This window comes from Protopterus annectens, chromosome 12.part0 (genome assembly GCF_019279795.1).
Source record: "Protopterus annectens isolate FY-2018-M chromosome 12.part0, PAN1.0, whole genome shotgun sequence".
NCBI lineage: Eukaryota > Metazoa > Chordata > Ceratodontiformes > Protopteridae > Protopterus > Protopterus annectens.
In genome coordinates, this window is record NC_056746.1 from 312,428,963 (window position 1) to 312,501,051 (window position 72,089).

Sequence of the window (72,089 nt, forward strand, 5' to 3'; positions counted from 1 at the left end):
GCCCTTTTGGGGGTGAGAGGGGGTGACTGTGGCATTAAACCAATCCACCAGGATATTAGCACAATCCGTGGGAGCAGTCTGTGTAATGCCATTCTGTCGTAGCTAAGAGCACTTTTCAGCATTGCCAGTTAGATTCTGGACATAACTATAGAATGCTGTGTGGTTGTCTATGGAATCTGTGGTGAATTTAGTTACATAACCAGCTTTGTAGGATTCCATGAGGGATCTCAATGTCTTACTGTGGCTGGTAAGGGAGTTGTTTGCATCCTTGGAGTATCCTTTTTGCTTCAACAGTGTCTACCTTCTGTTGTATACTCTGTTAATTGCAGGAGACCACCAGACTGGCTTGCTTACTTGGGAGGTGAGCGTTGTGGTTCCATGTGGGATGTCAGGAATCATGCACAAGTGGATGTGCTCATACTGTACCTTAGTGCAGGATTCATCAGTAAAACTGTCAGCTCCTGTCTCCATGGGTGTCACAAATATTGTCACTTCTGCCTTGGGTAGCATGAAGTTGGCTTTGGAGAGGTCTTTTATGGACAACTGTATCTACATTCCTTTCACATGTTGACTTTGATTAGACTATGGTGGGATTACTGTGGTGAAACCTTAGTCTCATGTACTGTTGTGATGGCTTAGTGGTTAGTTACTGTGACTATGATGTACAGGATCCTGGGTTCATGACCTGCAAAGGTGGGTTATTTTGTTCCAATCAGGACAGCAGTTAATGCATACAGACTAATTGTGACAATTTAGGTTAGTCACACTCAATACAATTCAAATGCCCTACATTGGCAATCCTGCTGATGTCAATCACTGGGAGTACACCTTTGGGGAAACGAGTACTCCAACAAACCCTGTGGTGCATGCTATAAGAGTGTAATGCTGTAGTGTGATATAGAACTCTGGTAGAGGTTCTAGTCCCACACATGGGAGTTGTGGATGCTTTTGTGTCTGTTCCTAAGCCTGTGTAGAGAGCATTGCATGTTTGGCTAGTCACACTCACTACAATTCATTGGCCCTACTTTGGCAATCCTGCTGATGTCCCCCACCTAGAAATACACCTCTGGGGATGCTGTAACCCAGTAATCCCTGTAGCATGTCCTGTACCTGCATACTGCTGTAGTGTGGTAAAGTAGTTAGTTAGGTGTTCTAATCCCAGACCTGGCAAATGTGTGCGTGTGTTCGTCTGCCTGAGTAGAGAACAATGCATTTTAGAGTAGTCACACTCCATACAATTCACATACCCAACTTTGCTAAGGCATTCAGGGTTAGGCTGCTGATGTCACCCACCTGGAAATACACGTCTGGGAACCTTGTAGCTCAGTAATCTCTATAACGCATGCTGTAACTGCGTAATGCTGTAGGGTGATGAACTAGTAAGGTAGGAGCTCTATTCCGAAACATGACAGGTGTGTGTGTGTGTGTGTGTGTGTGTGTGTGTGTGTGTGTGTGTGTGTGTGTGTGTGTGTGTTTCGCAGTCATATTCTGTGTGGAGGTGGCTGTGAGTGTCCAACAACTGGGCTTGTTGAGGAGTGGGTTTTGTACATTTACTATATGGTGGCCATATTATATTTCACAATGTCCACCTGACGAGGATTACAGATTTCAATCAGCCAAGAGAGTGGGTTGGCAAACCATAACCCTACATCTAATAAAAGGCCTGGTGAGCAAAGTAAGCAACCCTAATATTACCTGGAATACAGTCTGAACCTATGTCTCATACAGAAAAACACTTGCCTAGAAGACTGCCTCTACATTCATAGTACTCTGCATATTGTTGACAGATAGTAAGCATGGTGTGATTGCAGTGGGCTGCAGAGGGCATGGCACCCTGTCCACTGGTACAATAGGCACATAATTGCGGACAATGCACCTTGACTATGTTCCCCACTGGGCACCTGCAACATATGTGGTGCCATCAAATTTGATCCACAAAGAACATATAATGCCTTACACACATGCCCTGTATGGACAGATGCCACTGACACCAGGGAATACCTGTATCATGCTATCAATGCAGGTGGCACCGGGCACCAGCACACTTGTAGAAGAAATGGGCAGGTATGGACCTCCCCTACACCCTTCCTGCACATCGCTTGCTATCTTGCCTACTGTCTTTCCCTCTTTGTGCCCCTTTTTCACCACTTTCCTGCAATAAGCATGTCTACAGCTGTTCGTGTGGGGGTAAGCGGGAGTAAGCACATTTAAGCAGCAGTAGGCAGGTTTCAGCCTGTATGCGTGGGGATTAGCACTGCCTACACAGGTTAAGTAATCTTGAAGCTGAGTGTGACAAACTGTAACCGGCTGTTAGCACTGCTTCCCGACATGCAAACACGCTTACTAGTATTTACATATGCTTACTACTGCTTATTTATGCTTATACCTGCTTACTAGTGCCTTATTCATTATGACACTGACACTTCACTCCATTTCACATTTAATTGTTATTTTGCAGGTTATACAGCAAACAAATGTCAAAATATGTTCAAATACAGATTTCCAGTGGAAAATGGTATGTGCTGCAGTGGGATTCGAACTGGGAATGTCTGTTCATTAGGCAGATGCTCTAACCACTACACTATTTTTGTGCTGCTTTATTTGCATATATACCCATATACCCATGGATCCTAGTTCCTCAAACACCCACACCAACACTTCACTGACACAGCAGTCATCCATTCTCCAGTTGGGAACACGGTGTATCCACACCACTACACATTGGCCAAGCCCTACTCCTCTGGACCCATCCCATGGGTTGACTCAATCCACGTATCCTCAGACATCCCAATCTTTTAGTCCACAAACATTGGTGAAATGAGTGACCAATAGGACACTATTCCCAATTTTTGGGTTGTCCCACCTGGGACACACATGTCTTTATTTCAAGATTAGACTCTATACTTCACTACTTCATTACTCCAGTTAACAAGACAATACAATAAATTAATAACTAAGACTATATGATAACGCACACGTTACACATGAAAACTAATAATGTACAAGTTCGGCAAAATTATATTACAAATAAGACAGGTTTAGTGATTGGCGTTGATGTAGCCAGCAAATCACAGGAATGATTCCACTATTTCATAATGAGAAAGTTCTCATATTTAATTTTTTTGAGAACAGCATTAACTTCAAACATAATACACACTTCTGACTTTTTGCAGATTCGTTCCTTCCCTCTATCTTCTCGTAACTCTAATACTATAGTACTGCAATATACAATGGAAACATAACAACTTATTTTGCCTTGGAATTTTATATCCCAGCAAAATCGTGCAAAATGTCGCAAATAAATAAAAAAAATAAATATATATATATATATATATATATATATATATATATATATATATATATAGATGACAAGCATTTCATGACAGTTTAAGTAAGGCCTGCACTGTTACAAAGGCCATCCATTTTGCATGATATTGACTTGGAATATATAAGCCACAGTGTAGAGAAGAGGGTCACCGTCTTTTCTGTAATGAACTATAAATAAATGTTTATTTAACATCTGTTAACCGAGTATGCAGACTGTTCCAATGAGTCAGGACTCCATTCAGTCATGACTTGAGCCTTAGAGGCCAAACAACACAACTAAACATACACGAGAATCATACCTCTCAACCTCTTAATGTAAGAAGTCTAGCCAAAGCCAAATATAATTGGGGGGGGGGGCAAAGATTGGGACACAATGGGATCAATTCAATAGCTCTGCTTGATAGAGGCTCATTAAATTGATCAATGGGGTGGCATAAGCTGACATACCTTGGCTAGGCTTATAAATGCCCTTGGGCAGATAGCCTAGTACCAAACTATGAACCTATTACATTTATGATTATCTACAACCTATTATTCTATCTACTGTCGAGGTTTGTAGGGGCACTTTCATGTTATTTATGTCTGCAAAAGGAATGAATGTGGTACAGGGAATGTACTTCTACATACAGATATATGTATGCGTGTATGCATATATATTTATAACGAACTTGCTGACCTCCATGAGGCGGTCCAATTAGAACCGGGCCATCCAACCCTGACACACCTGGATCCATAATTTCATACATATGGTTCCTCCACCCCACCCGAGTTCCACATACACGCAAACCATCCATTCTCCAGTTGCTATCCTAGCCATAACACACCTCCACACAGTGCCCTCTCCCCAGCGTTAGGGACCCTACACGTATGTTGTCTCAACCCATATATCATCAGACTCTCCCAAACTTTTAGTCCTTGAACATACCTGCCCTGGCTTGTGTAATGGTCGGAAGTCCAAGCAACCTGCAATTTTTGGGTAGTCCCACCTAGGACTACCCTGTAATTGTTTGTAAGGTAGACTTAGCAGGTGGACAATGTTACTCCCACTGGTAGTATCCTGCCTGTGGTTTGAGAAGCAGTGATTTGCTCACCCCTGCCCAGCTTGATATGACATAAGATGACAGCACTAAATAATACAGGTGTTGCTGTTGTTTTCCTTCTCATTCTTTTTGTATGTTTTATTGTCATGACGTTCATTCTTCATATATATATATATATTATATCTGTACATACACATGCACGTAGATCTACATAATTATATACATTTCCTATGCTGCTGCATGACTGTGCTGGATGATATGTTTGTGATAACATCAGATTTACATATATCTGCCATGGCTTAGTGGTAAATCACATTGGCTGTGGTGTGCAAGGTCCTGGGTTTGAGCTTTGCAGAGGCTGTTTATTTTGTTGCTGGGCAGAACACAGGCCATTGAATATAGAGTGATTAAAGCACTTTTAAGCAGTTGTGAGTGGATGTGTGTGGGTTTGCGTGATGGTAAGCAGTGCTAACTTCCTATTACTGTTTCTTAAATTCAGTTAGCTTCTACTATGCTTAATGTGTTTAGCCGTTTAGGCACTGCTTACACCCGTGCAAATGCACTTAAACATGCCTACTAGTACTTATGTATGTTTACTACTGCTTATTCGTGCTTAAACCTGCTTACTAGTGCCTTATTCATTATGACACTACCACTTTAATTAAATTAAATTAATTAAACATTTAATGTAGTACTCCAGTTCACATTTACATGTTATTATGTAGGTTATACAGCAAAAAGATGTAAAAATATGTTCATATACACATTCCACATGGAAAATGATATGTGCTACAGTGGGACTTGAACCGTAAATGCCTGTTCATTAGGCGGATGTTCTAACCACTACACAATTGACGTTAACGTTGATTCCACATGTTTTTTTTCTATTTGGATGATTTTGATGTGTAAGCTACGCTAAGCAAAGGGCAGCGATGCGCAAACATGCTGCACTTCACGTACACTTTAAATAATGAAGAAATGCAAATGCAAAATAGGGACATGGGGAATTTAAATGTAATAGTTCTAGGGACGGGGGCTTAACATTCAACTATGTGCTTGTGTGTTTACTCCTTTGATTTTATTTCAGTGTTCATGGACACTCTTGTATGCTTTGCATACATTTCAGTATCCACCAACACTGAATTAATTGCTTACTATTAGAGGCAGGTTCTAATAGTAAGCACTGTAGGCTGTGCAACTGTGGGGGCATGTTTAAGCCTCTGTGCCATGCTTAAACATGCCCCCTGCACTCGCACACGTTTCCTGTGCATGTAGAGGGTGCAGCAGCATGCCCACATAAATATTCATATGGTGCTGCTGCACCACCTCTAAGGAGGATGCTCGGTGCAAGGCTAAAACCATCCTTGCGCCGAGCTTCATGAATCCCAGGGATTGTTTTTCCTGTTGTTAGCCAGGTTGGTGTCTGTTCAGGATGAGCATATAAATAGTTCATACTCATGGCTAAATCTTTGCGCAAAGATGTTAATACCTTTAGCCAAAAGTTAGGTGCTGCATCTGGCCCTGGGGTTTTCCAATTAGAGGCTTTTCTTAACTATGTTTCAATCTCTCTAGCTGTTACTTCATCCCATTTTATATCCTGTACCTTCAACTTCTTATTCTTTCTTTTACTTCTTCTTTCCATTTAGCATCTTTGTTATGTTCCACAGGATCTTCATAAATACTTCTCCAAAATGTATCTATTTCTTCTTTTTTTGGTGGTCTTTCAATTCCTTTTACCTTGTTTCCCAATTCTCTATAAAACTTTTTTGAATCATCAATAAATTGCTTATTTTGTACTTTTCCTTTATATTTTTCTGCATATCTTCTAAGTTTTTCCACCTGTGCTGAGATTTTTAGTTTGTTATTTGTGATAGTGCATAATAGATCCTAATCTTTTCCAATACTGTGCATTTCTTTTATCATCTATCTTTCTAAGTATTTTTCTGTTGATCTGTTCCCTCTTCTATAGTCTTCTAACAGTGACACTTCTTGTCTTAATTGCTTTATAGGTTTCTCAGTTGTGCACTTGCCTTGCTTCATTTAAAAAGTTTTAAATTGCTAATTTTGTAGAGTTTTAATTGCATTTACTATTTAGGACTACACACGCATATGCATTAGCCTTTTCTGTGTTTATTTATTGTATTATTGCATTGTTTAGCCTGTTTCAACAAAAAAAAACTATCTCGTTTCCCATCTTTCCTAGCCAGTCCATATCCCAGGCTTTGCTTGTCTCAGGACTTTATTTTCTGTATTCAGAGCTATCCAGACCTTGCTGTGGTAGAGGGAAGTCCTACTGCTTACCAGTGTGAATGGTGAGCATTGTACTGCCTATCTAATGCTAGAGGAGTGGTTTCCAGCTCTGAAATTGTAATTTTATTAGCCTTTTTGGGTTGATTTCTATCCCTTTCAACTTTCTGGCTTAAAAACTCATGTGTTTGCACATTTTTTGCATCGTGCAACACTGTGAGGCGATAGTTAAACTATTCCAGGTGCCAGAAAGTCTGCTGTTCAAATTTTCCCATAGAACTAGCTGGTTTCTCAGTAGTAGCACTAAAATCTGAACCCCTGTGACTAGCACTTGCTCTAGAACCTGCTGGAAAGCACTAGGAAGCCTGAAACCGATACAAGCACTCAACTCTCCTTGTCAATAAGGAGAAATTAACCATAGGCACTAAACAGCCTATAATTTCAAAATAAAATTAGGTTGCAGGAACATATTCGGGACATTAAAAGGGGAACTTTGGAAAGCCCATTGGCACTACACTTTATGGATAAGCATAACAGTAATGCTAATTTATTACAAGCTACCATTTTAGAACAAGTCTTTATTAAGAAGGGGGATGAAAAATTACTTAAAAACATTTTACTTTATAAGGAAACTGTTTTATATTAAAATTTAATACATTATCACCAATGGGTTTAAATAAAGAAGTAAACTGGAGATGTTTGCTTTAGTTTTTGTTCTCATTTGATCAATGTGCTTAAATGGAGTTGTTATTTAGTGTTCACTTTAAATTTCATGACTATCAGTTTTTACCATGTCTTTAATTGTATTTAATTGAATGATTACTTATTATATATATGGGAGTGTGTTTTCATTAAATTTTTGTACTCGTTGAAGGCTGTTGTGGCCAAGGCGCTAAGACAATTACATTCTAATAAATTTTAACAGTGTGGAAATTCGTGTTGTTTTTCGAGTTATTTACAGTTCATCTTGGACATTTTGCTGGTTATTTTTGTATTTATGGATTTGGATTCTTTGCTGAACATTCCCAGGATCTTTCGGGAAGACTCTAATATTATTAGTAATGTTACCACTACCCCTCCAGTTCCTGGTGGTTCGGGAATTCTAGGTGCATCGGGTATGGTTTTGCAGAAAACTGGATAATTTCGTTATCCATGGCTCTTCAGTTCCTGTTCCTCTAGCTGTTTCTCATGTTCCCAATGTGATGACTGTTTCATCTGGCACCCAGGCTCTGACGGTTTCTACCCAGTCTACTGGCATAACTGGTGTTCCAAAAAGTGCTCAACCCTTATCTAATGGTGAGTCTATCTCCACTGATTGTACCTTTAAATTTATGGAAGATAGAAAGCAGAGATATCATAATCCATTCAAGGCTATTAGTGGTAATTCTTCTGGTCTATTTTCCCAAGAAATACAAGATAATGTGGACAGTTTCGAAAAATAAATTTTTCGAGAAACTCGTTCCCATTTCAATCTCTTGGGACTTATCAGATATACAGAATTAAATATTGCTCCTCGAGGGTTAAGGGCTTTTAAAAGCCCAGCAACTCCCTTTGATATCTCAGATACTAATGATTTAATGTTTAAAGATCGTTGGTTAGCTGCGGCACATACTTGTGCTATGGAATGGGTCAACATTTTAGTAGAAAGGGAGAAACTATTGCACACGAAACACAAAAATGAACTGCATGAGATGCACTTGAAGTTATCGAGTCAACTAGGAGATTCTAAAATTAATGACATTTTCAAAAGTTTCAAAGAGAAACTAAATAAATATGAAAATGAACAAGTCCATCTCAAATCAAATAAAATTAAACGAGATATTCGTGACTATGGAAATGGGCGGGCTTTCCTTTGGAGAAATAAACAAAGTTTCTGTTTAGGTCAGACGGGAAAAGAAACAATAAAAAACAATTGTCAGTTTCCTTCATTTCTTCTGATGGTTTAGGCTTCACTACTGATTCAGTGGGTGAAATACACGATTTTCCACCACTACCTAATGCACAAGAACCTGAAGCCCATCAACAACGTTTTTGTCAGAACGAAGAAAATATTAAAAGAGGAAACAAGAAAAAAGGAACTGGTTTCAATTCTCCGACGTGTGAGGGACAATCTAAACAAACCTTCAAACAAGGTAGATGGAACTGATATGAATAATATTAACATTGTTTCTACATCTGTTAATGTATCTAATGTAGTTAATTTATTTGGTTCTGCTCTAACTGATGAAGAGATATCTGTTCTTCAGTTGGGTTTGAAATTCGTACCCACTGTTACACCTAGGATCTATTTAATTAAACAAGAGATTTTTAAACTTGTTAGGAAATTGCATTTGAAATTTTTTTTGCACAAGGGGATGAGCGAGTGAATAGACATGATTGTGAACGTAGCCTTGAAACTGATAGTAATGATGACAGTTTCTTTTCTTGTCTATCCGATGATTTTGATTTTTTTACTTCTTCTAATGCGTATTCACTGTTAAATACTACAAGTATTGATTTTCGCAGTACATTTATACCCCCCTGTACTAACAATACAATCATACAGTTTTCAGAAATGGTTTATTTTTCTGTACAAGAACTTGTTAATACGTCACAGAAGTTCTTGGTGTTATAACATGACTAAAATGAATGGTTTGCTCTAAAAAGTCTTATGAACAGAAATTATCTAATTGTTAAACCTTCTGATAAAGGTAACAAGATTGTATTGCTTCACTACACCCAATATTATAATATGTGTATGCAACATTTGAATGATGTCTCAACTTATGAAATATGTGAAGTTGCAACATACCCAAATGCTATGAAAGTATTTACTTTATTTATTGAGAAGGGTGTACGTCTTGGTTATTTTTCTCAAATAGATCTTGATACCAAATTTAATGTGGAGAGTTGCCAATTAGCTACTTTCTATTGTCTTCCCAAACTTCATAAAAATTTGATGAATCCTCCTGGACTTCCTATCATTTCTGCTGTTAACTATTTTCTTCAGAATATCGGTATTGTTATACATGGTTATCTGTTGCCTTTTGTGGAAAAAATTGATGCTTATATCAAAGATTTGTTTGATTTTATTGAAAAGATATCTCAAATATCATGGACAGAAAACATGTTTTGGGTTAGTTTGGATGTAGTTAGTTTATATACAAATATTAGCCATAATGATGGAATACAAGCATTGTATTATTTTTTGGGAGATAGTCCTACCTCACATTATATTATTGATTTAACTCATTTTTGTTTATTGAATCATTTTTTTAGTTTTAATGAAGAGATTTATCATCAGTTAAGGGGGGTGGCTATGGGGGCACCTTTTGCCCCTATGTATGCCAACCTGTTTATGGTTAAATTTGTGTTGGAATATATGTATACTAACACATTTGTGCAACAAAATGTTTTATTTTACTTTCGTTATATTGATGATTTGATTTTTTTCTGTAAGGGGGGGGGGGGCTAAATTTAGTGCCTGCATTTGTTTCAGAAATAAATGATAACATATATAATATTAAATTTGATGGTTTACAGTTTGGAACTAAGGTTAATTTTTTAGATATTTGTTTATCAGGAGAGAAGGATGGACTCATTTCCACTACTGTTCATCGAAAATTTGTGGATGGTAACCAATATTTATTTGGGACTAGTTGCCATTCTCCCCATACGTTGAAATCTTTACCCTATGGGGAAATTATTCGGCTATCTAGGATTTGCAATGATGGCCTTGATCTGGAGAAACAAATTAATAAGTCAATAAATATGTTTCTACAGAGGGGTTACAGTAAAATTTTGATTTGTGAATCAATTGATAAATTAATAAAATCAAATTTGGATGGGGAAGTTAACAGCAGAAATGAAAATACAGAAGTTAGGAATGTTAACTTTAGGACTACTATAACCAGGAGGGTAACTAAACAACAACAAAACATCTTTGTTGTTACTACTTTTAATTTTTTAAGTGATTAAATTTGGGATCTTATTAAATATTATTGGAAATTTTTGTTACAAGATGAATTTATATATAACCTTATTCCTGATGTTCCCCATATAGCTTATAAGAGAGGACAAAATTTACGGGGTAAATTGGTTAAAGCATATTATGTTTCCCCTGCAATGAGACTTGGTCTCTCATTATTTATTTGTGGGACTATACCATGCCATAATTGTAATGTGTGTCCCTAAATTAGATTAAATTTCTCTAGATTTAATGGGAAAACATTTAGACCACATAGTTGTTTTTCATGTTATACATTGGGTGTGATTTATTGTCTCAAGTGTCCCTGTGACCTATTTTATATTGGGGAAACAAAAAGAAAATTTAAAATTAGGTTGCAGGAACATATTCAGGACATTAAAAGGGGAACTTTAGAAAGCCCATTGGCACTACACTTTATGAAAAAGCATAGCAATAATGTTAATTTATTACAAGCTACCATTTTAGAACAAGTCTTTATTAAGAAGGGGGATGAAAAATTACTTAAAAACATTTTACTTTATAAGGAAACTGCTTTATATTAAAATTTAATACATTATCACCAATGGGTTTAAATAAAGAAGTAAACTGGAGATGTTTGCTTTAGTTTTTGTTCTCATTTCATCAATGTGCTTAAATGGAGTTGCTATTTAGTGATGTTCACTTTAAATTTCATGACTATCAGTTTTTACCATGTCTTTAATTGTATTTAATTGAATGATTACTTATTATATATATGGGAGTGTGTTTTCATAAAATTTTTGTACTTGTTGAAGGCTGTTGTGGCCGAGGTGCTAAGACAATTACAGTCTAATAAATTTTATCTTTGTGGAATTTGTGTTGTTTTTCGAGTTATCTACAGTTCATCTTAGACATTTTGCTGGTTGTTTTTATAATTTCAAAATACCTTGCAAAGGTTAGGGAAATCAGCTCTTATACTTTACAAAAAAGCACCTAAACAGGCATGTCCAAGGGTCAGCTTCAGGGTGATTTCTTCTGTCCACCTGGTGAATCTGGGTATACTGGGGCAATGCGGCAACTGCCTCATGTACACAGACAATCCTTTCCTCCTACCACCCAACACTACAACCTGCGAGAGATGTACTTACATAGCCAAACTGGAAGCAAAGCCCTCTCTCCAGACAAGATTGTGCTAGACAGTCAAGAGGAGAAGGTTACCACCTGCACTACACCTCAAGCAACTCATAGCCCTTCAAAACCCACACCATCAACACCCATACATAGCAACACTAAACCCAAACATGCGGAGGCCCTTAACATTAACCTGCCCAAGCAACAAGGACCTTCAAAGCTGAAATACAAACAAACACCAGTCACAACCAAAGTGACACATAGCTCACAACACCAGTGTGCCACCCAACAACAACCCCTAAGGCAAGACAATGTACCCAACACTTTAGTCATAGGTGACTCTATAGACAGGCACACTCATGTCCAACTCACCAGACTGAACAAGGATAAAATTACAGTCAGCTGCCTGTCGGGTGCCAGGATCCACCACATAATGCATGCACTCAAGTTACTCCACAACAAGTACAAATACGACTCTGTCATTGTCCATGCTGCAGTGAATGACTTGAGACGTACCTCCCTGGACTACATGAAAAGAGACATGGAAGAGCTCTTGGATCATGTGGCCCAGGCAGGTAGGACACTAACCCTGAGTAACATCCTGCCTTCGCCCAGAATGATACCACAGTATAAGGACAAAATTATTGACTTCAACAATTGGCTAAGCTTCTGGTGTCATTCAAAGGGGATCCAGTATCTGTCTGCCTGGGAAGACATGATCGACAAACCACAATGCTTTGCCAGAGATGGTCTGCACCTGTCACCCCTGGGATTCAGGTTACTGGCTAAAGCTCTTGCTATAGTGCATTTTTTAGGCAAGGTTCAAAGGATAAAACCACCACCGTAACAGATACAACCATGCAAAATCTGAAGGTAATGCTGCTCAATGCTAGAAGTCTAAACCTCAAAATGCACTCCCTCGAGGCACTCCTAAAAATGGAGAACATCGATATCTGTTCAGTAACTGACACCTAGTTCAAGGCTCCAGAGAGCACCCCTGCAGTACCAGGCTACAACTCTTACCACACTTTTTGGCCACAAAACCAAGACCGAAACACTAAAGGTGGAGGAGTGTCCATATTCACCAAGGATATTCACACCTCCAGGCTAGTTGCCCAACACAATGCATCTGAAATTCTCCAGGTGCAACTAACACTAGGTAAGACTGCAATCCAAATTGTAGCTTGTTACAGATCCCCCACCATGCCCCAAGATTCTCACTTCACCTTTCTTAACATACTGGAAAATATTAAGATACAACCAAACACCCTAATACTGGGTGATTTCAACTACCCTGCCATTAACTGGGAAAACTACTCAGGTACCAACTCCTTTTCCCAACGGTTCTTGGAATTCATAAATTCCAACGCCCTGGATCAACTAATCCATTGTCCCACCAGGGGCTCCAATATCCTAGACCTGGTCATTATCAACATGGGAGATAGATGCTTCACGCAAGTGGTCACCCCCTCATTGGTTAGGTCTGACCATAAGCAAATCACCCTTGGCATCCACATCCCACCCCCATCCCTCAGTAAGGAAACCTCCTTAAAAAAAAAATTCTCCAAAGCCAACTTCATGCTACTGAAGTCAGAAGTGACAAACTTCATGATACCCATGCAGATGGGATCTGAAAGTTCGACTGCAGAATCCTACACTAAGGCACTGTACGAGCACATCCACTCATGCATGAATCGTGTCATCCCAAATAGAACCAAGATGCTCTTCTCCAAAAAAAGGAAGACAATCTGGTGGTCCCCTGTTATAAACAAACTATACAACAGAAGGAAGAAACTGTTGCAGAAAAGAGGAAAATCCCAGGATGCAAAAACCTCCCTCACCAGCCTCAGTAAAAAGCTGAGATCCCTCATAAAATCCTCAAAAGCTAGTTATGAAAATAAAATTGCCAAATATTCCACAGACAATCACAAGGTATTCTATAGTTATGTCAAGAATCTAAATGGCAGTGCTCAGATCTGCTCTGAGCTACAACAGAATGACATTAAATATGCTGATCAACCAAAAAAGGAATCACTGCTCCAAAGTCCAACTAAAACAACCAAGTCTGAACAGGTGAAAGGAGGCACAAATCCTTAATACAGCACCATACACTTTATTAAACGAATGACTCTTCAGTCTGCCAAAACAAAAGCACATGTGCTTTTGTTTTGGCGGACTGAAGAGTCGTTCATTTAATAAAGTGTATGGTGCTGTATTAAGGATTTGTGCCTCCTTTCAACAGTTCAGACTTGGTTGATTAAATATACTGATCCCAAGGATATTGCCAATATCCTGGCAGATCGATTTAGTGCCAACTTCACCCCCCTCTCACCCCCTAAATGGCCATCTCAATACCAAAAGATTGCCAAATTACAGTAATCATGGCCACACAGGTAGAAACCGCAGTCTCCAAAGCTAAGAATACAGCATCCATGGGACCAGATGACATCCCAGGCTATGTACTACATGAACTACAAAATGAACTGGCACCTCACCTAAGTGTCATGTTTAATCATAGCCTCACCTCAGGCTTCATGCCCACTGAGTGGTGCACAGCTACAGTTATCCCACTCCACAAGGGGGGATCCACCTTGGATCCCGGGAACTACCATCCCATCAGTCTGACAAGCCTGATCTGCAAGGGCATGGAACGCATTATAATGGAACTTATAAACAAAGACATTGGCAACCTTCAAACACTAGACCCCACCCAGTTTGGGTTTGTGAAGGGCCGATCTTGTCTCCTGAATCTGATTGGCTTCTTCGAATCAGTCTCCAGAGCTGTTGACAAGGGTAAGGCGGCCCACACAGCCTATCTGGACCTTGCCAAGGCCTTCGACACCATCCCCCACTCTGGAATCATAGATAAACTTACTAAGCTGGGCATAAATCCCTACGTCACTTGATGGGTTGCCAACTGGCTTACTGACAGAACCCAGACTGTAAAAGTAGCCGACTCCAAATCCAGCTCCAGACAAGAGACAAGTGGAGTACCTCAGGGTTCAGTCCTGGGACCACTCTTGTTTGGCATCTACTTCTCTGAAGTACAGGCCAACACTAAGGGACTCTGGCTAACAAAGTTCGCAGATGACTGCAAACTGGGAGCCATTATTGAATCCCCAAATTATGTGGATATTCTACAAAAGGGTCTTACAGAAACAGATGCCTGGTGCCAGAGCCATCGGCTCAAGCTTAATGCCAAGAAATGTATAGTTATCCCCTTTGGAAAAAAACTGGCCCATGAATTACCACATAGGTAACAGTACACTAAACATCAAAAGTGTGATGAGAGACAGGTGGACAGTGGTCTCACTTTCGATAACCACATCGCCACAACAGTCAGGAAATCCTTTTATGTGGCACACCTCATCACTAAGGGCTTTTCATCCAGAAAAAAGGAGGTCACTGTCCCACTGTACTCATCCCTCATTAGACCCATTATAGAGAATAATGCCCCGTTTGGTATGTACCTCACAAGACATCTGCAACAGCTGGAAAGGCCACAGAAATACTTCACTAAAGAATTACAAGCCTAAAGCAGATGCCATATGCTGACCGTCTAAAAAATCTCCAGCTATACTCTGTGGCATATCGTCTACTCAGAGGCGATCTCTGCTTAACATACAAGGCCATGTCAAACCCTGAGCTGTTGGACATGCTCCACTTAAAGAAATCCCAATCCCTTAAAGCCACACACTCCAGGGATCTAAACCTTGTCATCACAATGAACAAAACATGTTGGAGGGATAGGTTCCTGACCCAGAGACTCCCCATACTCTGGAGCAGACTGCCCATACATGTCAAGCAGAGCGCCTCCTTGGCCCTCTTCAACAGGAACCTTGATGACTGGATGGGAGATAGGAAATTCACCCCGGGTATCATGTCAGTCGCCCTGCTAGACAGGGGTCCAGAGAAGTAAATATTGTGGGAAGAAATATCCAGGGAATTGTTATGGCTAGTCTTGTATAGGCCCTAGGGCCGACAGCCTAGTACCAACCTATGAACCTATGAACCTATTCGATACTTCCATGATGGTATTAAATTTCTCCCCTTTCTTTCCCCTCACAACAATGTGTTCTTGTGGTAGAACTTTATCAGTTATTAATTTAGCTGCACAGTAATATATCCTGTTTACTTTTGTTATATCGCATGAATCTCTATGGACATTCATAATTACTGTGTTCATTTGTGTTATAAGACTTCTGACTTTTTCAGTTTTATTGACCTTCTGAAGTCTATTTCTTTCATTGATCTTAATATGTCTGTATCTATTAAATCAAGCAGCTATTCTCTTAACTCATTTTCTTCTAAACTGAGGGTACATTTTTGTTTTCCATTTTCTTCAGGCATTCTATAGAAAGTTCTATAGCATCTTCCTGTGACACATTCTCTTCAATTTCATCCTGTGACATCCATTGCTCTGTCATTTGAGAACTCGCTGGTCTATCACTCCTCAACATTGACTGCATCAGAGTTTCCACAGATTCCTCTTCATTTCCTAGCAGTCCAGCTTCAAGTGAACATTTTTTACTGGTTTCCTGTGAAAGGCTCCAAAATATCTTCATATGGCACCTGACCAATTGCTTTCCATTCCACTGGTTTCCACTTAATTTGGATATCCATTGCTCTATCCTGTTGTGGTGCTTTCTGAAGTAGAAATTCTGTATGGCTGTTGTTCTCATTAAGGATCTGCATCCAAAGTCCCACTCTCTCTTTATTTCTTGAATGTACCCCCTGCTTCATCATCATCCCTTTCCACTTTGAATTATAACCTTGTGCATGTATTATGCATATAAATGAGCCTTAACTATGTAACGCTAAAATATCCCTTCAAATTAGATAAACCTAAACCAACTTGTTCTGTTGGAAGTATCAGATTATCCCACTTAACTCTTGCCCTCCTTCCATGTCAGATAAATTCCCTGCATTCTTTATTATTTCTTGTCTACAACTTCTCCTTGAGTTGGTAATGTTATCCCTGACCCTCTACAGCACTAAAGGGACTAAAACATTTTCAGTGCATGTGCCTTACTATTCATATCCATAAATAAGAGTTTCCAGTTTCTGCATTTTTGTATTACCTTTTGTATAGTCTCTTCTCACATCCTTAACTGCCATAAAATTAATGTGTGCATACATAATTTTTGGCTATAGCCTTTGTTTTATCTTCATTAGTTTTATATCCTGAAAAGACTTGAAACTGTCTCAAAATCTTACACAACACAGAGATGTCCTTTTCTGGATTTATCAGGTATAAAACAATATTATCTGCAAATAAAGCCAAATTTTCTTGATTACCATACCAATTATATTCTTGTATTTCTGAGTCTCTTATTTTCTTTGCCAATGGCTCTAAATATAAGGCAAATAACAAAGGGGAACGGGGACACTCCTGCCTGGTTCCTCTGTCCAAACACAGCTTATCTGACAGGTATCCTCCCACTTCAGTTCTTGTCTTTGATCCTTCATATATCCCTCTAACTAACCTTATTATTGCATCAGGAAATGCAAATGCTTTCATTGCTCTACTCATAAAACCCAGCTTTATGTGCATTGAGACCCATCTACAACAGTGGTATTTTCTTACATTCTGCTGCCCTTTGGATCATCATTGTTCTATTAATGTTGTCAAGTGTTTGTCTGCCCTCCACAAAACCACACCGATCCATATCTATCAATTTTGACAATACGTTTGCCATTTTTTTAGCTAATGTAAACATAAACACTTTATAGTCATGGTTTAAAATTGAAATGGGTCTATATGAAGCTGGGTCTGAAGGGTCTTTGCCATCTTTGGGGAACACATCCACCACAGCTTTCTTCCAAGATGTCAGTGCTTCCCCTCATTTTAAATACTGTTAAACAAATTCCAGATTGTTTTCACTTTTTTCCCTCCTAATTTGTAAACTTCCACAGGGATACTATCTGTTCCTGGAGACTTTCCTGAAGACTGATTATATATCACTGGTTTATCTCATCATCTCCCATCTTAACTGTTAGTTATTGAGCCTTTTCTACCTCTAACCTTTTTTTGATTTCCACAGATCTCTGCTTTATACACATTTTTCATATTCAGCCTTTCTGTACAGTCTAGCAAGTGCTCTGCTGTTATTTCCTCAGGTGGTAACTTAATGTTGTAAAAACAGTTGAACCATCCTAAAAATTTTGTATCTCTCCATTTAATATTTTTTTTTGTGTCCTCTACGAAATGTGATATATCGCAACATGAATAACCATTTCTTTAGGGTTATGTGTTTATTGAGGAATGTTTTGATTGTTTTAGTATATTATTTATATATCTTGAATTAAAGAGGGAATATGAGAAAATGACAGTAATTTAAAAGTTTATTATTACTAAGAGTCTCTAAATTGTGTTCTGTAGTGCTAATGTTATCATTTGATAAACTCATATATAAGTTTTGCAATCAAACTTGTATTCCTCATCAAACCATTTCAATATAATCATACAACTGGCCAGTGAGGCATACTTGGCAGGATTCATAAAGAGCCCAGCTGCAAGTGAAAAGGCTGATGTAAAAAGAGCCCTTTAATGTGATCAAGAAAACCACTTAATCAGATATGCATTATTGAAAAGAGGAAATACCTCATTATCGGTTAATTTGCATGTCTCTGAATCACTCAGTGATTAACTCAAGTGCTCAGAAGCACATTCCAGCAGTAATTACCATTGGTGTACAATGTACCACATTGGCTCAAGCATCCCTCTCATTCACTCTACCGCAAACATACACACAGTCATGTACACACTCACAAACACAAGGACACAAAGTATTATTTAGCAAATAATGTTCTTATTCCCAGATATCCAGTACACGTTGACTAGTTTATATAACCTATTTTGATAGGCTGTTGCAACCAATGTAAGCGTTCCTTCCTTCTTTGACACAATATTTCTATGTTTTTCTGAACATTATTGCATTTCTCCTCTACAAAGTTATGATCCCTCTCCTCTTATGATTTATATGATGAGCTAGATAGGATGTCATAGTGTTTACTCTAAAACCCTCCAGTTGCACATTTTGCATGAATTCAGCTCTGTGTTATTAATCCTTAAGTATTTGAGTACTCAGCATCTTTTCTGACCACAATAAAAGATTAATGTTTATTATTAAGACATCAAACTCATTCATTGTTTTGCTGTTTCTCGTATTTAATACAATTAGCAAATCTTGATGCTTACTATATGCTTACTATACAAATGTTAAAGTGTTTAGCATTATGACAGACTTTTTTAACATTAGATGAGATGTATTTTCAGAAGTCATATGAAGAATAATGCCTATAAATAAAGGTACTAGAACATGAAACTTAATATACACCATTCCCTCAGACTCCACTGACTCCTAGTTTAATGACATTTCTTTAACTTAAAGTACAATTTAAATGACTAATTGCCATGCTACAATTCCTCTTTTCTGCTCTATGACAACTGAATTTTGATTAGACATTCCAGAGGAACAAAGACTACGATTCTATATAATATACAAAAGAAAAGGAGGAAAGGGGAGGATAGGATTATTGGCAAAAATGTAAACCTCATAATTACCTCCTTTTATCATTCTTCCTCCTTTCACTTCCCTCATCCATTCACTTCCTTTCTTATCAACTTTTGCTTCCATCTCTTTTTTCCATAAGAACACAAAGAAATATTTATTCAGTTATTTATTTTCCTCATAATTTAAATAAGTAACTTTATACTACTGAAACCAATCACTTGACTGCACATAGCCAAGGAGTTATTCACCTCAGTGACTGTCATCATAGATAGGCCCCGTGATCAGCTCCATGCACCTGTGCAACTCTAAATGTTGTAAGAGTGTACTCTCCAGGCTGTGAATGTGGGTGTCCAGCCACCAATCCACTAAAACCATCACAGGCTTTCCAACTTCCACTGAGTGACTCAGTGGTACTCCGAATGACACTCCCCTATGGGAAGCCAGCATCCCTCATTGGCGAAACAGTACCAGAGGGCACCAAAGTACCCTCCTTGTGACTTCTGAGAAGCTGTCTACAAGCCTGCTAATGACTCAGCACGTGTCAGTGAGGCAAGTGCATGACATGGTGGCTGCTGCACCTCACCCACACAGCACGTGGCACTACATGAAGTATGAAGAACATAAATGAAGAAAATCAAAAAAGGACAAATTATGAAGAAAATGGTAATGAAGAGAAATAAAAGCTCAATTATTAGTAGGTTGTGCTACAATGATTGCCAATACTGGCTCCAGTGGAGTAAATGCAGTTAGCTATGCAATGGCAAAACACAAGCGACATATAGATCTGACCCATATGTACTGCAGAACTGTATGCACTCCCCAACATGATCTAATGGTAGTTTGCCAGGGTCTCGTGTAGGAAAGTCTTCAAGGTACACCACCACGAGCTTGCGCTGTGTCACAGCAATAAAAAACACTTTTTATTCGAAGAAAAACAATAAAATTTAAAAAACACACAAAATTCCCAGCTGAGATAAGCGCTTTTGGCTTCTTAAGCCTTCTTCAGATCATAAATAACAACTGCTGGGTAAAAACATATACTGTGTTGCAGCCAATCCAGTGGCTTATAAGTATTTTTTATCTTATCAGCAGTGCACCTCTTAACTCTTAGTCCTTAGTCAGAAACAAACTCTGCACAAGATCTAGCTTCCAATCAAAATCCTTTGCTGCTGCTGCAGTGTCCTCAATCAGGTACGTACACTCTCTGTTCTTTGTATCTCTGCACTTAGAGAAGGTTAACACCCCGTAGTGTGTAAGTACCAATCAAATACTTTAAATATTGTTTCCTTCCAATCACTGGTGCAGCCTATTAGAGTGTTATTACCAAGCTTTCAGCCAATCTTGTAAAGACTGCTATTTCTTCCTTGTTCACAAGAACTTTTCCATTACTAATCTCCTGTAAAAAGCAGACATTGTTAACCTAATGAAGTGGTTTTACCACTTTTTAACTTAATTTTAATATTTTTATTTTTATTATTCCTGTTCATCTATGATGTCTATTAGCAAAAGCTTCCTAGTGAACAGAGAAAAAAAAGCCCAAATTAAGCAACATTTCCTCATTGCTTCAGACGAGGAACAAAACCTTTACAAAAGAGTTCTCATCTTGGTTCTCGGCATATAATTTCTTTTTTAATTCAACAGAAAACATTTAAGAAATTGGGAGAAAAGGATGCACTTAGGGTAACTCCTATTGTGCCCCCAAGTTTACCGTATACTCCAATAAGGAGGTACGGCCATTGCAAGGACTGTCCTTATGGTAATTGTAAGTTTATCTTGCCTTAGCAGGATACAACTATATCTTTTATTATTTATTTTTATTTTTTTTATTGTTTTATTGTGACCAAGCGCCATCCTCTAGTCACAGCTGGAGGATGTACTAATAGAAACACAACCCATCGGACACTAAAAGTTCCAGATATATCCTGTTGATGAGAAGCTACTAATTAGTTCCACCCCCCAGAATATGAGGACAGAATCCCTTAGTTAACAGGAAGAAGGGGAGCTAGGGGGAGAGGGGATCTACTTCACAAAGTCAAAATTTCAAAATGCCAACAATCATATGGCTGACACCATATGACCGACATTTAAAATATCAACAATGGAAGTAGACCATGAAAAAGGAAAATAAAATTTCCTTTAAACTGCTAGTGGGGGGGGGCTACGCCCCCCTGCGCCTCCCGTAACTTTAATATACCAATTCTGAGATTGCACTAGAGTGCAGGAATGGAAATCTTTCCATTCCGCACTGTACTGAGATGCCGGTTTCACATTGTCAGCATTTCAAATGTCGATCATATGGCGTTGGCCATATGATTGTCGTTGTTGGCATTATGACATGTCGGCAATGTGAAGGGCTCACATATATATATATATATATATATATATATATATATATATATAGGGTCTCATGTGTAGGGCAGGAACATCATGCAGGAATGCAAAACAGTGTGGGTGCAGGAGGCACTGAAGTTAGGCATAAACTCCCCACTCAAACAAATGGAGTGCACAGCCTTGAGGTTATGATAAGAGACTTGCTATGAAAGTGATCAAGGTGACCAAAAAGATATCTAGTCATATACACCTTTAAATAGACACACATAGAAGTTTTTGATGTCCTGTTCAAGCACTTAATAGTGCTCACATCCCAAATTGAACAAGGCTGTACATTATACCCTGATATAAATTTTTGTCTACCTATCCAATCATCTAGATTAGCCTTAAAAGTAGCCAAAGCTGAACTTTGTTTAACCTGTAGTGATAACCTATTCCATAGGCTGTGAAAATGCTTAGCTAGAAACCAGTCCCCCCTAGAGGCTATTGATTATTTGCTGGTAAAACTTTTAGACCCGAGAGTGGATGTTTATAGAGCCATTGGTTTTCCAAGAAACAGTAGGTCATCAGCAGATTTGGCCAATCATGCTTCTGGGACATTGACCTGGAAGTCATAAAATAAATTCCAGACAAGAAATGACCACACACTTATCCCTGTGGTACCCCACTACTTACAATTTTATGTTCAAAGAGGATACTACCAACTTTCACACCTCAGGATCTATTGGATGCAATCCAGTGAGGAATACAGAGTTTACATTAAGTTTGTCTAATCTTCAGTAATACCATCATGGGGTATAGTGTCAAAAGCCTTGGCCTAGTCAAGATAAGCAGTGTGCACAGAGTGACCACTTTCCACAGCCTTTGAAACCTTTTCAAAGAATCTTACTAGGTTTAGAAAACAAGACCTGTTCTTCACAAATCAAATTGACTGGAGTCCACATTAGTTGGATTAACTACATCAGCAAAAACTTCTGCTATTAATTGTCCCATAGATTTGCATATGATGCTGGTGAGGCTGGTGGTTGCATAATTACCCGAGTCTGTACAGGGGCCTCCCTCATGTCGGAGGGTGGCTGTTCTCCAGGCATCAATCATGATCCCTACAGACAGGCTGAGGTTGTACAGATTAAAGAGAGTCTCAAATAGTGCATATATAGCCCTGATGAGATTACAGCCTCGTATGTGGTCTGGGCCCATGGAAGTATTATCTTTAGCTTTTGACAGGGATCCAAAACTTATTCCAAGGTGATTTCAGGAGAAACTAAATGTTCAGGAATAATGTGAGCCAAATGAGGGTAGGTGGGATAAACTTAGCACTAAATTTGTCTACTAATATATTGGCTATATGCTTAGGATTGAAATTCCTCAATTTCCTGACATAAGTGAACAAAGATATGCAGTTTTTCTTGATATCTGTAGCAACCTTAAGCTCATATTTTACTTTACTTTTTCTAAATATCCTTTTAAGTTCTTTTCTGGTATGCTTCAGTGCAGTCCTGAGACAGGTGGATGGGGATACTTTAACAACATTTCATATTTTTTCTTCTTTTGTTGTACAATTTATTAATACAGGAGTTCCACCAGAGAGGTTTATTTCTGAATTTACTATTATATTTAGGGTGGACAGGTACTACTCAGCTGGAATACACCAAGGCGAAAATCGTGACATGCATAGCACTTGGTGGTAGCATGCCATGTAGACCCCATCCAGAACACCAACAGATATACACATGGGACACCTAAATCATGTAGTAATAATGTACCCTGACCTATGTGAGCCAACATGCAACAGTAACTAACAGTCTGACATTCATATGCCCACAGTATGCCATGTGTAACATATATGGGTATGCGTGGCTAAACTGGCAGTGTTAGAGTATGAAATGTTAGGTTTCCAGGGCCATGATACATTAATGGGAAGGTAGACAGATCAGTATGTGCCTCTGAATGAGGCCAACCACACATGTACTGAAATGGACACCTATACCCAAGATGGCAGTGTCATACCCACTGTCAGTCCATTTTGCATTTCCCAATCACTGTTGGGAATATGTAGCAGAAAGTAGGACAGTAGCACAGTTCCACATGTAGTTATAAGGTATGTGGCAACTCTAGTAAAGAAAAGCTGTAAATAATGGTGAAACTATTTAGCAACACTTCAAACATGGGCAGTGAGACATATACATGTATAACACCGATACTATATACATATCCTGACATCTGGACAGGTGTTCATCACTCCTCTGGCATATCCGCTGATACTCATTTATTTTAATAGGTGACAAAAAGCACATTAAGGAGTGAAAAACATGCCCATAAACATTAATAACTGCATATAGCTGTAAGTGACAGGCAAGGATACTTACTATATAACTCCCACTCACTGTCCCCAACGTCATCTTCCCACTGACAAAGAAGGTCAAACTGGTAGCTCTTGGGTTGCTGCAGAGATGCCTGCACTATTCAGCAGAGTGGGTGAAACCTGTGGCATCATTCACTGCCCTGGCAAGACAGTGTCAGACATCCATCTTGTATGGGGGTCTGTTCACAGAAAAAACATTATCTCCCTCCTGCACCATGCAGGAGCACTTCTAGAAGCCATAACCACTTGCCAGGCAAATACTAGGAAGGAAATGGTAGCAAACTTGTATAGGTACATAATGCAGAAACCATGTGACATGCAGTCACAAGAAACATGGCAGAATGACATAGTTCAATCACATGGCAGAGTGACATGACCACAATAGACATGTTTGAAGAGGGAGGCAGCAGAGGTCCATTCTCCACACAAGGTGTTGTGCCTCTGAATTTGCATTTAATTTAGTTTTGCATGGCAACACATTGCAAATCACAGTGCTGAGGTACCATTGTACCCCTATAGGCCCTGTTAGTGTTGCAGAGCTCCCCAGTCATGCACAAACTGCTTCATATTCAACCATACATGCACAGGAAGGCATGGGCCTCATGGCTCAGAGACATGTAAGCAAAATTGCTTCCTTAATATATTTATTGAACAGCAAGCCCTGTCATGGCATGATACAAACAGACATTGACATGGAGTGCTCTTCAACTTTGTACAAGTATAGCAAGTGACTTTCAGAAAGAACAGTTTACGTGGTCTGCAGAGTACAAAAGAGTTCTACATCTGCTGCAGTAAGAATACACAATCCAGTGGCAGGTGGGAAGGGTGACTGGATTTGTTTCACAGTTTTATTTGTAGGTTCCTCCATGCAAATTTACAAATGGAGGACAGTGAACAGAGCATGAGTTGAAAAGGCAAATGAAAGCAGACAGAGCAGGGTACCCAGGCATCAGTAGCCCACCAGACCTGCGGTTGAAGGACAGTGAAAAGTGGAGTAACTACCTTGGTAGGCATGTCTGACAGAGAGGCATTTGTTAGAATACACACACTCTGCAACAGTGGTTCAGTTGTGGTACATACTGTATGGGGGCAGACTTGATAGCTGTTTCAGCATGTGGGCACACATTGGTTGTTCTTTGTTGGGCACAGCTCAGTGTAGGCAGAAGATAGAGTATATGTTACAGCACAGTCTGTCCCCATGCTGTTCTTAAAGGACTACTTTGGGGCATGGGCTGCATTACTGGGGAACAATAAGCATGGATTTTATTGCAGCTTCTGCAGCCAAATGGGTGCAGGTACAGCTGATGCTGCACTTACTTGTATCTGCTTACTAACCATAGGTGTATGCTCATACATAGCAACAAAGCAGTGCAACAGTTTTAAAAGTTCTCACAGACTAAATAATTACTGCACATTCTCTGTAAGCATGGGTAGCAGATTCTTAGCACTGTCAAGACTCACTGGGCCTTCTGGTAATGTGTGTGGGGGCAGCTTCTTGTGGATGTCAGTACTGTAGGTAGACACAACAGATCAGCACAACATGTCCATTGTAGGTTCACTATTGTGATTCCACATACTAGCACAAAAGTCCATGCTATTGCACAATTCAGGATAGACATTGATCTGGGCTCTATATCACAGACTACATTCACTGACATGAATGAGTCCTTAGTGTCTCTCTATGAAGACATTGGAGGGAATTTGTTACCCTATGAGGGTTGGATGGAGATACTGAACTGGCAACACCATTATGTGTCACTATGGAGGATGAACCAGGTTGGTATTTCCATATGTCACTAATAAGGTTTTGTGGTGTGCTAGTGCTGTGACATTTTAAATGTTAAAAATCCCCTTTCTGCATACACCACAAGGTACATTTGTTTACATGCTGCATACTTTGTTACCTATGATATTTCGAAGCACTGGGGTGTGGGACTGTCACATATTAGCAGTTTTACTCACTAGTATTTATTTGTCTACTTTTACAGCTGTATAGTCATGGGATATTCCACTATGGAACAGGTCATGCCTGATGCCAATATGCACTGGAACTTGGTGATGATGACGGCATAACTGTCATGAATGATAATATGGATGGCCCACCACCACCACCCATGTCTGACACAGCTCTGTTGCTTATGCAACCCACATCTATGGCTCCTGTATGAATGGAAGGATAGTTCATACCCAGCAGTCCTTGACAGAAGACATCCTTGTCCTTTGCTCACACAGAAGAAGTGGGCACTGACAGTACCTCAGAGTGTGGTGACAGAATTAGGGAGTAGTGGGCCAGTGGATGTCAATACCACAATTCTTGCTTATTGTCTGAACTGCCTGCCAGAGTAAGCATTACACACCAGATGTGCAAGACAGTGCTCCAGGTATAGGTGGATGTCATCACTGCTGTAGCAGAGATGACTGGTCCACTGCACAACCTGTGTAACAATATATATGAGGATGTGCAATGCCTGGATCAACTGACTGGCATGTTGAATGGGCATGCACCAGTGCTGAGTTTAATGTAGCATGGTGTGGTCATCCATGCTGACTTATTCTACATGGAGGGCATGCATATGGCATGACCAGGTAGTTACAGTCATGTAGTTTAACATTGTCCTTGACATCAGGTGTTGATGGAAGTTCCATTGCTTGGATGGGACACCCATGACTTAGGGGGTTCACAGTTTGCATTGCTTCCACCTGAAGACTCATAGCACTGTCACAGTCACAGCCATACAGCACAACACAGAGAGAAGGATCCATGACTGTGACCCATGTGACTGGGATTCAATTAGTGTCCCAGGCAATGGATGAGACAGGCAAGATGGGGAAGGAGTGAAGAAGTATAACCTGCTCAACTCTCCTGGGGTAATGGGGAGGGATGCATACACTTTGGGCCACATAGGGTAGGTGGAATTGCCCAGTGAAGACAAAAGGGAAACCACATATTATGCTTTGGGAAGGAGCAGGACCTTTGAAGGAAATGCCCTTACAGAAGCAAGGGTGACATCCTTTGCATCAACCCATTGCATAATCCCTTCCTCCTTCCCTGGTACTACAGCCAAGTGTGCACTGGGAGGACATTATTTACACAAAAAATTCTGAACCTCTCCTAATGGTTATCAAATGATAGCCCCTCTCAGTCAGCTCTCTCCCAGTGCTGAGAATGAGTGGTCTTATAGAATGAGAGAGTGTTTGATGGTCAGCAGGTAGTAAGAGTAAAAAACAGAAAACAATCTGCAATAGCTTTGTCCCCTGGAACCAGTACTATGCCGGTACCAACACCATCTGCTCACTTACCTCCTGTGGAAATATGACACCAGCACTGCACAGTATATATCCAGCTCCCCTAGTTTCCCAGCCATGCGGCACACTATCCAGCTCCCCCAGTTTCCCAGCCATGCAGCACACTATCCAGCTCCCCCAGTTTCCAGCCATGCAGCATACACTTTTCCATATCCTTAGTCAACCCCCTACCACCAATGTGTCAACTGCTGATCCTTGTCAATGTACCCCTCCCCATCTATGCAGATGATGACAGCTGTACCCTGCCTGCTCTCTGCAGTATTACACATCTGATACACAGTGTGGCCAGTCAGTTTACTGTATACTATAGCATGGGTGTAGAGCTGTATGCATACATTTTACTTGTGGCTGTTCTGGCCCACAGTTGTAAACTAGATGCCACCTTTTTTCCAGTGCCACAGAGTATAGTACCTGCCTATGCCATTTCCTCTAACCACTCCTCAACCAGCACCCCATACTCTGATGGCTCTGGTATGTCTGGTCCTCTGATGGCAATTTTCTTATCACCATGTTATGCAGCACTGAACAGACAGCAAATATCTTGCTGCAGATCTCCAGAGCATACTGAAGTGCACCACTGGAGGAATCTAGGCAGTAGACATGGACAACCTGAACTCATGTTAACAATGTTACAGGCCTACAGCAGTGTAGTATTGTATGTCATGTCAGCCATGCACAGTGAGTTTCATATCTGTATCAGGATCTATGACTCTAGGGCATATCTGGAATCACAAATAAGATATTCTTTTGAGATATCACCTTGCGTGAATTGCTGGTATAAGTTGAAACTGTTCCAGATGTGTGAACTGCTTGGATGGTACACAGACACATTGCATATGGTACTTGTGCATTGCACATTGCCTGGCAGTAGATGGAGTAGAACCCTTCTGATTGATATTCTGGTATGCATATGGACTAGATGGGGCCTTGATAGCAGTGTGTGTGCAGTCAATGGTCCCTAGAACAAATGGGAAATGCTCTGCTTTGTACAATATCTGCATAGTGCTGTTTTGCACCTCTGTGGTTTATGAGAAGCACATATGCTCCTCCACATGGTACAGCATAACATCCAGGAGCTGGTGTAATATTCATGAGGCAGACATCTGTGACACAGCCATCATGTCCTCTGATGTCAGCTGGGAGGTCACTGTAGCATGAACTGTCAATCCTGTACATATTTTAGCATCAACAGGAATTGGTATTCCACACAACTTGTGAAAGTCCATGGTAGGATGGCACATGTCTACATACTCATATATGGTGGCTCTGCCCACATGATAGCACTCAACACTGAAGTATGTTATATGCAGTCAGATCCATCGGCATGATAGCACTCAGCAATGAAGTATGTTATATGTAGTCAGATCCATCTGCAAAGCAGAGAATGACAATACACTTGCCATCATGGACAGTGGCAGCAAAAATAGCCCCTAATATGTACTGTTCAGCTAAAGCAGATGCTATTCATAGAATCTTAGTCTGGTTCCTCTATTTGTTCACCAGAAACGAAGGTGTACAAATTCACTGCCCAATGCAACTCATGCAGTTTTTATGTTTCTAAATTTCTCCAGCATGTTGTGTTGCATTCTCAATTAATTTCATTGCCATAATGTTGCACTTTTTCTGTAATGTTATATGGTCTGTGGTATATGATGCTGGCTGCATTATTTCCATGGCTATCACAACCTTTGCCTCTGAATTCGCTCTCTCCTACATATCGCAGCTCACCGCACATTTTGCTTACTCATTGTGCTATTTGTTTCTGAATCCTGGACAGTTTCTTCTGGGTTACTAAACATTATTGTGCATGAGGAAATAAACAATTTTATTCTCATTGGGAATATTACTTGATCCTTAATTTAATTCTATTTTAGTACTTTCACTAATGGCCAGTTTACTGTTCTTTAGCCTAGCCATTATCAAATTTGATGAGGTTTGTGCCCACTTTAATTGAAGGTTTTGATCAAGCTATTTTCAATACCATTTTATTTTCTTTGTGGGGTTTTTTTTGTCTAAGTAAGGAATTTGACTATGGCAGATCTAGGTGGTAAGTTTGTTTTAGTAAATGTAGATTTCCCTGTACATCTGTGTGCTCTTTCTATATCACACGACGCGTCTTCTTACACCTTCAAAGTCTGAGGTAATCATATAGTCAGAAAGTTCACCATATCATTTCCTTCCAAGTTTTCTACAACATCAAAAATTCTTGTTTAGTCATTCTATTCTTTCTATTCTCTATATTTTCCATTTTATTTAACAATTATTGCTTTAAATAAATTTTGGTGTGATTTTCTTCTTCACTTAACTTCCCCTCCATATAATTAAAACAGTATTACGTCTCCTTTTTTTTTTCTTGATGGGGAACAATTACTTTTTTATTTTAGTTTGTTTGAAATAGTTTCCTTGTATGAAATCCATTTTGGCTTGAAACTGATCTGTTTTAAAGTTAGATCCTGAATGGCTGAAAACAGTTGCTGAAAGTCTTTTTTAAGAACGCAAATATTTTGAAGAGCTCATTTTGAGAACATTAAAGTCTGTGTCTGACCCTAGCAATTTATCCAGGAAATTGTCTTTTGCTAATGTCTCACAAATTTGAATAATATAACTTCTTCTAGTGAAACTTTGACATATTGAAGAAACTCTATTAGAAAATATCTCATTTTAGCAGAAGAAATAACATTTTCCTGTACAAAGCTACAGTTATCTGCAGAATATCTGTTTACAGCTGCTACTCTTCAGACATCTAGCCATGTTTTCCAGTGGGAAATTTTCCATTGCTTCAAAGCACAGCCCCTTAATATACATACAGCTTTCCATTCATTTGTTATCCAGTGGTGTTGCCTAAATGAGTACATTTGTCTTTACAGATAGCAAATTGTTTGTCAATATGGCAGCAACATTATATGAGTTTGAATAATTTAGAAAGAGACCAGTAAGTATTTGAAAGTTCATGTTTTAATGCAGCTATGTTTTGAGGGGTGCTGGTCAAAAGATGAGGAGCCTGGAGGGACGATTCATACAAGAAGAGATGTTTAAGTTAAATGTTATGGGGGGATGCTCACTAGAAGGGGTGGAGCAGACAGACTGATGACATATGGTTGGTTGGGATTCTTAATAATGATGATTTCAAGAAGGAGTTGTTTACCTGATTTAAATATGGGCCTATTGGAGTTTTTTATTAATTACACAATGTTTTGATTTGTAAGGAAATCATGAACATATGTGTTAGAGGGAGACAGCAAATTAAGTTTAAAGTCCCAAGAATGTTAATAATTTTGATAGGGGTTGACTGGTGAATTATTAAATTTATGAGTTGTTTGAATTTGTCATGGTTAGCAAGTGCACTCCTCTTGCCTACCACCCGTAAGCAACTGCAAGGTGAATGTGGTAGGAGGTAGTCAGGAGAGCACTGACTGCAAGCAGGTTAGGGTCATTCTGATTGTTTAAGGAGCTTTGTGTCTTAAGTGTAGCCTTAAAGTTGTATTTGAGGAGGATTGCGATACATTATTAATGTCTCAAAGATTTTGCATTGAAATGTCCCATCAGACGGGAATTGTTACAAAACACATGTTAACACTTGATACTTAACTGTATGCCTTCTGAATGTCTAAGGTTTACGATCATATTATCTGATAGCTTCATGTTTTTGTTTCATAAAAATTCAAAGTTTAAACAAAATTAAATGCTAGTAACCAGCAGATGATTTAGCAATAGTACCTATCTGCACACTGCACCTTGAAGAATCGAACAGTCTTCTGGTTTAGGGTAACATTCTTTACATTGCTTTACTCTGATAATATGTGATATTTTTAGAGTGTCTACAGCCTTTGAAGAAGAAATACAAGGAAAACCTATTTCTGCCAACACACACACACACACACACACACACACACACACACACACACACACACACACACACACACACACACACATACACATATTCTGAATTTATCTAGTGTTGGTGTAGAGTCTGATGGAGAGCTTGGGGGATCCCTAGTGGTTAGGATTTAGTGATCTCACTACCACAGCCCAGGTTCGATCCCTGGTCAGGTAACTACAAATAGACTGGGTACTACTGTTGTCTCAGTTTTCTAGCAAATTACTTTCCTATAATAACTTTTCATGAAATTAACTAATTAATGTGAATTGCATCTATGTACCATGTATGTTTCACTTCACTGTACCATCAGTAAAAGTTTCCTGTAAGTTCTATGAAACTATTCATTTTGGGCAGCATCAGTTTTTTCAGAAATGACATAAACTTGTGTAAGATAACACACCTTTTCAGTGTTATTATATTTTGATGAAAATTACAGTTCAACCTAATTATGCAAAACAGATTAAAACTAGCTATAGGTGTGTGTGTGTGTGTGTGTGTGTGTGTGTGTGTGTGTGTGTGTGTGTGTGTGTGTGTGTGTGTGTGTGTGTCTGTAGGAAGGCACACATTCACAGACAAACACACACTTATTTTTGGTGTCACATCAAGAATATTGCTTTGCCTTACACCTGTCATTTGTTAGGAATGGACTTAGCTCCTCCATGATCCTAAATAATATTTAATATCATAGAATGAGGGATACTGATTTTCTTTTTTCAAGCAAATGAAATTCCATTTTCATGAGATGAAATTCAGGAATTATACCCATAATTTTTACATGTAAGTTCTGATGATTATGATGATATCATTTTAGTTTTTTCACACATCAAGAAATACTTTACATTAAAACATATTCTAGGCAGAGAGCACTCAATAATGCAAGCTGACAATATTATACATATCACATATAAGCAAAACTACATCATGTGGTGCATTAGTTCACTGACCTACAATAGCTGTGAAAATCCCTGTTTATTTAATTCTCAAGACAGTTCAAATTTGGGATTTACCAATATTTTTCCAGAAAAAAAAAAACAAAATCAGTGTCCCTGCATATAATTAAATTATTAAATTTCCTCACCTGCCTTCCATGCCTAAAATGTTCCACACCATCAACATTTCTAATGACAGAATCAGCCACATTTAATATGAGTGTGTCAAATAGGGCCAAAGATTGTAATATAGAACATTATAACCCCCAAATGTTGGCCTCAGTCTTAACTATTATGCCATTTCATACACTGCTCCTCTAACATGTTATGATTTGTGTCCTATTATTGTGTCCTGCATCCACTGATATGTACAGCACAACTATTATTCTAAATTACCTTATAAACACAGGATCTTGAACCCATAATTCCCTTTGTCAAAATAGCACTTCTTATTTACTTCCATATCAGATACATGGTCTGTAAAATGCTTAACAAAACGCTGAAGACGATACTATACTGTGAATCTTTTGAAGGGACTGTCAGAAGACTACCGAGTTAAGTCACACCTTTTATTTTGCTTAAAATCCTACTGAGTTCATTTCAAAAAGAAAAGAAATTCCCTGAACTACAAAAATAATGCATGTTTAGTGACCTTTACTGCATTACCCATTAATACTATTCATTTATTAGTATCTGTGGCTAAAACATGTCCCACACTTACCTTTGGTGCTGGAAGATCAAAATGGATTCAATTTGTGTGGTTAGTGCAGAGGAACAAGTATATGAGCTATAAAAATCTGCTTCCTTTACTCCAGGATATGATTTGCTCAATGTTCTTTTACCTACTTATGTGACTCTAATCAAATCACTTAACTAGACAGTACCCTGGGGAAACCAGGATAGGCTCCTTAATGGTCAACTTGACCACATGCCTAGTAACTACCTATGAATGGAAATTTATTCAGATTTTGAAAACAAAATAATACTTCATTAGGAGATGATTTTACTAATAAGTTATTCATGGTTGATGCTAGCAGGCTGCACTGCACCAGGGCTAAATTATAACTGTTTATTCAGTGTTTATTTATTTTATTTTATTTTACATTTGTTGACAGGGCTAGTCTAATTAGATATATGTCCGTTTTCAATAGACACCCGAGGAGAAAAGCTCCGAGAAAGAAACAGTTAATACAAAATGCAGAAAGATACCTAAACAATCACAATACTATTAGATAATTATACAGTCATGTACAATTGATTTTAAGCAGCTGTAAGCAAAATAGGATAACACTATGATGTTAGATAACTATACATTCAAAAACAATTGGATAACTATACATTCATGTACAACTTGTTATTTCAGCAGCAATAAGCAGGATAGGGTAACATTCTGAAGATTATTGTTTCAGTCATTTGGTGCAGCATTTATCATAGATAAGTATAAGCATTAGTTAGTTATTATGTTGTGTAAGAAAATTGACACAGTAATGAAGGGTATGAAGAGAGCAAAGTATTTAGAATTTTAGAAGAGAGAGCCATAGAAAGGTAGTAGAAGTAGAAGAATTGGTGTCGAAAAAGCTAAAGGGAATGGAAGATAGTATCAGTCAGGCTTGGTGCATGGGCAAAGCCATTTGGATTTTAAGAACATTTTTAATTGGGTCCTGAAAAGGTGGGTGGATGTAATTGAAGTTAATTCACTTGGGAGTTTGTTCCATGTTTTACCAACAGAGTTAAAAAACAAACAGTCCTCTGATTTGTTTTTAGATTTTAAGGTGGCTACTTGTAATCTATTAGCGGAATGAAGGGTTGGAAGGTTTTGATAAGGACTGAGGAGGTTACTGTGTATAGGGGTATTAGTGGGATGGTGTAAGATTTTGTGGATAAAGGTGAGTTGCTGGTAGAGTAGTTGATTTTGTATTTCCAGCCATCCTAGTAGTTTCAGATTTTGACAGTGGTGGGTTCTGAATGAGGTACTTGTGGCAAATCTGGCTACGTTGTTGTAAGAAGTAGCCCGTTTATTTAAATTGCTTTTGGTTAAGTTTGTATATATGGGAGAGGCATAAAGGAGGATTGACATCAGGTGAGTTTGAGCAATAGTAATCTTGGCAGAGGCTGAGAGAAATGGTTTGATTTTATACAGGAAACCAAGTTTTCTATTTACAGATTTAATAGTTAGGTTAATGTGTGTGTCAAAGTTGAGGTTATTATCTATAGTTACACCTAGGAGTTTAGTGGAAGTGTCGGGAGTGATGACTGTACCATTATTAGAGGTAAGTAAGAGATTGAGTGGAGGGGTCTTATGTGTAGGTGTAAACACTAGTAGTTTTGTTTTTTTTGGGTTCAAGAGGAGACACCGTTGGTGGAACCATGTTTCCACTAAGGTGAATACAGTTTGTGTCCTGTTTTGGAGTTCAGTTGGAGAGGAAGCATGACAGATTAGAGTTGAATCGTCAGCATATTGGATGCAGGTGGTTTGGGGAAGGGAGATTTTTAGATCATTAATGAAAATGCTAAAGAGGAGTGGACCCAAAATAGATCCTTGTGGGACTCCAAGAGTGATTGGGAGTTGGGAGGATAAGTTGTTCTCCCAGCGCACTGCTTGTTGTCTATTTTCAAGGTATGAATGAAACCATTTAACTGCTTGAGTATCAAATGAAAGTGATTTGAGAATATTTGATAGCAATTGGTGGTTCACCATATCAAAGGCCTCGGAGAGGTCAATAAAGAGGGCTGAAGAGAGCAGGTTATTATTTCTATTTTTATTAATGCAGTCAGGAAAGGATAGAAGTGCTGTGGTAGTGCTGTGGAAAGGCCTAAAACCGTGTTGGCAGTCCACTAATAGGTTATTTTCAATGAGGTGATGTAGTAGTTGATGGTGAATACATCTCTCCATAACTTTAGCTAGGGGCGAGAGGAGGGCTATAGGGCGGAAGTTTGGAAGTTCATTTGAGTTTCCTCCCTTACGCAAGGGGATGATATGTGAGATCTTCCAGAGAGATGGGATGAGGTATGGATAAACTGTAACCTACATTTAATAAATTGTTTCTGTTATATTAAGATGTGATTGGTGTAGCTGTATTTGTTTTGATTTTATTATTTTGGCATTCATGTGCTGTAGTAACTACAGAGGGATTAAATTGATTAGTCACAGCATGAAGTTATGGGAAAGAGTAGTGGAAGCTATGTTAAGAAGGGAGGTGATGATTAGTGATCAGCAGTATGGTTTCATGCCAGGAAAGAGCACTACAGATGCGATGTTTGCTTTGAGAGTGTTGATGGAGAAGTACAGAGAAGGTCAGAAGGAGTTGCATTGTGTCTTTGTAGGTTTAGAGAAAGCATATGACAGGGTGCCTAGAGAGGAGTTGTGGTATTGTATGAGGAAGTCGGGAGTGTCAGAGAAGTATGTAAGAGTGGTACAGGATATGTACGAGGGTAGTGTGACTGCGGTGAGGTCTGCAGTGGGATTGACAGATGTGTTTAAGGTGGAGGTAGGAATACATCAAGGATCAGCTCTGAGCCCTTTCTTATTTACAATGGTGACGGACAGGTTGACAGATGAGATCAGAGAGAAGTCCCCGTGGACTATGATGTTTGCAGATGACATTGTGATTTGTAGTGAGAGTAGGGAACAGGTTTAGGATACCCTGGAGAGGAGGATATATGCTCTAGAGAGAAGAGGAATGAAGGTCAGCAGGACTAAGACAGAATATATGTGTGTGAATGAGAGGGAGGACAGAGGAATGGTGAGGATGCAGGGAGTAGATGTGGTGAAGGTGGATGAGTTTAAGTACTTGGGATCAACAGTTCAGAGTAATGGTGAGTGTGGACGAGAGGTGAAGAAGAGAGTACAGGCAGGATGGAGTGGGTGGAGAAGAGTGTCAGGAGTGATTTGTGACAGACGAGTACCAGTAAGAGTGAAAGGGAAGGCCTACAAGAGGGTAGTGAGACCAGCTATGTTATATGGGTTGGAGACATTGGCACTGACAAAAAGGCAGGAGTCAGAGCTTGACGTGGCAGAGTTGAAGATGTTAAGATTTGCACTGGGTGTGACGAGGATGGACAGGATTAGGAATAAGTATATTAGAGGGTCAGCCCATGTTGGAAGGTTTGGAGACAAAGCCAGAGAGGCAAGATTACATTGGTTTGGACATGTGCTGAGGAGGAATGCAGAGTATATTGGGAAGAATATGCTAAGGATGACGCTGCCAGGTAACAGGAAAAGAAGAAGGCCTAAGATAAGGTTTATGGATGTGGAGAGAGAGGACATGCAGGTGGTTGGTGTGACAGAGCAAGAGGACAGGAAGAAATGGAAACAGTTGATCTGCTGTGGTGACCCCTAATGGGAGCAGCCGAAAGAAGAAGATTTTTGGCATTCATGTCAGTTATTAGCAGTAATTGTAAGGTTAATCAGGAGGGGGATACCATGTTTGTCACAATATTGTGGCAAAACTATTGCACTGGAGATTATGCAAACATTACAATACAGAAGTAGCAGAGAAGCATCGGAAACTTGAACCACAGAGAATGATGAAGTATATATCACATGAGATCACCCATTACTGACAGTTCAAAAAATAGATGTGAAAAAAAAACAGATATAGTAGTCCATAAAAAAGGCAAAAGTAGCACTGATCATTGAAATTGCTATACCCACTTATTACAGTGTCTTATGTACAGAGAGACACAAAGTAAGGAAATATCAAAATTTGCAGGCAGAGATGAGAGCAATGTGGAAAAAAGATAGCCATACAGTTCCAATAGTAGTAGATCCAATGGGTCTAATGAAAAAATTATAGTCATACTTAAATATGCTACCAGTACATGTAACCCCATGTAAATTACAAAAGGAGGCAATTGTGGGCACATTGAGTGTGCTGACAAGAACACTCTTAGTTAACATCAAAGACAGAAGCAATACTAAGTTCATAAACATAGGTTCATAGGTTCATAGGTTAGTACTAGGCTAACTGCTCTTGTGAGCCATTTTAAGCCTAGCCAGTTCTCCCCTGTGCGATTCAAACCCTGTACCTTGTGTTTGTAAGGCAAACACCTTAACCATTAGGCTACCCTCCCAAGCCCCTCATAAATCATACCCTGATTTAGGAATGAGGTCCATTCCCTTCATGCTATTAAAAACCCAAAATACTCAGAGAAATTAAACTGATAGAATTGAAAACAAACCATATTAAAGTTTTTTTTCATTTACATGTTTTATACATTACATATATGTTTTCCTTCTTTACAATTCTCATTTAGTCCAACTTTCCATAAATTCCTCAACGTTTTCACTAATTTCAGTGTTGCTGGTCTTCTTCCTGATCATCTTCATCTCCTAACACCAGACTCTGGTTCAACTCCAAGGAACTCCTGATTCTTCTAGACAACTCCTGTGTTTTTTTTTTCTGTCTCTCAAGCATTTTCCTTTGTAACAATGGAAAATATTTAATTGGCAAAATCTCTCTACAAACTTTTTTGTCAGAGGAGTGAGAAGCATAATCCCCTTTGCTTGCTGGCTCACTTTTTGCTGGACAGACTTTATTTCCTCCTCAGGCTGTTCTTCATCCACAGATGTCTTGATTCTCCAGGAAAACAATATTCTGAAGATAGATAGATACTGCATCTTGAATCTGATACCTGCCTCTCGGCATTGGCTGATTGCTGGGATAAATTTATTTATCTTCTGCCAGGTGTACATTGAATTATCATTTTCCACACTCTGTTGTCTCCAATTTTCAATGCTCTTTCTTTCTTCCACAATTTTATCAGGATTATCTCTTTCTGCTAGTATGTTTGTATCTTTACTAATATAGGTCTTGGCTGCTCTCTCATGGTCAGGTTTGCAGCATCACTTGATGTGCCCTTTCAATTAATAAATCTTGATGTGGAATACTAGTTCAGTTGCTTATTTGAGCCTTCATAAAATTAGTGTGGTCTGTTCCTTCCAGTTTCACTGTGTGTTCTGTCTTCTAACTACTATTTTTTGAAACATCTCTTCCTGAGAATTGTCATACACAGCCAGACTTTTCTTCATTTCAACCTGTAGTGTTTGCAGTTTTACCATTTCATCTCAATAGCTACTTAAAGCTTCTTCTATTCTTTCCAGCCCTTTGTTATTTGTGTTGATATATTCCTTTAATGTTCTATTTATTTTAATTATGTCTGACTACATTTTATTTCACTTATTTTTTCTCTATATATACTAGAAGACATCTCCTGTACCAAAGCCGAAGCCTGAATTGCTTCTTCTTCTTTTTTTTTTTTTTGCAGAACAGCTGCAGGATTCTACCCAACAAGTGTTTTCACTTCATCTTTCCTAGTTGATTTTCTTTCAGTTTCTCAAAATTTCTTCTTTGCTGGCATCCAAGTGGTGTACTTACTAGCCAGTAACTGAATTTTACCAAAATGGCACTTTCACTGTCTCCCTTTTCTCAGCTTCTGTTTTCACACTGAAAGAGCTGAAATTAAGCTGTTGAACATCATGCAACCATCTTGGAAGTCCCCATTCTTAGCCTTTTTGTGATGCTTTATTGAGAGAAACATCACAAAGTAGATAATGTTCAATTTCACCCATATCATATACTAAGGATGACAGTGGTACATGCTGTACTATAAAGGCAATGAGTGTTACTAGTACATATTAAACCCCTACATTTTATAATGAGAATTTGCATGACAGCCATATGTAAGGTTGTATAATTCATATTTTCTTTTCACTACCTAATTAGGTGGCAATACTCAACATTGAAAAGTAAAATATAATTTGATATCAGAAACTGACCATTTGCCCATCTTCATATATTCCAGATAGATTACAAATGCAACATATCATCTAAGTTATATATTGCTTCATCTTACTGATTTGTTACATTAAAATTTGGCCTATTCCACAGTTTTGAATTCTTCCACAATTCCTGATTTCATCACATTCACTAAATGGCTTTTCCAAGAATACCACAAAGTTCTATATAAAGCATGCTTTTTCATATCACTTTTGAGACACTCACCTCGTTTTAAACTGTGATCCTTTACCTCATGCATGTTTCTTTCTAGAAGATTATACTATTGTGGATTTTATTTATTCCTTCAAAATATCAGAACATTTTAAAATATATACATCTTTTTATCCACAGTAGAAGTTTTAAGTCCCTTTCAGCTATCTTCACATTTTTTTCAGTTCTTACACTCTTCCAGCTTCTCTGCTCTTAGAAGCCCCACTCCTGCCTGTTTCTATGGAAATGTCACTTCAAAAACTATGTACATTACTTAAGATGGAGTGTGACTTATATAATAACATCTGTGTTTCTGATAGTGATGCCTTTATGTATACATCTCCAAATCATCCAGCTTCCCTTACTGCTTTTTTGCATGAATTTCACAACTTCATCTCTTATGAAAGTATCATCCTAATATTTATTTCAGTGTTCTGCAGCCAAAAGTGTTTACAACAACCAATGGCAGATGGTGTCTACAAAGTAATGGGTGTAGTTCTGCAGCAAGGGTGTGCCACTTTATCACATGTCCAAAGCGGGATCTCAGAGTGTGCCAAATATATGTGGATAAGGACAAGACTGTAGTGTGATAACAATGGAGAAAATACATTAAGGAAGGCAGGGGTCTGGGGAGCTAGTGGCCCCCAGAAACCACTGGGCTGTAGATGCTTTGTGGTGCATTTTAGTGTTTTCCCCCAAACCTTTGATATAGCAATGGCCCAAACAAAAATCAAGAGTAAGAAAAGAAATTCAGTCTTTTTTTTTTCAAGGCATATATGAATTGTGACCAGTGCTTAATGTGCAAAGCTGACAGAACAGCATGCATGCACATACACAGCTATATCCACCAGTTTCTGCTACTTTTTTGACTCTGTACACCTCAGAGTATGACTGTGATCAAATATATAAATAAATTAGTAGAGGTCACATTAATGTATTTCAGCTTGTAGCTGTCAGACACATACAGGGCAACCTACTACAAACCTTTAAAATACACAAACACAGATGTGCCCACCAGTTATTGCCATTAATTGACTCTGTATATATCAGTTGTCTATTGCAATCAAGTGAATTAGCAAATATATAAATACTGGCCACAGTGCTGCATTTTAGCTCTTTACTATCAAATGTATACAGTGCAACATGCAGAAAGCTCCCTCCACACTCCCACAGTTGTGCTCAACAAGTACTGGCACTTTATTGTCTTGGTATATGTCAGATGTCTAATTGTGATAAAATAGTAATGCAGTGATTTGATTTCTTGCCAAACTGTAATTCAATGAGACATGAGACACAGTGGAAGCCAATGACAGATAATGCTGATCGTCAAATGTACCCTATCCTGTTATAAGCACTTCTCTCACTTTAGCACAGACATTTAAAACATTTTGTCACTCTTGCAGATGAGCATAATTGTTTATTTAATTTAATTATAGTATGGCTATCCATAGTTTTAATGTCAAATGTTTTACTTTTCATGTTTTTGGGCAGTGCAAATATTTTCTTGTGCATTGTGCCTCTGGTACACCCGAACCAGTATTTGCAACAGGAGTGCAAAAGAAAATATTTATTTGGTTACTGCAAGATGCAAGGAAAAGTTTTAAGCAGAGAAATTCTTTATATATAAAAAAAGCTAAAATGGATCAGTGGAAATTTGTGTATTTCACTTTATGAACATTGCTAAGTTAGTTAGTTCTTTATGTTCCCATGAGTAATCTAGAAACAAGTCTTAGCACACTCTTTCTTCCTTAAACAATTCCCCTGCTCATTTTGGAAAAATACACCAGTGTCATAGCGAATGTTTAGACAGTACTGGAAATCAATGAGTAAAATGAAGTGTTTAACCATTCATATATTTCTGACATAAACGGAAACTTCATGTATATATTCTATATTCCTGTCACCCATCAGATGCTTGTCAAATATGCCAGTCAATATTTATAATGACACGCATTCATTAAACAGTTGCAGTTACTGGATTATTCTAACAGAAAATTTCATTCCAGTTATTTTGTCATATAACATATTGCCATGTGCACTTCTTATTATCAGGAGTCAGCAAAATTAATTTCTCATTTACTGAGTATTGAAACAAAATGTTTGATTCTTATCAGAGTAGACTTTAACAGAATGCAAATCTGTAGAAAATATGCCTCTTACTTCTACAGTTTGGACATGATACAATACGATTTAAAAAAAGAAAGAAAAGATATTTGTTTTACAGAAGAAGATATGCAATAATTGACTTGTTTATCTGCCACACAGAAAATGTTGGGTTTTGTTGTAAAGGTTGCATATACAACACACAGCCTTATCTCTAAGAGATTTAGGGATGTTTTTAACACAGGCCTGCAAAATGAGCCCTACAGTAGTCCAGTGGTAATGAATGATGATAATAAAAGTACAACTGTTACTGATGGGGGATATCTGATGCTGAAGAGAAATTTAGCAATAGAAATGGTATTGTGATATACTCCTAGGGCAATATGATAACAGGAATAGCAGGGACTGCAATTTCAAATGTTTATAGAGACATTTTTAAAGTAAAAACTGATATATAACTTAAATTGCACACATGCGCACATGCAAGTAGAAAAAACACACACACATGCACACACACACACACACACACACGGGCACACAGACAGACACACACACACACACACACACACACACACACACACACACACACACACACACACACACACTGCTAATAACAAAAGGTCGAGTGTCCTTTACTAATTTGAAATCATTTCTTTAAAGCTACAGAATAAAGAACAATATGGAGGCTGGACATTATTGCTAAAGAGTAAAATGATAAACTTCTGCATTTGTGAAAAGAGTAACAAGACTTCATGGTGATGCATTTTAGGCTCCGCAAATTCACATTTGTTATTTAGCAATTCCTCACCTCAATTAGAAAGATAACCTGGATATATATTTCATGTCTCTAGAAATCACTGGCTGAGAGGGAAGTAAAACCAATGTTTCTACTACAAAATTCAGATCTCAAGAAAACGGCAATAGATGACTAGCAGACCTCAGATTTGAAATACTTTTCAAACTTTGATTAACTGTTGTATTAGTAGCTAACAGTTGTTTGACAGGGGAAAGGGGCAGAAATGGTATGCATTATAAGAGATGGATAAGCCAAACCTATATGAAACAAAGACAATGTAATACTTGGAGGACATTAACACTGTCTACACCAAAGGACTAGTTCTGACACTAAAAGAGAAATATGGACCCTGCTCCATATGGACAGATAAGATCTTCTAGCATTCATTTTTATTAAACCTCTTTTAATATTGATAAATCTCAGTTTCTTATTTGGAATTAACTTGATGTCTTCCTGACTGGGACTCTGACATCTGGGTAATAGATACTGTTCCTGCTGGAACAAAAAGAATGCTGCTGAGAGATGCTGTGAAGGGGTTCTTCTTCTGGTACACGAGTTAGAACTATGAACCTTATTTGCCTTGGCCAGAAAGTAACATTCAGATGTAGATTTGCTTCTGTTTTTTCACATTTGTAAACACTTTTTTAATCAGATATGTTGGAGAAAAGACACTGACTTTGTAGTACATGCAGCATGTATGGTCATTCCTAGAGTGTGAGGCATACTGAAACAGAATGCTGGCAAATGTGTTGCAAGCATATTTGTCTGTCTGCCTGTCTATCTGTCTTCAGCCTCACTTCTGTGACATATCCAGGAAAATGTTTCTGTCGGGTTCCCATTCACAAGCAATTGACATTATTCTGCTTAATGCATGTGCTATGATATTCCGCTAACAATGTTGGGGGTCACAATGCCTAACTCAGAAGTAAAAGGAATAGCAAAAGAAATACCTAACCAACTTTTATGTTCTAAAACAACAGCTAAATTCTTAGCCTTTCCAGTTGATCCTTTTGTTATATGAAGCACAGCGTATATCATTTTAATACTGTACTCATCCTTCAAATAGAACAAACACAATACATTTATATTCTCAGGGGAATTTAGCAGCTACCAGACCACTCGGTGATGTTCTCAGAACAACATAATAAGAACAAAATGTAGCAGGCAAATCAGATAAATTTACTTAGACTGCAGAAGAAAGTCAGGCAAAAAGCAATTGAAGAGATTACAAATATGGCTGGAGTGATGCATCAGTAAGACTGAGAACAGAATGTGAGCTGGTCTGTTTTATAGCCAGACTACTCTCTAATGACTCTGTGGGTTGCAACTATGTGCAGAGAGGATGTCCAACTGACAAAAAGATGTGACCTAAAATCGCTGTCCACCACCACCTTATCTTCCAAATCATAAACAGAATTTTCTATTGCAATAATCCCTATGATGTGCAATCTTCATTATTTTAGTGACAGGAACATTTTAACACAGCGTCTTGAATTAGGGAAACTATTTATATCATCCAGCTAACAGACCAATAATACAGGTATATGTTATGCCTGGCTGAACACTCATTTCAATTAAGTGAATTTATGAAGCCTAAACATAGGTATGTAACAATAAAGATTAACAAATAGACATAAAAAATCAATAATAACATTAAACATTAATGATGCCTTCAGGCATTTCTCTAGGATCACCCTCGTGTTCCTTCCAGGGAATTAATATTGCCTGTTCATATTTATATTAATTACTTCAAAACAATAGTGCATACAAGCTATTACTAGTTTATATCTTAAAACTTATACTCGGCATCTTTTCTTAAAAATCATTTATCTCACCCCACTTTCCAATCAGAAATAAAACTCACATTTCAATTCTCTAATAAAAAGTAAATGTCATATAACTTACCCTGTTCATATCCTTTTTCCCTCTGCATTCCCTTCTCTGACTCTACCTTTCATGGTGATTCTTTCAGCAGGCCAGCTCTGATTTGAGCTCTGTATATAATGCATGTATATGTTGTGCTTTGTCAGTCAGTCTGTATATAATGTAATTTATCTATTGCCTTTAAATCCTCGAGCCAGCTCTGATATTCACTTAGTATATAATATGCTATACATTGCATTTTGTCATTCACTCTGTATATAATGTCATGTATCAATTGTGTTTACCCCAGGATGAGACTGAACTACGTCAAATAGGATCAATACTTTAATTAACAAATTCAACATAAAATAAAATAAAGTATGAAGAACTGTCAGCTCATCCACGCTATTGGAATGTGGGGGAAAAACAGATTACTAAGCAAAAACCCATAAAGAAACAAGAGGACATGGGGAGGCCACAAAGAAGACATCCCAGCTGGTAAATAAATAGGATAAGCAAACACTGTAAGATAGCATTGGCAACCACTGCACCTATGTGATACCTAGCATTACAATATAATGAAATCATCAGAATAACTTATGGAGCAGAAAGGATTTCTTAAAGAGCTCCAAGGAGGCTTCAGACTTCAGCTCAATGGTGATGAATGAATCAGGCACAGAGCATGTTGGAACAAATCCTATAATGTACTAGTAGGCCTCATTGGATGAGTAGACAACGGAAATGCCTGGTAAAGTACTGTATATTTAGGCACGATGTGAGACTCCATCCTTTACAATCAGGCCTACATGCCACAGCAGGCAGTGCAGATGACACAGAATAGTTTTGTGTGTGCATAATGACCTATGACCTAGGCAGTAATGAGAATCAGAAACCCAGAAAAATGACAAAGCACGTCCTACTCATGCCTGCTCAAACTACATGCTAAACCTGGTACTTCATTTTGTTCACAGTTTGTGCAGAGAACTATAATCAATTTTACTAAAGCAAGGTAAACTGCTGTGTTCGACCAAAGTAATATATCAGTATTTACTCTGGTTAATTCACCTGTCTGATTCTGTCAAATGTCAATTATTTCACCTACAATTACAGCACCACATTTTTCACACTGAGTGATATATACAACATTTGCCATTTGTCAAATACGTGTCAAAATATGTTTTTCTTACACCACAAAATGGTATTCTGTATTTGCTTTGCAAAACTGCCTTCCACACCAGACAATACACATTTTGGCTGAATTACTTTTATTCATACGAAAAATGATTTAAAAAACATGTGACAATTCATCCAGTAATTCGAATCCTTGGAAAGATAAAGTCCTGACCACGATGCAGGCAACTCAGGTTCACTTATTGGCTCAGGCATCACTAGCAGGAAGGAATACATCTCTCCAGGGAGGGGAGGGCTATGTGTGCATGGCACACGTGAACACAATGCAGCTAGATATCACTGGTGGAAGCCAGGAAAAATCACTGCAAAATACTTCCTAATAGTGAATGCAGAAACTTGCTGACATCAGCCCCTTGTAGAAGAGAGGAAAGGAGGGTCAGTTTTGTGTACTCCTCCCACTGTATGTCCCACCCATGGGGGCATTACTAAGGCATGGACAAGAGGCGTAGGGCTTAAAGCAGAAAATTCTCTGGTAGTAATACGATATTTTACCGGGATGCCTTGATCTCCTCACTGACCTATGCATGGGCCATAGGAAGTCCAGGAAGGTAGTAAGGACAGCAGAATAAGAAGAGGCACAGGTGGAAGCTGATGCTCAGCTGTCGGGTACACAGTAGCAAAAACAAAAAAAGTATGAAAATTCTGTGACCAAACTATTTAACCACAAGTTCATTCTAGCACACCCCTCCCCCAGCACACACACACGCGCACACACACACACACACACACACACACACACACACACACACACACACACACACACACACACACATAAAGACTGTTTTGATGTGCCTCTCACTCGTTTTGGGCTGCAACAGAGCAACACTATCACACTGCTGGTGAAGAAGGTGTTTTTTCAGTATGACCTGCTTACTCTCCCCAAAACATGCTCACTCAGAGTCATCACTCCCCAAATGCACATGTTTCTGGGCTCCACGGTTACTGTAGATCAGAGATGCTTCTCCTGTCATCCTAAATATGAAGGACATACTTTTGCCTAGGAAAGCTGTGCAGTGCTGATATATCCTCCTCCTTTTCATAAAGGCATGTTGGCCCTAAGGTCCTGACTCCTTCATCCTCAAAGCTAGACTGATACCCAGGCCAGTTTCTCAAGCTGTGTTCTATCTTGTCACCACCACACAACCACCACCAAAATAGCAAATGTTGAGTGCTTTCACACAATGCATACTATAAAATAGTTTCTTCAAACTGGCACTTGAATATGATGGTTGTCATCTCTCAGACTAAGGAGTGATTCTAAAATGTTTTCTGCATCATTAAATCACTTTCAAAGCCAGACAAACACATTTTACTAATTTACTTCAGACATTAGGGTCACAAGATATAATATTAACATTTCAGTGTTAATAATACTAAAAATCTCCAAAACTGCATTAATCCTTATAATTCTGGCTAAGCAGTTCCACTTAATGATAGTACACATGCGCATGTGCATGCGTGTGTGTGTGTGTGTGTGTGTGTGTGTGTGTGTGTGTGTGTGTGTGTGTGTGTGTGTGTGTGTGTGTGTGTGTGTGTGTGTGTGTGTGTGTGTGTGTGTGTGTGTATGTGTAAATAAATCATTTAAAAATAAATACACACACACGCACACATAGACACACATACACACACACATACACACGCACACACACGCAGACACATGCACACACACACACACACACACACACACGCACACACGCACACACGCACACACGCACACATGCACACACGCACACATTCAAAAACTATCCCTTCATTTATATCAATTCTAGTTTTGCAAACTCACAGTGGATGAAGTTATGAATCAGATCTCAAGGTCAACCTGCAAAAAGGGAAATATTTTTGCTATTTTAGGACTTATTGTATAGTACATTTAAGTATTATCTTCTAGATACAGTTATAATATACTTTGTATGATGCATAACAGCTTCAGAATATGTGATTTCTTCCTGCAACTTATGTCAGAAATAAACCACCTTTACCAAAGTGTTATAAGGAATCTGAAATAACTGCATCTAGAATATTATAAAATGTGAAGACCATTAGTTTAAAAAATGAGGAGTATCTGGATCTACTGTACTATGAAATAGGAAGACTCTAACTTTAAGGAATGTGAAGAAACTACATCTGTTGTATTACAAAATAAGAAGACTTTTAGTTTAAGGAATGTGAAACAATTGTACTTGGTGTACTACAAAATGTAAAGACCCTTACTGGAATGTGAAACAACTTCATCTGCAATATTAAAAATGTGAAGATCCTTTGTTTCCAAGCTTTGCTGCAGGTTTAGTTTTTTGGTTAGGAACCATTTGAAGTTGACAAATGAAATACTTCCGATGAATGTAAAATGGATTGCCATATTATGTTTGTTTAGCTTTTATTTACCAGGAGGGCATGCTGCAGAAATGAATGCCTATTTACAGACACAATAATTCTGAAAGAGGGACATGCTGCAGTACAGTGTAGCAAATCAGGGTAATAAAACAATACAAAGAAAGATAAAGTTAGTTAAGAATAAATTAAGGTTTTATATTATACAAGTGATAGCAAACACTACAGTTCAAAGCAAACACAAGATAAAGAAAAGAATGTAAGGCTCAAGGTAATAAAATAATTAAAATGCAAGACATGGTTTGTAAAGAAAGAAGGTATCACACTATTTAAACAAAATTAAACAGCATTGATCAATGTCAGCGACAAGATAAAACAAATCAATTCTAAATTCATACAGTAAACAGGGTTTTTAGTAAAGACATAAGCATCCTGGCTGCTGTATCCTTTTAAACAATATGCATCCTTACATCATGACCAGAAGACAGGAAATGAACAATGTAGACCAAGAAAAGGTTATAGTAACGTTTATAGTCAGGTGCCACGACAAGATTATTAAACAGAAGTGTTTTTTTTTTCAAATAGTTTCCTTAGTAACCTGATGAGAACTACTACTACAGTCTGATTCATAGGTTCATAGATGTTTACTAGGCTAATGACCACAAGGGCCTTTTTTAAGCCTAGCCATGCATCCCAAATCTCTAACAAGTTCTGCTACCCTTGATAAGTGTAAGCAGGGTTTGGGAGATGAAACATTTACAAGCAGGGGCCTGGGAGATGGACCATCTACAGGCTGCCTGTGCCCATTAGAGACATAGGTGCCAAACCAGGGATAAATTTCTTGTTCCCCATACAATTGTTCAAGTTACACTTAAACTGGGTTAGAGAGGAACTCTGCTTCACATTGATGGGGAGCCTGTTCTATAGAAGGGGTAGTCTCTGGGGTACATACCTGTCTCCCTAGCAAGTCCTATTTATATCACAGGCAAGGTTTAAGCCCTTAGAATGGGTAATTCTGGTGCTGTTTGTTTTGTGGATATGCAGGAGGTCCAACAGGGTGGGGTCCAACAATGCCTTGTATGCCAGGCATAAGTCTGCCCTCAAAAACTTGTAGGAGGTGGAATACAGGGATCAGGTTTTGAGGCAGTCTCCATAGGACATCCTGGATTCCTTCAGTGATGAACCTCTGTAGACATTCCAGTTGTTGGATGTGCCTGGTTAAGTACATAACAAGGGGGCATTGTACTTAATGACAGGTCTTATGAAAGCTGAATACAATGACCTCCTTGGACCTAGATGCCATACCTTTGTTTTTAAGCTGCACAACATAGAATGAACTCATCACTGCTGTAGACACATGAGCGTCAAAGACTAGATAACTATCTATATGTGCCCTCAAGTCCCCTGACTACTGGGTTGACTCTTAGAGGTGTGTTGTCAATATGATAGTGACCCAAAATGGATGACTTCCCGAAGGATGCATTTCTTATCATTTAGTTTTAGTTCATGGCTCTGACTCAAGTTATTTCTCAGTGTCAGCCTATCCTGGAGAACATTGGTGTTGGTGAGGGATTCTATGACTGCTCCTAATTTGCAATCATCTACAAATTTTGTCAGCCAGAGGCCCATGGCATTGGCCTTGACTTCAGAGATGTAAATGCCAAAAAAGGAGCACTCCTAGGACTGATCTGTGAGAGATTCCTCTTGTGACTGGCCTCTTTGTAGAGGTGGACTTCCCAGTTATAACTTCCTGGGTCTTGTCTTTGAGTCATTTGTCTAACCACCGGGTGACATAATGGTTTACATCTAATCTCTTGAGTTTATCAACAATTCAGAAGACAAATACAGTCTACAGATAAAATTAATAAATTAACAATAATTAATTCATTGAAATAAATAAATGTGGCCTCCCAGGCCAAGGATAACCACAAAGAATTCTGTAGCTATGTCTGCTACTCTCAAAAGAAGTACAGTTGTGTGTAGAGCTCATTGTTAGTGAAGCTACCTATATTGAGCTACAAGATACAGCAAATCTACTGGCAGGCAAAGTCAGATCTAATTTCACCCTGCTAACCTTTGAGATGGGAAATGTGGTTAGGCTTAAGATAGCCCACAAGGGCAGATAGCCTAGTACTAACCTACAAACCTACACACACACACACACACACACACACACACACACACACACACACGCACACACGCACACACGCACGCACGCACGCACGCACGCACACACACACACACACACACACACACACACACACGCACAATTTTTTTTGTTACTGCAGAAAACAAACCATGATAGGTATATATCCAATATGCATGCTAGTCATCAATAAAGGAAGTGTCAGAGCTAAATATAGCTTCATATTAATTATAAACACACATTTTGTAAAAACCCAGTTGTTTGTCTTTTCGGCTTTTCCTGGTTAGGGGTCGCCACAGTGGAACTCCGATCTGCTAATGATTGGCAGTAGATTTTTTATGGTGCCAAGTTGCCAGCCCGATGCCCAACCTTCAGTGAAGGCACGCCCATTCACGCATGTCTTTTGGAAGCCACTTGACCGTGGGGAGGACATACAGACTCCACACAGAAGGCACTCCAGTCGTGAGTCGAACAGGAGAACTTCTTGCTGTGAGGCAACAATGCTACCACTGTACCACCGTGGCTTCTTTGTAAAAACCCAGTAATAATCTTAAATATCAAATCCAATAGCTATTTGTAAACTGCATTACATATACCTGCCATATTTTATGATTCTTTTCAACTGCTTAAACACCAAATGAGGAAGAAAGGTTTCCAAAGCTCTACACCAACCTCTGGCACAGACATACAGTATAATACTTTGGGAAGCACAGTTTGTTATTCTGCAAACATGTAATAATCATGATTATTTCAATGTATTCTAATAGAGACCTCAAGAAGCCTATTATGAATACAGAGTACAGAGTACACTGAGGGCTCATTTTTGAATGGACAAAGCCAATTTTTGATTGATTTTTCTCCTTAGTTCACCTGGGCAACAAATGGACTTTCAAAGCATTAAGCAACACGTGATGGATACTTAGCCCTGGTCCCTGACCATACCTCTCAACTGTCCAGATTTTTTGCAGAATGTCCAGATTTTCATCTCATAAAATATGTGGTTGTCTGGCAAATCAGTGAGAAGTGAACTCATTAAATTATGACATACGTTTGTGTTTCAGACTTCATTTCCTTCAGTAAATGCATACTAATACAAATCCTGTTGTTCTAGCAACTAATTTTAAACTGTATAAGAGCAATATTTAAAACCTGTCCCTATTTTGATTCTTTGACCTCATTATTTTAGGCTTTGTCCAGATTTCTTGTGCTAGGAGGTTGAGAGGTATGCCCACCTGACATTGCTTTCATTCGAGGCAGAGACGTATGTTACTTTTTTCAATTACCAACAAAAGACTAGTGATAAAAATTTGGAGGGTGTGGATGGCTCATCCCCAGATTGGGGAGACAGGAGAGCCTGCCTCCCCCCGCATAATCATCAAGGGGTTTAACCTTCTGTGAGTCATAGTGGAAAGAATTGCTATGTCCTTGTTTTAAAATCAAGAATAATATACATTTAAAAGTATGCTTGGCTTTGCTGCATTGCTGCCTATCAGGCAGTGTAGCTGCATTGTTTGTTTTCCTTCCTTCAGTAGTTTGTCCATATAAGTACAAGCACTTCAATGACACCAAAATTAAACATTTCCCCCAAGATCACTTCAGTAGTTTGCTCATGTCTGCACAACCACATGACTGACTCTAAAATGAAACATTTCTCCAAGCAACCACTTTAGTACTATGTACAAGTATGTGCAAGTACTGAGATGAAACATTTCCCAAGTGACCCCTTCAGGACTCTGTCTGTCCATGTCCCTTCAGGACTCTGTCTGTCTATGTATTGAGAAGCACTCAAATGACATCAAAATGAAATATTCTCCCAAGCGACCCGTTCAGTGGTCTGTGCAAGTATGTATGCACAAGCACCAAAATGAAACACATTTCCCCTAAGTAATGACCTTTTCAGTAGTTTGTCTGAGTATGTACACACAAGCAGCAAAATGAAACACAATTCTTCCAAGTAACGACCCCTTCAGAAGTCTGTCCAAGTATGCATGTAGAGTACTTCAATGACTCTATAATGACACACTTCTCCAATGACGCTTTCAGTAGTTTGTCCATGGCTGCACAAGTACGTCACTAACTCCAAAATATAAAATTTACCCCAACAACCCCTTCAGTAGTATGTCCAATTAGGCACAAGCACCAAAATGAAACATTTCCCCCAATGACCCCCTTCAGACGTCTGTCCAAGTTTACACAAGTACAAAAATTAAACATTCCCCCCAATGATCTCTTCAGTAGCTTGCCTGTGTATACACAACAAGCATACTAGCAAGTAGTCCTATTTACTTCAGAGACTCATTTTTTTTCTACTAGCTCAGTTTCTCTTCCACACACCAAATGCTCATTGAGCAGTTTTTGATGGCAAAACAGGCTATTCTTCAAATCGCAGTGGATCCAAAGATTTAACTAAAGAGACTGCCTTTATTGCACTGCCGCACCCCCCCCCCTCTACCTGCTCAGCCAATCATTGGCCCTTTGAGGGCAGTGCAGGATCATCTCAGACATCCGTATAGGATGTACACATTGCCATTCCCTTAATGGGGAAAAAAGATATTTAATTACATTTTTTTTTAGTTTTACATCGGTGAATTGTGCCCTCGACAAGACAGAGCCCAGTGTGATTGCCCCTTCTACCCACCCTAACTATGCTACTGCTTACCAAAGAAAGCATTACACTAGGGGATGTGCAGCACTCTTCCATATTAGTGAGGGCCATATTCAGTATGTTTGCACCCCTGGTCAGCCTATTGGCAATTTGGGCCAAGGAGTTTGTGTTTACACAATCCAGGAATCTCTATGCCTGCATGTTTGGTGCTATATATGATTCCCAATTAATAGTGGGGTAATTAAAGTTACCCATGAATATGGTATTGAGATGGATGGTGTTTCCAGTAAGCTTAAATACATGTTATGGGTTTCCTGGGTCTTAAAGGGGAACCTATAGTTTGCAAAGAAGTGGTATGAGATTTTGTTTATGGTGATTTGAGTATGGAGAACTTCAAGTGCATCATGCTGTTTGACCAGCCTTGAGGTGTATTTATTTTTATGTAAAAAAGACACCTCCAGCTTTAGCCGCTGCATCTGTATTAGCTAATCTAAATGTATGGAATGCATTATAGCCTTGGACTGCCAGTGTTTTCTCTGTTGCTTTAAACCATGTCTCAGTGACTTCACAGGCATCAGGATTCTCCAGGATAAGGAGAGTTTGTAGGGAGTGTAGTTTCTTGTTTAGACTACTAGCATTGAACAGCAACACCATTAGATTTTCTTGGTTTTGATTTGCTATGCTGTAAGTACTTTCACTTTGGCATTGCCTAAAAAAGGCACTATGGAAGAAGACAATTTTTTTACTAATATTTGAAAGCCTAAAGAGGAGAGGTGTAGACCATCTCTGGCAAAGCAGTGTCATCTATTAACCATCTTCTTTCATGCTGACAAATATTGCATCCCCTTAGAATGACACCAGAAACTAGGCCAATTATTAAAGGCAGTTATCTTTTGCTCTTATTGTGACATCATCCTTGGAGAAGGTAAAATGCTACGCAATGCTAGGCTCATACCAGCCTGGGACACATATTCCAAGAGCTACATAATGCCTACCTTCATATAGTCTAGGGAGGTACATCTCAGGTTATTTACACCCACATGGACTATGACTGATTCATACAGGTATTTTTGGTCCAATGATCTGAGTGTGTGTATAACGTGGTGGATCTTGACCCTTGATAAGCAACTGACTTTGACTTTCTCCTTACTCATCCTGCTGAGAGGGACATAAGTGTGTCTCATAATGATGTCTGCAATGATCAGAATGTTGGATTGTGTGGTGGTTTGCCTTATGGATTTAGAAGTAGAGGCTCCATGAGATGTGGCTCTATGTATCAATGTGGGTGTTGATTTCAGAGGGTATTTATTATGAGCAATTCATCTTGGAGGTCTCTGGAGTTTAGAAAGGTTTTATTTAAGTGCCTCAGTATATGTGGGTCTATGTATCTACTTTGAACTGTGTGTGATGGGTGCAGCGTGTGTACAACTGATAACCTTATTGACATTGAGTGCTTTTATGTAGGAGCTTTGCCTCCAGTCTTATAAGTCAAACCTTATCAGTTTGTTTGAGAATTAGCTGTTTGTCAGTAAACATGATGCAATTTTTCCATTGCCTCAGTATGCTATATCCACTAGGGTGGTGACGGAGATAGTGGGAAAGTTTGTATCTATTGCAACGGGCCTTTTTTATTGATTAGATGGTTGTGGTGAGAATATAAAGTTATGTCAAGAGTATCTGGTTTACAGCTCTTGGGGAAGTGTTTGTCACTGCAAACTAGTTGCCCTGTGTGCAACTAAGTATTAGTGAAATTTCAAGGGTGCTTTTACAGAAAAAAAATGCCAGCTCAAGATGTCTGCGTCTATATAGGGCACTGCCAAAAACTTGAGGGGAAACTACTAAAGCAGATCCTGATGATTTATGGATGAAGTATTTCGTGAGATATTCAAATGTTAGATTAGACAACTGCTAATCAAGCAGTACCAACTGAAAAGAAAGAATTAGCTTTGTCAAGAATGATGAACTGAGGGGATTCACCTGATTGGCTACTGCCTGGCTACTACTAGTGCTGGTCTCACCATAGCTTTACACTGCTAGGATACAATGCCCCTTTGCTTCTTCTCTCACCAGAAGCAAAATAGTAGCACCAATCCCAAGATAAGAAGTAGGTCATAAGCTCTTTGGTGATCAGCAATCTTGTCCCAGATGATGCAGAGATCTGTAGACCTGTCTTAGCCTTAAATATGACAAACTTGTACTTAGCAAAGATAAAGGGGGATTGGGGTTACCTGATTTCAAACTACATTATAGTATAATCACTGCCTACAGACTAATACAAATAATAAGCCATGAGCCATATGTAAATACATGGACACCCCAATGGACCAAAATCTGGTCTGAACAACTGAAATCCCTTGGGTATAACAGCAAATCCCTACAATTTTTAAACCTAAATCAAAATGGCATATTCCCGAAGAATATACACCCACTAATTAAATACATGATTCTTACTACACAGAAATTATTTAAATCATTGCAGTTATTAGATGCTCTTGCCTTTATACAACCACTCCACCTAAATTCCAACCTACTAATAAACAATAAACCCTTAAATCTAACAAATTACCCTCTGATAAAAGATCTCACAGTATGAGAAATATATCAATGGAGACAATCCAATATACAACAAATAAGACTAGAACTAAATCTTACTAAGAAATATACTGTTATTCTTACCCAAATCCATTATCTCATAAATGCTAAATTCTCACAAACACACGTCGACTTGCAGGACATTAACTTAGTAAAACTAATACTAGAAAACCTTGAGATGAAAGGGAAAACAATTTCTAGGACATATAAACTTGTAATGAATATAAAACAATGGAATTCTCTATTATTTTCAAACTATTGGCAAGAAAAAAACAATCTCTGACAGCTGAAAATAAGAGACTGGCCATTGAGAATACGATAAAATTCATTCCTTTTAAGAAGCTGCTATATATACAAATTATGATAAATAACAATGTATACTATACCCCATCAAAACTAAATAAGTTCAATTCCAACTTCTCGCCTATATGTCCTCACTGCCCAAACCAAACTGCAGATATTCTCCATGTCATGTGGAAATATAACAATATGCACAACCTATGGTGCTCTTTAAGAGCTAGGTTAGAGAAGATGGGATATAAAAAATCAACCCTGTCATGGGAGACAGCTATATTGCACATTAACAAGACTCAACTTCCAAAAATAAAAAAAAAACATGTCCTTATCACGGTGTGCCCTTATTAAATTTTATATCACTAAATATTGAAATGTCACATCTCCAATTACATGGGAAGGCTTTAGCAACCTTGCTATTAAATATATCTCATCTCACAAACTAGTTTACACAAAAACAAAAAAGAAACACTATTATCAGAAATATTGGTGTTACTTACTAGATGTAATTCTTAACAAAGAAAGATAGTCTGTACACTGACATGATAAGATAAACTTATATTATGCAATAACTGCATTATAACCAGTTTTAGGTTTTTACTTTTTTTTTCTTCTTTCCCTTTTTCCTCTTTATATATCTAATTGTATTCCCTAATTACATTAAGTATAATAAGTTTTTGAATTTCTATATTTATCTTCTTCATAAAATATGTCCCTTATACTATCCCCTACTTTCTTAAGTGATGTTAAAAACCTTTTATACTCCATTTGATGATGTAGTGACTTCTATTGTATATAGTGTATATATATATATATTTCTTGTGTTATTAGTTTTTTGCATGTTTCCTTTTTGTAAGTACTGTTTGTTTTGTGTGTTTGATTGGATGTATTGCTGTTAATATCTGAAAATTCAAATAAAGAGATTTTGGAAAAAAAAAAACACTTGTCTTAGCCTTTTCCTGGTAAATGCCTTGAATAGCAACCAGACCTATCAGGAAGGTCCCACACAGACACTCACTGTCTTTTTATTTTCAATACAACTTCATCAGAGTTAAAAAGAACAAAAACACTTAGTAGTTAAAACTTGTGTTTGAGACTCCTGTCCATGCTTGCGTATGTAGGATTGTTCAAAGTTCACTTGTTTTTTTTTTCATTTCTACTCAGCTTTCTATTGTTCTAATTTCTGTGTGACACACAAGAGTCACAGTTGTGGTCTCTTTCCTCGTTTAAGTTTAAGTATGCAATTGAAAGCAGAATACAAGTGAAACACAGTGTAAAGAAAATACACCACACTATACAAAACTGAAGGCAATGAAGCAATACAAATTTCAAAAAAGCAAAAACTAACTTTTCCCTCACAGCAGTCTATGGCAGAGTCAGACCCTGGACCTACTGGTAAAATTTGGGAAACTCTGTTGTCTCATTCATAGTGTAGTATCTGGGAATCTACAGTAAGTCAAATGACTTGCGCAATAAATCTGTCAGGTTTTTCTGATCAAGTTAAACGGAGTTAGTGAAAAAAGAAGTCGTGTTAGTTCACAAAACTTCTGTCAGGCCAGCTGTGGTCGGCACAAATCAATAGAATAAGACAATGTATTATGTAAAAGAAAAATAGTAAAACTGTGATTGAAATCTATGCATAATAACTTTGGAAACTGGGATAATCTGGAAGCATTTTTTGCAAAATCTGAAAAAAGAAATTTAATTTGATTTTGTATAAATGTACTAATTAATGTATTCTCATTTTTGTAAATATGTTTATATTGTAAATTCATATTTTTTTTAAAGTAGCTTTCATAGAGCCACAGACCTGGAACTGAGACAATGTGAACTTATCCAGTCTGTGCTTTCCTGTTTTTGAATGTATATTTAAGATTTCCACCAAACACTATCTTCAGCCATAAAAGACAAGCTGTCTTTTTTTTCTTGCAGCTCCTTTATTATTATCAGAAAAGAGCAGCTAAAATGTTAGCAGCAGTACACTACAAGTTATTTGATAACATTCAGACCAGTACAATTTGTAATCATTTACTTATCATAGAGAGCACAGGTTACATTCAGCTGTGCAGTGTTTTAATTATGGCAGTTTCAAAAAGTTTATTAACGTTTCCCCAGCTGGCTAAGTAATTTTATTCCAGAGCAGCAGGGAGTCAACAAGCAACTGTTGTCTTACTAGAATATTCCTTACCATTTCTGTTTATAATAAGGGATACAGTTGTTTCTTCCCTCCTTATGAATCTATGGCACTACTCTACATTTGAATAACTAGTCTAAAAACCTTCATCTTATTATTTTACCAGAAAAGCTGTCACACATAAGTTCTTAGCTTTTAATTAGTAAACTATGAAGATGCTTCACTAAGTAATTTTATAAAATGAAAGAATACAAATCAATGCCATCAAAAATTTTGATTTTCAAACCTCTTGCAGGGAAGTGATCCAATAACATTAGTGGTGAGTTCACTGAGGTCATTGTTCCCCCCTACTCGTCACTCATCAGACCCATTATAGAGTACAACGCCCCTTTTGGTATGTACCTCACAAGACATCTACAACAACTGGAGAGGCCAGAGAAATACCTCACAAAGAGGGTTACTGGCCTCAAACAGATGCCCTACGCAGACCGTCTCAAAATACTCCAGCTTTACTCCGTCACATATCGCCTACTCAGAGGCGATCTCTGCCTAACATACAAAGCTATGTCAAACCCAGAGCTGTTGGACATGCTCCACTTAAAGAAATCCCAATCCCTCCAAACTACATGCTGTAGGGACCTAAACCTTGTCACCACAATAAACAGACCATGCTGGAGGGATAGATTCCTGTCCCAGAGACTTCCCATACTCTGGAACAGACTACCTATCTATGTCAAACAGAGCTCCTCATTAGCACTTTTCAAGAAAATTCTTGATGATTGGATGAGAAATAGGAAATTCACCCTGGGGATCACTTCTGTCGCTCTGCTCGACAGGGACACAGGAAAATAATTTTCTTGGGTGATGAAAGCCAGGGTACCTTTTTGGCTACCCTTATATAGGCCCTAGGGCCAATAGCCTAGTACCTACCTATGAACCTATGAGTTTCTGCAATTTGTTTTCAGAGGGATGTGACAACTCAATTATTTGCTTTTGCCTGCCTTACTACTTTATTGTTTTGCTCAGTTTTGCATGTACCTCAGTATGCTTGCAGCTGACTAACTGCACTGCATCTGATACCGCATGTAGTTCAGTGCACTGTATCTAACAATGTATGCGGTGAAGTCCACTGTATTTGATAGCATATGTCAGGCAAATATTATCACTTCAGCACAGTGCATCACTAGCATTTGTTCTAGTTCATCATGGATTGTGGCCCAGTAGAAGCACTGGTGACATTTGGCAATCTATAATTAAGAGTAAAACTCACTGATATACATTGTTCTCCCTGATTCAGCATTTTATTATAACTAATGCTAATGTTTTACTTAAAATGCAGTTTACATATTTATTGTATTGCATATGATAACAGTTTGGCAGATGTGGGGCACTACTACTCCAATAATTCAAATCAGTACACCATTGTGGTTCATGCAAAGTAGCACATGTCTAAGTTGTATGTCCAGTACGTATATCAGAAAATACTTTTCCAGTTTCTTTTATTTTGATGTGTAACTGAATATATTTTATTAGAATTTTACTGTGTGTTCAGGGTGAGTGGTAAAACGGCTGCATAATATGGCACAAGCCTCTGCTAATTTAGTGATGACAAAATGGAAAAATGAATCAGTATATAACAGTAGGTTTAATGAGAACATACATTTTATAAAGTTTATTGATGATGTTTTTATTATTTGGAAAGGTGAAAAAAGTTATTTTCAACAATTTATTAAACACCAGAATGTTTTTCTGATTTGTGAAATTTATATCAAAATGGTTGAAAGAGGAAATTCATTATTTGGATGTCTTAAAGCAGGTGGATGGGAGTAAGGATCTTGTTAACACAGGGATTTATAGAAAACCAGAATTTACTAATGCTTATTTACACAGAGAAAGTGTACATCAAGGCTGAAAAAAGGGAATAATTAGAAGCCAAGTAACAAGGGCTTCAAGACTGATATGTATGGATGAATAAAAAGTTTAGAAAAAATATCCAGTTTGGAAAATGTGTTTAGTGAGAGGGAATACAGTCTTAGTTTTATAAGAGAAAACTTAAATATGTTATTCAAAAAAGTAAGAAAAAAATGTTTTTAGTCCTATTTTAAAAGAAGAGAACAGAATGCATAAGTTAGATGTGGGAAGAATAAAGATTACAGTTTGACATGGCCCATTGGATACAGGGTAGATTCTCATGCTTTATAGGAGATAATCAAAGAAAATTGGAAAATGATTTTCGGTAATATAGATTTAGGCAAGATTATAGGTTCTTTTCCTATTTTTTCTGATAAAAATGGTGGGACCATAAAATGAATTTTGGAAAACATGTAGAAACATCAGATATGAAAAAGCATTTGGGAACTTTTCATATAATGGATGATGTAAATGCAGGTATATCAGCAATATCTAAACTTTAATATTACATGGAATAAGCAACAAATTTTCCCAGTGGGGTATTTTACATGCAATTCTGAAAGAGTAGTGTACCTTGCTACTCATACCTGTGATTCATTTTACATAGGAAAAACAATAAGAAAATTGTCAGTTATAAGAGGTGAACATGTAAATGCTATTAAGAACAAGGTTGAAGTTGAGTCCCTTTTATATATGTGTCAGAGAGATTTAATTTAATTGTTCTGAGGAGGTCTATAAAATAAAAGATGAAAGCTCTTAACAGAAATTGAAGAAGTTTTTGTGTTTCTCATGTATGTCTTTTTTTATTATTCTTATAGAGAAGAGTGGTCTTCTTGTGTGCATACTGTGTAGGGAGGCCCTCATATAAACTAGGGATTATCATTTATGAAAATACTTATACCATTAAAAAGTTTGATAATGCATTGGCTAGATATGCTTTTGTATGTGGTCTTTTGGAAAGTTTATTTTTATATTGCAAGTGTGACATTGGGTACTAGGCATAGAGATTTAGAAAACAAACTATACTGGCATGAATATTTTGGCAGGTGTTGATCGAATCTAAAATAATTCCTGGGCTAAATGGTACTCTTAATTTTAAATGTAATTTGAAGTATAGCACTATTTTATATTATCTTTTTTTGGAAACAATTTTTATTAAAATGTATAACCAAGAAAAACATTTACATAAATTGACAAGGAAATTGCATTTCAATCAGAAATAAATAAATATTATAACAAAGTCAAATAAAGTATTTACATCAGTGTCTTAAAGGTACCATATAACAGATATGATAAGAATCTAAATAACCACTTTAAACAATACATGAATCTTTATCTAGCATAGATTTCAGATTGGACCACAAAGTATATGAAAAACATGTTCTAGTAGTTCTTGACTTGATAGTCATCATTTCCAAGCAACAAATTTCAGTAAGAATATTTTTAAATTCTGCATAAGAAGGAGTGTGTTCTGATTTCCAGTTTCTGGTTACTACTTTTCTGGCTGCTGTTAAAACAGGCCACAGAAGGGGATATTTAATTTTCCTAAAACAATCAGGAATTGGGGTGTTAAATAACACCAAAGATTTGGTTGATGTAAACTTATCTGTAAAAAGTGTTTGAAGAAGATAATTGACTTGTCCCCAATATTGTCTCAAAATTATACAATCAAAAAACATATGTGATCAGTCAGGTTTAGTATTCGATTTACATCTCCAACATAGTACATCATTTTACTAATCAATCCTAGTCTTCTTCTTCTTCTTCTTCTTCTTCTTTCAGCTTTTCCCAGTTAGAGGTCATCACAGTGGATCACTGTCCGCTCATGATTGGCAGTGGAGTTTTACGGTGTTGAGTTGCCAGCCCAGCGCCCAACCTTCCACAGAAGGCACACACATGCACACACTCATGCCTATGGCCAATTTTAGTGTGCCCAATCCACCTACCGCATGTCTTTGGGATGTGGGAGGACACCAGAGCACCCGAAGGAAACCCACACGACCACAGGGAGGACATGCAGACTCCGCACAGAAGGCATCCAAGCAGAGGATCGAACCAGAGAACCTCTTGCTGTGAGGCAGCAATGCTAACCGCTGCATCACCGTGGCCGCCTAATCAATCCTAGTCTATGGGGTGTAAAAAAAGCTCTATTCATAAACTTCCAAGCATATATTCTCCATCTAAGTGATGATGTAGTATGCTTAGATGATTCCAGAATTATTTTTTTTATCTGATTCAGTAGGTGACTTTTTATTAATTGAAGTAAAATAGTTCCAGAAATTATCTTGAACATTTTTCGTTTCTTTATTAATTATTCTATATATGGTTGAGAGCTTACATCCAAGTGTTGTATTTTGTTGCATATAAGATACCAAACATTTTATTAATTTAGGTATTGATGATCTTGAATATTGAGGAATCAAGCCAACCCTGTCTATAATAAATTGTCTATAGGATTGAAGCTGCAACCAAGCAGATTCATTTATGTCATAATTAGTAATTAGATTTTCCAAAGTAATTAATTTATCATCTTGTATGAATTGAAACCAGAAATTAGGATTTTTCTTTCAAACAAAGGATATCTGTTAGATTGGAAGAGGCAATAACATCTTCTGTATATACAATAGGAAACAAAAGAAATATCCAGTTTTTGTAAATCATATTTCTATATATGTAGTTTCTAAGTTCCTTTAATAAAAGTTTCATATAATAAGTTACATTTTTAGGAAATTATTTAGAGTAAAGTAATCTTTGGCTATGCAAATGAATGGATCATTTAGTATTGAAAGTTTTAAAGATCTGGTTCTTTTGTTTATATCAAAACAAAGAATTTCTTGGCTGAATAGCCTCCATTTATCAAAATAGAAAGTTCTTAAACAGAGAAGAAATAGCATAGAGTTCTATGTCTGGCAGACCTATACCTCCAAAGGACCAATCTCTCATATGATGTATAAGGGATATACTAGATTTGTTTGGTTGCCATAAAAATTTCATAATCAATGTGTTAAATTCTTTGATTAGTGTTTTAGGTGGCATTAGTGAAGTAGATTGAATAACATAAAGTGTCAAGTAAAATGATCATTTTAATAATTGAAAGCTTTTCATCCATTGAAAATAGTATATGCTTCCATTTAATTATCAAATTATTAATAGACGAAATACAAGCACTATAATTTATTTTTATTATATCATCTATGTTGTCTGTTAATATAATACCTAGGTATTTTAAACATTTTGATTTAACTAAATATTTGGTATATTTCTGATTCCAAAGATTAGTATCTGAAGTTATGGAGAGTATGTTCATTTTATTATCATTAAAAACTAAACCTGACTTCTTTTGAAAAAATCTATAAGATCAAAAGTAGCTTGTAAAGTTGAATTTGTTCCCTCAACAGTCAAAAGTACATCATCTGCAAAAAGTTGTAAATTGGAAGTTGTTTCTGATTTCAGATCTATACCTTTAATGTTTGGATTCATTCTTATATAGTTAGCTAAAGATTCCATTAAGAGAGTAAATAGCAAGGGAGAAAGGGGACATCCCTGTTTAGTTCCTTTATATATTGGAATATTATCTGATAAATATGAGCCAATCTTAATATATGCATGACTGCCTTTATATAGTTGGGAGATTAAATTAATAAAATTTTCAGAGAAATTATATATCTCTAATGTAAGAAATAAATAATCCCAATTGACTGAATCAAATGCACAATTTATATCCAAACTTATTAGGGTCAGGTTCTTATTAACTTTGGATGCGTAATCAATAATAGTTAACAAGGATGTCGGGACACGTACAGACTGTACGCACTTCAGTACAGTTTGCAAAGAAGGGGGTAGCAAACCAAACATGCACTTGGACCCAGGGGAAAGGGCGCTGGAACCACATGGTGGGTGGTGTGCCCCTCCACTTTAAATAGATTCATAAATGTGCCATAACCATGTTGCAACAAAAAACAATTGAAACATATACAAAATGTACTCCTTGTGTGCATCTTACTGGCTGTCAAACTTCCCACGACTGCTGTCTGCTTACAAAAAAACTCTGGAAATAATTTGCCATCTACCTGTTAAGCTGTTTTATGGAGACAGCACTGTAACTGACCCTCAGTGGTATCACCAGAACAGTCAAACATCCATCAAGGGAGAGGGAAAACATACAAGATAAAATCAGAGCCTGTTGAGGGTATATCACTGAAATTATTAGTATTTGCCATAAAATACAGATTTTACAATTAAAAATATCTAGAAAGAGCAACTTTCTTTTGACCCCTTTAAATTATAATTTGCTAAAGCTTGACCCCTCACCTATCACATTGGATCAGCCCCACAGGCGGAATCGCATGATGGAAATAGATCGGCAACTGCAACCGGAACCCCAACAGAGAATGTATCGCTTGATATTTACATCTTGTATGCAAGGAGAGCAAAGAAACAAGCAGTAATTGCCTCTTAATGGAAGGAAGGTATAGGCTTTTTGTAGCAATAGTGCTAACAACCGACTGCCTCTGTGACTATGGGCAAAATTGGTAAATGAAAGTTTATCGTCTGCCCTGTATATTGTGTCATGGCTTACTTAACAAATAGGCAAGTTCTGAGTTATACATCTCTGTCTAGAACTGCACAAAAAAAAAAAAAAGGGAATCACAAATTGCGTAAGACTATTTTTACTTCTTCACTTCTCTCCCTAGTGTATGCCCAGAACTAATTCAATTGTTCCTTAATTTAATAAAGGTGAACAGTGGCCATGAAGCTTATGTTGATTTGTTTTGTTCAGTTTTAGACCATGTTGATTAGGCAGTAGGGCAGTAAACAGACATAATGCTGTTTTGATTTATTTATTTTTTTTTTTCTAACTTCACTTAATTATTTTTCTAAAGAACTGTAGTTTGAAGGAGTGGTTGTAAAGGGGTTTGAAATATCTTAGTTTCCCTATTAGCTAGAACTGGTGGATTGTTTGCTTATTTTTTTCTTTATGTCACATAACTGCATATGCATACATAGACACACACACACACACACACACACACACACACACACACACACGTGTGTGTGTGTGTGTGTGTGTGTATATATATATATGTATATATGTATATATATGTATATGTATATATATATATATATATATATATATATATATATATATATATATATATATATATAAATATATACACACACTCACACACACACACACACAAACACACACACACACAAGTCTATGTATGTGTGTTATATGCATATAGATACAGATATACAAATATGTATATCTGTATTTATATGCATATACATCTATACACACACATTATATATATATATATATATATATATATATATATATATATATATATATATATAGATATATATATATATGTGTGTGTGTGTGTGTGTGTATACAAATACTTGGTTTCTGCATCTCAGAGTATTCATAGGGTAAATAAAGGACTTGATTGTAATAAACAGGAGCTTCATCCTATCAGCCATGTTCTTAAGGTATGAACCTTGGTTTCCTTTTTTGATGACTGTTGATAGTGTGTTTATTATTTGGCTGTGAATAAATAGGACTGAATGAGTTTAATTTTAATATTTTAACTTGAATGCATTTTAATTTTGCATGTTTTTTGCAGGCATGCATTGTGAAATTCATTTTGTTTGAATACAGCAATTTGTCTGCTACTTAGATGAGTAAGGCTGTGAGCTGTTAGAGCTGCTTCCTATAGTGCAGGGTTTGATTCCCTCTGCCTTCATTTGTCTATTGTGTGACTTTGACCAAGCCACTTTGCCAGTGTTCCTGGACTGTCCCTGAAAAGTGACACTTGGGTTTACCAGACTGTTTCAGTCTGTTAGCAAATGCATTACACATTTGTAAGTTCCTGCACACTTCACATAGCTCCTAATTATTTCTTCACTGTAAGCAATTTAACTGTGAATCGCAGTATGTCTCTTGTAGTTTAATGGGTTACTCGATGCATTTTTAGTCATCATTGGTTTCAAGATAAGAGAGTCTAAATGTTTACTGATTTTCATGCTGTCTGTTTTCAACGTGAGAGTGCTTTGTTTTGCTTAGAAAAGGTCTGTTAGTGTTTTTGATGTAATATTTGAAGCAAAAGATTTAAATGAAATCCAGATATCTGTGACAATGGCAAAAATAAAGAATTTTATTTATTTAACATTTGTTTACCTGGAAAGTCTGACTTGGAACAAAGTCAATTTTCACCTGAGGCCCGGGGAGAAATGCTCCAGACGCATGTCTTTGTAAAACAGTATGTAAATTTCTATGTTTGAAAAGTGTTATTTGGTAACTGTGGAGAGACAGACACATAATTTGATACTGGTATGACTGGTGGGGACCTGGTTTATTACCCTGCATGGGGCTACATTTTCTTTTGACTCTGGAGGCATTTTCTGAAGCAATACATCGGCCACTTAGGTCATACTTGTACTAAGTGATAACTACTCTGGATGACATGGAAGACATAGACAGGTCAAAAATGAGATGTCGATGTCCTGCAAACATGCAATGTCCCACCCCACCCCCACTCCTCCAAAACAGCATGTTGTATACATACATACACATACATACACTGTTCTGTGCATTATGCTTCCGACTGCATATGCTTCCTTTACAGTAGAAGTAGGCTTCTCATACAGGCTTTAAAGTGGACTAAAGGAATGGATAGCCCGAAGTGGTGTTCTACATAGGCAGTACTGCTATTACTACATGATCACACACCAAACAGGTTCAACATTAATTTGTAATTTTGCTTAAATTTTTTGTGCAGTTATCCTTTATGCAATTCATATTGGTATTATATACATAGCTCATTCATATCACACATATTCTTCGGTTTTATGGTAGTATATACAATTTGGAAACTAAATAAATAAATAAATAAACTGCAGTTTTAGACCACTAGCTGCCTTTGTTGCCATGTGTTCCCCAGCCTTCAGTAGCTTCCAGCACCCCTGCCCCCGGGAAAGACATCACAGTTTTAAAAAAATGATGAAAAAATTATTGTGCACTGCACAGAATGCCGTGATTAAGACTGCAAAGCAATTTGCAGCACATTGGGCATTTGTATATTTTCTTTTGTTTCACCCCTGTCAATTGTATGGTGTTAAGTGGTCATTTGTCACTATTCGGAAGGTAGGGAAAAATCACAAGAAATCAAACTGACTTCCTGGTTCTTTGATGTGGCTTTCCCTTATGTTACATTGGCACAGCTCATGCAATTGGTCGATTGCCATTGCTGGCACCAGGAGATGGGCTTGTAGGGTGGTAAGATTTTTTTTGTAGGCTTTAGATTTTCTTTGCCTTTTTAATAATGTTGCAGCTGTCTTCATTTTGTAAGGGATTATTTTTTCTGCATGTAAGCTCTGCAGCAGGATGACAATTTGTAGCTGATTTGGGCAGGATTCACTTTCAGTCCTTTACTTCCTTGTACTAGCAAGTTGCAACTCTTTTGGAAATTTAGTTGACAAGCTTTTTTCTTCCCAAATGTACTGCTGCAGATCAGAGCTGTAGTATACTTCTGAACTAAAGTGGGCATTTTCCTGCATTAAATATTATGGAATGGATGTAAATATACTTCTGCTTAAATCTACCTGGATGTTGTGCTACATCTGTTTCATTCATACATCTGAAGTGTCTGGATTTTCAGAAAGTTAAGATTTTTGCCTTATATTTTGTTCTGTTTCTCATAAAATGTGTGTGTGTATTTTCTGACAAATCACTGAGAATTGCCATTACTTATGGCAGACATATCAGTTTCAGACTTTATATCCATCAGAAAAAAATGCATGCTACTTTTCAAGTTAGTAAGAGCAACATTTAAAATCTGTTCCTGTTTGGCTCATTGTTTTCTCATTATTTCTGGCTTTGTCCAAGAATTCTTGAGGTAAGAAGTTGAAAGGTATTTTTACCAGAACTGAATTGTAGCCCATTTTGACCAAAATGATTAGCAGAACAAAACTGATCTAATTTTCTGATGGCTAGTGTGGTGCTTTTTGTAGTAGATCTTTTTATGAGAGTGGTGATTTGTAGGGTACATGTGTGTGGTGAAAAAGTAAATTTCCCAAGGTACTGTATATCAAGCTACAGGAATAGATGTGGGATGTGGGTATAACAAGTAAGAGATGAGTAAAGTATTATTTAACAGGTTTAACTGAAGGACACTGAATATAGTCGTCAAATATTGATATGCATGCTATTCATGACTGTGTGTACTGTAGATATTATACTGAGATTATTATAGCAGATGGAATACAACTTTTTTCTTTTTTGCTGTATAGTTGATTTATGATAGACTGCTGAGAGCAGGATGAAGCAAATGAAAAGGCAAATTTGCTTAAGGAGGAAATCTGTTTCAAGGCAAACAGGAGTGTAGAGCTGCCCAAATCATTCTACCTGGAAGTGGAGTCCTGAATCTAATGAAGAGAGCACCTTGATATACTTATATAACCACAGTTTTTGTCTGTAATTTTATGGTCTTTAACCTGTGTTCAGCAGAGTTATCTACTTGTTTTGCCTGTAGTGCAGAGAAGGGGTGGAATTTAGTTGCCTTCCTTAGCATTTGAGGGAAATTTATTAAAGGTGTCTGTTCTTCAGGGCTGGCTTAGGTTTTTTCTGACTTGTATATATTATCCGCGGTGGTGGTGCTGCGGTAGCATTTTCGCCTCACAGTTAGACGTTGCCCATTCTATTCTCAGTTAGAGCATCTTCTGTGTGGCGACATGCGTGAATGGGCATTCCTTCATTGAAGGTTGTGCGTTAGGCCCGGCAAGCCAGCACGTAAAACTCTACTGCCAATCATTAGTGGACCGGAGTTCCGCTGTAGTGAGCCCTAACCGGGAAAAAGAAGAAAGACCCAAATATGTCATAGCTATTAATTTAGTCGATTGAAGAGAAGCTTATTTAATCCCTCCCACACACATTTATGCACATTAACGTGTGCAAAAGTACAACTTTTTTTTGAAGGTGCATACTGTGTGAAGGGAATGTATTTTATTTATTATTTGTCTTTGTTTACCAGGAAAGTCTGACTAGGTAGTACACATTTTCAGCAGAGGTCCAGGAAGAAAAGCTCCATTTGCTTATATTTAATTATACCAAGTTCCAGTCAAACACAGAGTAATTATATTTATACACAAATGGCAGCTACATTTATACACTGTAAGATTGTAAGGAGGTGGAAGTTAAAGAGCACACATGCGATTTAGTGGGATGTACAGCAGCAGGTTATGTATAAACATTGTTTTGTCATTTCAGTAAGAGGTTGAGAATATTATTAAGGTGAGTATTTTGGAGAGTATCATACAGTGTAAGTTTTAACCTTATGATGAGCATGTACAGGGCCAGGACTGGTTTAGAAGTTGTTTAAGCAGTGGTTTAAAACTATTGAGTTTGCCGGAGAGGTTTGTTTGTGTGGGGATACTATTCCAGAGTTTAGCAACATATTGGGAGAAGAGAGAGTTTCCTGCAACATTATTTGACTTACCTGTGAGTAGTAAGAATTTGTTACTAGAGCGGAGGTCCCTTGCTGGACAGTAGGGTAGTAATATGTTTTGTAGTGACTGTTATCCTCCTGTTTTAAGGTAAGAGGTCTTTACTGACAGCAGTCTTATGCTTTTGGTGTATTCCTGTTAGTAAGTTTGATGGCCTGGAAATGTATTTGCTCGATATTTAATTTTATGTGAACATAACCTGAAATTTAGTTTGGCTTTTGCCATCTTTTTTTCCCCCAATGGGTAGAACACTTTTGTTATGATTAACCTTCATGTGTGAACTAGTACACATATTTGCAAACTCCATACTGAAGTCAATGAATGTGGGTAAGTGTGTCTCTGATATCACAAGCGATGTTAAGACTCATGTAGGTGTGGGTATTGGCAAGGCATAAATGATCTCATGGCTTGGTTGCCTTCTATTTCCTATGATCCTACAAGGCTAATGGGTTTATGGTTTCTAGGGTCTATGAGGTGGTCTGCCATTGTGGAATCACTACAGCAGTGCACAATGATTTGGGGACATAGCCTGTAGCTAGCCTTAGGTTGAAGAGTTTAAAGAGGGGACCAGCAAGGGTGTTTTACATTGTTGATAAGACCACATAGTATGTTATCCAGACCTATACAGTTTGTGCTTTTTGATCTTGATAATATCTTAAAGACATAATCCTTTGCAATTTTAGGTGGGGGAAATGACTCATGGATGATCGGATTCGGTATTGAAGCTTCAGGAGAGATGTTTACCCTATCTTTTGGGTTGGAGTGGGAAGTAATATTGCAGAAAAGTTCTGAGTAGTGTTGTCAATCATTTCTTAGTCTTCTGACATAGCTGAAGGACTTGTAGTTACCCTTTGCTGCAGTTGCTAGTTTTAGTTCATGGGATGTTTTGTTAGTCTTTATACTGGCTTCAGTTTCTTAGTGAGCTTCTTTTATACTTTTCTCATGCTGAGAGAGTTCTAGTCCTTCTTAGCAATTTAGATAGTTTCTTCTTTTTGTTGTGTACTGTACTACATTTACTACCCAAAAGGATGCTTTATTTTTGAATCTTCTGTCATATATAGCCTGACAGGGCTGCTAGGTTATTGCATTTGACTAGATGGCCATAAAGAACCTTTGTGTAACTGGCAGAAAAACAGGGTCAGCTGCAGAAGTATAGTGGATATATTTAGGAAGTTACTAGGCTAACGGCCATAGATCCTTTTTAAGCCTAGCCTTTCATGCCTCAATTTTCCCAATTGTCAATGCCCATGGATTAGAACAGTCATGGAATATGCCTATCTCTAAGGGAATCTACAAACTGCCTCTGTTCATAAGGACCACAGGTGACAAGCCAGGGGTTAATTTGTGATTTCTAATCCCTTGCTCCAAACTGCATTTCAACAGGCCTGAGTTTCACATAAGGAGTCTGTTCCAGGGGAAGGGGTAATCTCTTGTGATTTCATTGCATAATTGCATGGGGTTTGCCTTCTTAAAGTATTTAAAGATTGTGATGTTGGTCACTTGAAGTTTGACTTTCCTAGGGTAAATTGGAGTTCTGAGTTCACAGGGGATGTCTCCAAGTATCCTTCAAAAGCCATACCATCAGTATGGAGCACTGATATCCTGGCACAGTTCCTAGTGGGCTTAAATGGATGGCAGATGCAAACCCAGCAAGGAAAGACTGCTTTGCTAGCATTTGAACACTGTCTCTGTATCTACACATACATGAAAATTCCAGTTCAGACAGTTTATTGTTAAGACTCCTGGCATTGAGAAGAGTCACACTGATGTTGACCAGTCTGGCTTTACATGCATTTAAGTTGAGATGTTCATAAGGTGAACTCTACCTAAAAAATCATGCAGGGGCAGTTTAGCCAGTACGCAGCCCATTGAACAAGAGATGCAGAATTTTTGCAAAGCCAAGTAAGAATACTGATAATCTTGTCCCAGGGTTATATAAACTGGATCTCCCTAGAATGACACCAGATATTAGCAAATTCTTGAAGCCAGTTACTAGGACTCTGACAGCAGTTAGAATACAAGTAGACACTAGTGTCAATACACAGTATCAACTCATTCATTTTGCAGACCACACCTTTTATATACGATATGCCAGTTCTGAAACACTGGCCAGAGGCTTAGTCATTGCTAACAGCATACTCTTGGTTTGACTGCAGAGTTCTTGGCTCTCATCTCCAAGACAGGAATGAACAGGAAAACTGGACAAAGGCAGGAGAACAATTAGGCAAGACACGGTAGCACTGCTGCTTAAAATTACTCATGTCAGCATTTGTTTGTTAGACATCTGGGGGCTGTGTCACACTATAGTAAAATGCAGTCATAAATGGGCATCTGGGTAAAGCTACATTGGAGTGAAATCTGACTGAAGGTAAATGGAAAGGCATTTTATATTTTTTCTATGTAAGGAAGATGCACCTTTGGACTGATATGCCTATATTGTTTTATCATGCAAGTTATTATTATCCTGGCATACAACTGCCGGTGATCAGTTCAGACAGCAGAACTCCAAAGACCACAACATGTTGATTTGGGTGTGGCTTGATGGGGGGAGCAGCAGTTTGAGAGCTGTGGGTACAAATTTGAAAATCCTGGCTACACCTCTAATAGTTAATACCCTTTTAATACTATCAAATGTATTTCTGTTTACAACAAAACCTGTCTGATCTTCATCAACCAACCCAGGAAGAATTTTTTTAACCTATTGGTATAGATGGACATAAAAAGTTTATAGTCAACGTTTAAAAGTGAAATTGGTCTATATGAAGAGCATTTAGAGGGGTCATTATCTGTTTTCAAAATAGGGGAGATGAGAGTATATTTCCATGAAGGAGGAATATTAAACAGTTCCTGACATTGTAAGAAAACTTGACGTAATATAAGAAATGATTCATTGGGAAATACTTTATATAGTTCTGGAATGATTCTGTCATCACCTGGGGCCTTATTTTGCTTCAGTTTACTGATTTGATTTTTAATATCTATTAGTGAGGTTGGTTTATCTAATGCCTTAATTTGCTGATCAGTTTATTTTTAGTATATTTCTTAACAAAAGCACTTACCTCTTGTTTCAAGTCTAATATATTTGTGTTTTGATTGATTTTATTAAAGTCGTTTCTAAATTCCTTTAATATATCTCCCAAATCTGTTACCATCTTCTGTTTTTTAATTGAGTAAATCTCCTTAATATGGTACAATTTGTTTAATCTCTTAGTTCTGATTGCTAATTTTTTTAGTGACTTAGGATTATTGGAAAAGTTTATATATTTAAATTTCTCTAGACTAATCTTGGTCTTATGATTTAATATTTCCAAATATTTATTATTTAGGAAATTAATTTCTTCTGTTTTATTGGACTTGTCTGTTTTTGTAAATTAGCTTTGTCAATCTTTTCTTGAAGAATTTTTAATTCTTTGTCCCAGGACTTCCTTTTGTTGATGTACCAATTAATTATTCTCCCGTATAAGTATGCTTTTAGGGCATCCCATATATAGGTAACCGAAGTATCTTGAGTGTTATTTAGCTTAATAAAATTCTTAACTTCTAAAACAACAAAATCTCTAAAATCAGATAAATTAGTCAAATATGCAGGTATTTTTTTAATTTGGGGAAAACAACTAGAATGTAGAAAGAGGTCA